This window comes from Canis lupus, chromosome 14 (assembly GCF_048164855.1).
Source record: "Canis lupus baileyi chromosome 14, mCanLup2.hap1, whole genome shotgun sequence".
Lineage (NCBI taxonomy): Eukaryota > Metazoa > Chordata > Mammalia > Carnivora > Canidae > Canis > Canis lupus.
In genome coordinates, this window is record NC_132851.1 from 38,896,141 (window position 1) to 38,958,636 (window position 62,496).

Consider the following 62,496-nt stretch of genomic DNA (forward strand, 5'->3'; position numbering starts at 1 on the left):
TTCTTTCCTGAACATGGTTTTGTTACTTAGGTAATTATTATTAAATAATAATTATTTTTAAAATTAATTATTATTAAATAATTACTTAGGTAATTATTTTCTGTAAGAAAGTCCTAATAAACCCTCTGAAAATTAAGTGTGGGTCACTAGGGGCTTTCTGGTGCCCCCGACTGCTGGTGAAGACAGCATAGTGGCTGCTGATTAGATTTTTTAAATAAAAAATAGAGTGGAGGGGGTGCCTGGGTGGCTCAGTGGGTCAAGCTAAGCTGCTTTCAGCTGGGCTATAATCCCGGGGTCCCGGGGCTGAGCCCCGAGTGGGGCTCCCTGCTCAGCGGGGTCTCCCTCTGCCCTGCTCCCACTTGCATGTGCACACGCTGCTGCTCTCAAATGAAATCTTGTAAAAAGTAGAATGGAGCGAGACACGAGTGGATGGCATAGAAATCCCCGAGTACCACAGTAAGGATTTATATACACTGATCAGAAGGTCAGATGTGTTTTTTACGGTGAATTTGGGTCAAAAATGTGGAGAAGTGTTCTCACTAACGCATGAGCCTCCTGGAGGGTGGGAGACGCTGGTGACCCCCCAAGAAGGGGCAGGAGTGTGGCTGAGCACCCCCAGCCTGAACCCTATCCCCACGGCCCACAGAGAATCCCCCCAGCCCCGGCCCAGCTCACACCCAGCCCTGGGGGTGTTGGGGAGCCCGGGAACCCCTGTCCCTGGCCAGACCCACAGTCAGGAGACACGTGGACGGTTCGGAGACCCACAGGGCACACGACAGATAAATGTCCTTATAACAAAGCCCCGTTTTCCAACGCTTCCCATCGTCCCCTGCGTGGCACCCAGGCAGGTCCCTCCATCTGGTGATTGAGGCACCAGGCCTTCCCACCAGCACTGCACCTCCGAGCCAGGCCCTGCCATCTCGCCCACTCCCCCCTCCCTCATCGCGCTTGCAGAGTCCCTGAGTATCCCTCTCTTGAACCTGCCACTCTCCTTGGGGTCTGCTCCCAGAGCCCACAGCCTGACACCTCTCCTCATGCTCCCCTCCCTTCTCCTCCCCGCCCTCCTTCCCTCCTCTGGCCAGGGAGTGAGCCCCGGGGGCTGAGGCTGGGTGGCGGCAGTGTAGGGGGCCATCCCAGGGTGTAGGGGGCCATCCCAGGGTGTAGGGGGCCATCCCAGCGTGTAGGGGGCCATCCCAGGGTGTAGGGGGCTATCTCAGGGTGTAGGGGGCCATCTCAGGGTGTAGAGGGCCATCCCAGGATGTAGGGGGCCATCCCAGGGTGTAGGGGGCCATCTCAGGGTGTAGGGGGCCATCCAGTGAGCCCTGCCCCTGGGGACAAAGCACAAGCTGACACCCCCCAGGGTGGGACATAAGTGACATTCCTCAGGAAGTTCCCCACTGTGTCCATGTTAATGCCTGGCCTGGGGGAAAAGCAACCTTTAACGTGACCATACTGGACCTACCAGTGTCTCATAGGTCCTCCTTAACAGAGGACAGTCCTTTTGAAACCTCTCTTTTCCTTACCTCCCCCAAGCTGCAGGTATATAATCAGCCGAGAGTCCTGCCCCGTCCACCTCCCCTGTCCCCTCCCCCCGCCAGGCTCTAATAACGACACCACCATTTTGCACCAAAGACGTCTCAAGAATTCTTTGTGGGTCTTCAGGTTCAGACCTCACCCCAGCAAATCTCACCTAGATCCCAAAACTACATCCTGGTGACCAAGGACAAAAGGTGCAAACAGTAGGGCAGAGGGGGGTACACTGGGGCTCCCAGGGACATGTCCTCTCGTGGAGGCCCATACCGCGGATCGGGGCTCTGCACACACCCTTGCTCACCTCCTTTCCCATTTGGTACGACCAGGGATGAGTTTTCTGCATTTCCTAGGAGAAATTTTACTAATCACCTAGTCTGCAAATGGTAAGAGAGGGTTCCCGGGGCCCGGAACTGCTGCCTTTGCTGGCCGAGTGCGACAGTGCCAGAGGGACACCTTTTTGATGGATCTCAAGAGAGCCAGTTCAGACAAGGGCAGGCACGGAGGGGTGCCTGAGCAATGGGAAACCCACTGGCAGGTCCGAGGCTTCTTAGAATCATGTTGAAGTGGATCCCTGGGTGGCTCAGCGTTGAGCGCCTGCCTCAGCCCAGGGTGTGACCCTGGGGTCCAGGGATGGAGTCCTGTATCCGGCTCCCTGTGTGGAGCCTGCTTCTCTCTGCCTCTCTCTCTCTCTCTCTCTTTCTCTCTCTCTCTGTCTCATGAATAAATAAATAAAATCAATTTTTTTAAAAAAGAATCATACTGAAGTCTAGAATGAGGCCGGTGAAAGCAGCGGTCCGTGCAAGAGGCGCGTCCAGCCTGCAGCCATCGGGGCTCCCTGGATGGCCCTACCTGGCCGATCTCTGCCCCCACCTGCGGGTGCTGGCTGCCCTGTTGGAGAATCTCAGAGCCCCACTCACTCTCCCACCTGGCTGGGTCCCCAGGCTCTCACCAGGAAGAGTGTCAGGGAGGCTTCACAGGGCCCCGGTGCCAGTACCCTACTGGGATCCAGGCCCCACTCCCCAACAGGACAGCAGTGGGTGTCCCCACCCCCCCGGACACCCCGCCAAGCTTGAAGCTGACTTGCTCGTGAGAGGAGGGAACCCCAAGCCTCAAGCTGGGGAGATCTGCTGGGCCAGCCTGAGGGGTCCTGACCAGGGCCCAGGGCAGGGATGGCGGGGAAAGGAGAAGCAAATCCATAGGCTGTCCAGGAAAATGGAGCGCCGGCTGGACCAGAGTGACCACGGCCTCTGGGGTGGACCAGCCTCATGGCCTGCAGCAGGTGCACTGCTCAATCAGGGCGGAGGGAAGGGGCACTGTGAGGGGAGAGGTGGTGTCCGCTCCAGCCACACTCGGGTAGGGACCTCCATGGGCATCGTTGCAAGGGAGGCCCCTGCCCTCTGTGCCCCCTCAGCCCGCAGCCAGTGTCAGCACCCCCAGACCCAGGTGGCCTCTCAGCAGCTTCCTCACTGCTGCTTCCTGTGTCCTGAGCCTGAAAACACTTAAAGGATTATCTCCTCAGACCAGATCCTGACTGTTCTGGCCCCCCCAGGACACTCACAAGGGCAGGGGTCTCCGCAGCGCTCTGCGACGAGTCCTGTGATGGATTCCAACAGGTCACCGCAGGACCTCAACCTGTGGACTTCCAGAGTCCCCCACCGCAGCCACAAGGGCTTCGCCTAGCTGGCTACCGGACCACTTAAGGTGGCTCCCAGGTTGTGTCTACAGGAGCCTGTGGTCCTGTGTGTGAAGGGGCCGGGGACGGTGGCCCCACACCCCCTCCTGCCGACTAGGCCCCCTGCAGTGCCCTGCTCGCAAGCATCACACATTTTTATTTATTTATTTATTTATTTATTTATTTATTTATTTATTTATAGTAAATCTCACACTTCTAAATTCTCAGTGCGGCTTTCTAGCCCACAACATCAGCTCTCAAGCTGTATTTCCCTTCAAATGTATTCATCCTGCTATTAATCGAGCACCTAATACTTGCCGAGCAGTGTTCTATATCAAGGAGAAGTGCCGGCTGCGTCCCAGGCAGGAAGACACAGAGCTCTCTGATCCAGGCACTGGAGCAGAGAAGCAAGGTGCAGGCCAAGGAGGTCTGGAGTGGACTTCCTGTTCCAGATTGGGGAACAGCTATGCAAAGGCCCTGGGGTGGGAGCATGTCAGACAGTGAGCTGAGCCTGCGGCTCTGCAATCACAGCAGCACTTTGTTGTGTTCTCTGGGAGGAGCAGGAGCCAGCCTGAGAGGCTGAGGCTCCACCTGGAGATGTGGGGCTGGGCCCAGAGGTAAGGCAGAGAGTACAGAGCCATACCGTGTGACCTCGCCAGCAGCCCCCGACCCCTTGGGCGGCTCTCCTCGCACACTGAGCTCCCACTGGCAGACAAGGCCTTGGCCCATCCCAGCCAGGGCCTCAGGGGCTGGCCCCAGGGTCCCAGCCCCAAGACACGGCAGCAGGAGAGGAGGGCCAGGGTCTGCACACTTCCCCACAGGACCCCTAAGCAGAGACCTGCAGCTCCAGGGGGAAGAGACAGGGCCACCGGGACACTGATGCCGGAGCCCGAGGAGGCGGGGAGCACCTGCCAGCAGCACCTGAACACCCTCCCCCCACAGGCAGATGGCTGCTGGGGGCTGACCCACCCGGTGGCCAGGCGTGTACTTCCCGTACAGGATGAGAGACCCGAATGCCAGACTAGGGCGACGGCCCTGCCTGCACTCCTGGGCCTCCTCTCTGGCCTCAGCACCCGGTGCCAGGCTCCCGTCAGCTCGGCTCCCCTGAGCAGGGCTCCTAATTAGCTCCTCCGTCTCACTGACCATCCCCCCCTTCTGCAGACTGAGGGCAGCAGGCACCCATCTCTCCCAGTTCGAGACCTGTCTGACCACGGCACGCCTGGAGGCAGACCCTGGACAGGACTGGGAGGCAGCCCAGATGCGCCCCTCCTAAAACTCAAAGGGCTGGCAACCCAAACTCCAGCAGTCTCTGCCGGGAGAGAAGTCCCCAGAAGCAGGACCAAAGGTTTGCATACACCCTGGGGGAGGCACCTCTGTGGGCAGCTTCCCTCCCCCACCTCCAAGCTGCTCCCTGCGCTCACTCGCCTTCCTTCCCAGGAAGCAGGAACCAAGGCTGGAGAGGCCAACCTGCCTCAGTGGCAGGAGGCCGGGTCACCTGCTTAGGCGCACCACCATTTGGTCTCGGTGCGGGAAGGCCGGCCCCGGCCCGCCGTCCACTCCCCGGCTCACTTGGCCGTTATCAGCAGGGCCTTCTGGACCCACCTGGCCGGCTGGTGGTGGCCCGAGGTGGGGTGGGGGTGCTGGGCCCAGGCCGAGCTGCCCTTGGGGCAGGGAGCACCAGCTCACAGGGAGTGCCCGTGTGGAGGGACGTGTGGAGGGACATTTCGCCTAGGCTGCACCCCCCTCTGTCTACCCCCCGAGGCCCTCCTCAGGACAGGGTCTGCCCAAAAGTGGTGGGCAGACTGGGGCGCGGAACAAAAAAGCATTCGGTGCCCGCACCCCCGCCGCCCGGGTGGGGAGCTGACCCAGGAAATCAGCAGGTAGTGTGCACAGCCCAAAGAACTCGGCGAGCCCAGAAAGGGACGCAGAAGCAGAGGCAGGGGTGTCTGCAGACACAACCAGACCCTCCACCAGGTGGACTCTTACCTGGCCATTCCAGGAGGTGTCCGGCACGCACGAAGGAGGTTCCCAGAGTTCAGGGTTGAGGGGGGCAGCGTGAGTGGGTCCACCTGGGGTGGGCGGGCCTCATACAGGAGCCCCCTGGCATCACCTGAGTCCCAGGGGGCACATGTGGCTGGTTATGCCAAGCCCCTGGATGTGAGGCCTCCTTCAGGAGGAACAGGTGGAGGGCATGACCCTCTAACCCAGCCGCAACAGCCACCCCTTCAACTCGCCTGTCAGGACTTGCCTACCATCTTTCCTGTACCTTGAAACACCTCACAGAAACGAGCCCGAGATCCAGTCTTCCTACTTCTAGGAATCGGTCACGGAGAAATCCTCAACCGAAGCTACGTCTACAAGGATGTTCATCGGACAGTCGTTCATGTTAGCCCGAGAGCAAGCCTGGAGGGAGCCGGCCCAGCCTCCCCGCCTTGGTTTTCAGAAGGACCCCACAGATCATGTCATCAGGCCTTGCACAAACCCCTGGCTTGGCCACGCATGTGCAGATACATTTTCAAAGGACATTGGAGTCTGATGGCTGCTCCGCGGCGGTGACCTTGGGGACATGTTGTGAGTTGGTTGTTGAAGATCACAAGAGCCCTCTGAATCACAGGGTCAGGTTTTGAGTGGGTCAGAGCCCACTTATGCTTTCACCCACAAATGCTTGCTGAGCGCCCACCACAGGCCAGAGGGTTCCCACGTGGAATCCCCGGTCTTCGAGGCCTGACCTGCTGGACAGAATCAACAAGAAAGCAGCCCACACCGGAACTCACGGGCAGGCCCAAGATGAAGTGCATGCCTCTGATGGGGACCAAAATTCACCCAAGCCCCTTCCAGGCAGGCGGGCAAGGGGCTCCACTTGCCAAAGGAGCTTCACACTCCCCTCTTCCAGGCTAAGCCCAAAGCTCAGACTAAGATAGCAGCGAGGTGCTGCGTGGGGATAGGGTCAAGCAGCCCCACCAGATGCCCATCCTGCCCTCCACAGGTCAGATCCAGAGGGCTAACCAAGGACTGGGGCCCACGGCCGGTCCCCCAGGGAAGTGTGGCACCCCACAGATACCACCACTCCTGGCTGGGGAATTTGGGACAGGGGCAGAGCCCCACCTTCAACCTCCAAGGAAAGAGTCCTCAAAGCCTTCCCAAGTTGATGCGTCCCCCCATTATCCGAATATCAAAGAAAACCATGCAACGTGTGACCCTGATCCCAAAACTGTGAAGACACGAGCATACCCATACACACCAAACACACTCACTCATACCCCTGCACACTCACATGGCTCCTCAGATACCCCTAGTCCTTTCCCACGTGGCTGGTCCTTTACAGGGTCCCTCTTCCCATACAGCTCCCTCCCTGCCATTCCGCCTCAGCTCCCTCCCCCTTGCCTGTCCTACCCCACTGTAAGAGGTAAGAAGCCACTTCCCCTGGCACCTGCCACCACTGTCACTGCAGGTGCCACCCAGAAAGGCTGAGAGAAAAGGTCAGGTGCCGCAGCTCCCCACAGGAAGCGTGATGTGAAACTGTGAAGTGTATTTCCAACACAAGCAGGTGGCTCACACTCAGCTGAACTGCATGAGTTCCCACAGGAGGAGGAGGAAACCTGGAAATGAGAGAAGGGAGGAAGGGCCACGCAGCCCCCTCTCCCCCTCCAGCTCCCCCTCCAGCTCCCCCTCCAGCTCCCCCTCCAGCTCCGAGGCTGCATTGCTCTCCATTTTGCTCTCCGGTCCTGACCAATGAGAAGCAGGATGCAGGGCATGGGGCGCCGCTGGCCTCCCCTCTGCCCACAGCCCAGGGCGGCCTCTCTGCCCACGGCGGGTGGGGCGGGTCCAGGCAGGGCTACTGGGGAGAGGCCGGAAGGCTTGCCTCCAGACTGGGGACGCTGGCTTTATTGTGAGGCCTCCAGACTCTGCCCTGGGAGGTGCCCAACCCCCTGGCTCTGGGAAGGATCCCCTGGCTGCCCTGAGCTGGGGGCCTGGGAGCATCCTGCCAAGGCACTGGGCCAGGTGGGGCAGCCACGTAACAGGGACCCCAGAGTAAAAAGGGGTCCAGAACCAGCAAAGGTGGACCTCCCGCTGGGGATCCCCCGAGGCCACGACCCCTGCCCCTGCGACACCCCTCCCCCCCTCCCCCCCCCCCCCCCCCCCCGCACAGGGGGTCCAACGGCTCAGACCCCGGACCAGGACCTGCAGGATCACAGAGGGCCCCGGGCAGAGGCGGCGGCCTGGCCCAGCCGAGGGCCCGGCCCACGTGTCAGAGATGCTCCCACTGCACCCCACTAGGCGGAAGGGACGCGAGGCCCCCAGCTCGCTCTGTAGGGCCGCCCCCGCCGCCACACCTCGCCACGGCCGCCGGGCTGCCCCGTGATGTCGCGCAGGCCCGCGGGGGGACGAGAAGGACCGGCCGGACAGGCACCGACACCTCCCTGGGGCTGCCGCCAGCCCCGCCCGGGTCTCGGCATTCCGACTCCGCCCCGCCCCCAGCTCGCCCCAGCGCCCCCCAACCCCGGGGCGCCGACTCCGCCCCCCGCCCCCCCGCGGAGCGCCGACTCCGCCCGCCGCCCCCGCCCCCTCGGCTGCCGGGAGTCCCGGGCTGTCGTGCGCTCGGGCGCCAGGCTTGGGCAGCTCGGCGAGGCCGTGGACGCGTCGCCCCGCGTGAGTCGCGGGCGGGGGGCGGGCGGGCAGCGGGGCAGGGCGGAGGGGTGCGCGCGCGGTGCGGGGGGACGCGAGGGGGCGGGGAGGCTCGGGCCTGGCGGGTGGGCCCGGCCCCGGGCTGAGCCTCACCCCCACCCCCGGCCTCCCGGCCTGTCCCAGTATTTCCCAGGACCGGGCGGGAGCGGCGCGCTCCCCGGCCGGGTGACCCAGAGCCGCGCGGGCGTGGGGCCCACCACCCAGCTCTGGGCTCCCCGTCGCGTCTCCCGTGGGGCGAGGGGCAGCCTTGCTGACTTCAGAACGGAGCTGGCATCTTGAGGGGCCCGCAGGGTGGGAAGAATCAGCCCTGGTGGGCCGCCCTGGGGACGAGCCTACCCGGGAGAGGTCCTTGTTTGCCAAGGATTATGCAAGCGGCGGTGCCGGGGCCCTCCTCCCAAGGCCCCCTCGCCCTACCCCCTGCGGAGCCACCTGGCTGCTTCCCATCTTCCGGGACAAGGACCAGGCTCCTACCTCTCCATTGGCCCTCAGTCAGCAGATGCCTGGCTTTGTCAGAAATCAGTCCCGGGAGCCTGGGGGAGGAGTGGGCCTCTGGGTCCCAAACAGCAGTGTCCCCAGGCCCACTGGGTCCCCTCAGGGCTCCCTTTGCCTGACCCATCCAGTGCCTCAGCTCAGCCCAGCCCAGTGGGGGCTGTTTGGTTGGGTGCCTGGCAGGGGGGAGGGGGGGGACGACGACAACGACACCATCTGTGACTGGTGATCGGGCATCCCAGAGCTTCCTTGAGGACGCTCAGGGCTTCTCCATGCCCAAGCCTCACTTTACAGAGGAGGAAACTGAGGCTCCTTTCTTCCTGAACTACCTGGATCTGGTGTGCAGGCTCCTCCTGGGCTGGGCACCATTCTTGGGCATCTACAGCTCCTGCCCCTGCCCCCAAGAGGTCAGCCCAGGCCCAGGGTGGGGAAAGCCTGTTCTCTCCCTGGCATTCTTCTTCCCAGAGTCTGGGAACGTGCTCCACGGCCCGGGATGCCCTTCCCCCACTCGTGGCTGTCCCCAGCAGAAGGCACCAGACTGCTCCTCCCACACCGTGCCTCCTGAACAGGGAGGTGGAACCCAGCTGGTCACCTCAGAGTGCTTTCTGCACTCACCTCCCTGGTCTGGGTCTCTGCCCGGGAGAGGGTCCTGGGGTAGGGAACCAGGCAGCCCCCATAGACTCGTATCTTCCTAGCCGAGGCTCACCGAACCTCTTTTTCAGGCACAAAATGGGGGAATGGCAGATATTTATAGGCTCGCTGTCGTCAGCATTGAATAACATACAGAATGGGAAGCACCCCTTGTCTCCACAGCACAGAAGCTGCTGGAGGCGGGTGCTCAGCTAGATGTGCCTCGTGCACCCAGCCCAGCCCCTGAGTCTTGTCAGGAATGGAGCTGGCTCATGGAAAGTTCTGGATGCTGGCCAGCTTATATCACTGGTCACTATTCCCCCCGGCCCCTCAGACCACCAGGAAAGGCCACTGTCTTGGCCTCCCTCCCTGTGTGATCCTGAGACCTTTAATGGGCTCCCTCATCCAGCCACAACAGCTGGCACCACAGGCTTGGGGAGGGGCCTCCCGAGGAGGAGTGTGCCCCCAGCGAGGGGCAGGTTCAGAGGTGGAGCAGGAGGGCCCTGTGTGTGCAGGCTGTGAAACGGAGGCAGCTGGGCTCCCACTGGGAGGAGGGGGATGCGGGGCAGCAGCGCGGTCCTCCAGTGAGTGTTCTCCAAGCAGGACCAGCATCTCTGGCTTTGTGAGACCCCGGACCAGGCCCCTGCCTCGTCCAGAATGAAGGTGTTTCTCCCTGTGCTGCTGGCGGCCCTTCTGGGCGCGGAGCAAGGTGAGATGGCCCGGAGGTCCCTGGCTGTGGGGTGAGCCGCTGTCCTCCTGGACTCTCTCTCTCCCTTCTCCCTAGCTGTGCCCGGGGGCCTTCAGGCCTGTTCCCGGGTGACTGTTCTGTACGGCCCTACAGGTCCTCTCCCCCAGCAAAGCGGGTCACTCCTTCCTGCTCCCACTGGAGGCCCCAGTTCTGCCCCTGGCACACTTATCCCTGTGCATTTGGATGTCACGGGAGTTCCTCCTCCAGGGCCAAGTCCTGGGGCATGATAATTGCTCCATTAACATCTGCAGATGATTGGGAAGTGAGGGGGGGCCGGAAGGGGAGGAGCGGCGGAGGGGTCACCCCTGAAGGTTCCCGGGCCCTGAGACAGGTGTCCCCTTGTTCTGCAGCCCACTGCCTGGTGTGCTTCTCATGTACGAATCAGAACAGCAACTTCTACTGCCTGAAGCCGACCGTCTGCTCCGACTCGGACAACTACTGTGTGACGGTGTCCGCATCCGCCGGCATCGGTGAGCACCCACCCCTCCCGGTGAGCACCCGCCTGCCCCCCCCCCCCGGGGCCCGCCCGCCCTGCCCTCACTGCCCTGTGCCCCCTGCAGGGAACCTGGTGGACTTCGGCCACACCCTGAACAAGGGCTGCTCCCCGATCTGCCCCAGCCCCAGCGTCAACCTCGGCGTGGCGTCCGTGGGCACCTACTGCTGCCAGAGCTTCCTGTGCAACATCAGCACGGCGGGCCGGGGGCTGCGGGCCAGCGCTGCGCTGCTGGGCCTCGGGCTCCTGCTCAGCCTGCTGTCTGCCCTGCCGCGGCTCCGGCCCTGACGGGGCGCCCACTCCCGCAGCTCGGGAAGGGAGGCCGGCCCCTCCCCGACCCCAACACCAGACGGAAGCCTTTTCCTGCGACCCGTCACCCTGCTCGATCCCGGCCCTTCCGCCCCTGGTCCCCACAGTCACGCCGGCCCCCGGCCCCGCCACCACCCTCCCTTCTCAGGCAGTGATGTGAGCTTCCTCAGGGAACCCGGGAAGGGCCGAGGGTCCCCGAGTCAGAGCCGAGGCCTGGGGACACACCGGGAGGGGCCATGGACCCCCAGGTCTGGCCCTCAGGTGGGGTGGAAACGTGCTGACGGCCACTATGTCCCAGAAGGACGGCATGCTGCTGTCGCAGGCAGTGGTGTAGCTCAGCTGTGTGGACAGGGTGTCTGTGTGCCCCTGTGCAAGTGCCTGTGCAAGTGTCCGGCCGTGTGGGAGCCAGAGCGCGGGCGTCAGGAGACCTACGTTGGCAGCGGCTGAGCTCCCGGGGCCCCAACAACAAAGCTGCTCTTCCCTGGCATTCATGCGGCCCACGCTCACTCACAAACCCCTTTTGGAAGACGGGGTTCCACTGCATCTGGGTTCGGACTGCTGGACCCAGGAGTCAGCCACCCCCCAGCTGCCGCCCCCACCCCTCCCCCGCATCAGAGTCGGCCTGCTGCTTTGGTGCCTCAAATAAACACATGTTCCCAACCCTCCTGCTCTGGGTGTGATGGCCTGTGGCTGCTCGTGGGGGAGCCCCCTCCCAGCAGGGGCCTAATGTTGGGGGGACTCTGCTGAGGCCCACACGGGGGAGGGGGGCCCCCTGAGGCTAGAAGGAAACTCCCACCCCGTTTCCTGTGCCAGGCTTGCTCCTGCCTCACAGGAGCCCAAGGAGCAAGCCCCACTTGCTCCTGCCACAGGCCACAGGGGGCAGGGCAGGACAGGACAGGAAGCAGAGAGGGAGGTCAGTCTGCTTCTGGGGGGAAGGCAGCACCCTGCAGGGAGAGGAATGGGTTTAGACTGGGGAGAAGGTCGAGGGCCTGCTGGAGCACACGTGGGGTGGGCTCTGGGACCCGAGAATGGGATGCCAGGGCCTGGAAAGCTGAGGGGATATAGGAAAGCCTGACTGGACAGGCCGGGGCCCAGTGAATGGGTGAGCGAGACACCTGCCCCCTGGGCCTGAGGCAGGAGCAAGTGGGATTTCCCCTGGAGAGGGCCTTTGACCCTGGCTGGAGAGGAGGGGGCCATCCCTGCCCTGTGCCCACTTCCCCTCTGCAAGCCACATGGTGTCCATGGTGACCAAGGAGGCGGTCTGCAGGCGTGGTAGGGCCCTCATTCACGGCTCCTCTTCTGGCAGCCCCACAGCCCGGGGCTGTGGACACAGAGCCTTCCCCGGCAGCAGCCCCTGCAGACCGCCTCCTTGGTCACCATGGACACCATGTGGCTTGCAGAGGGGAAGTGGGCACAGGGCAGGGATGGCCCTAAGGACCAGCCAAGAGGGGCCATGGATGGCTTCGTGCAGGATAGAAAAACGAGCCAGAATAGTGTAAGTGACCGAGTATAGCAGGTGGAGGGTCTGATTGACTCCCCGTCACTTGGGGTTAGGAGTCCTATTGGATAGAAGTCTGGCGTACTGTTGCTTCAGGAATCCAGGATAGTGGGGCACCCGGTGTGGTTCGGAGGGTTGAGTTTCTGCCTTCGGCTCAGGTCATGATCCCAGAGTCCTGAGATCGAGTTCTGCATGGGGCACCCTGATCCTCAGGGAGCCTGCTTCTCCCTCTCCCTCTGCCCCTCCTGCTCTCTCTCTCTCTCAAAGGAGTAAATAAAAAGTCTTAAAAAAAAAAAAAAAAAAAAAAAAAACCTCAGGTAGAGTCCCATCGAAGGCAAGAATCAGGTGAACAATGGATGTTTGTCGGTGATTCATGGAAGGTGGGGATGTTGACGCCAGCGTTGGCCCAGGTTATTGGAAGCTAATGCCCTGAACATGTTTGGGATCCTGTTCTTTCAGATGTTACCAGCTGTTTAGGAGCTTAGGAGGAACTCACAGTGGTTAATTTTCTTGCCTCCCCACTGGAGCGGAAAAGGAGCTTCTTTGGTTGACTCAGAGGCACAGGGAGCTCCGGAGCCCGAGTCCCCGGGACCAAGCAGGAAAATGGCAGAGACCGGAGACGGAGCCTGTGCAAAGTGCGGTTCCTCTTCTCTGCCTCGCACACCCCGGCTGGCCTGAGGCTCTACGTGCCCATGTCCAGAGTCCCAAGGAGCATTGGCCAGCAGGATGGGACGGTGATCAGTGTGGGGCTCAGGGTCCCGGCCCATGTCCAGGGATGTCCAGGTCAGACGTGGGCACTGAAGCACGGAAATGTGGGGTCCTTACCGTCACAGCCACGAGAGGGGGACAGCCAGCCAACACACATAACCAGGTGACAATGCAGTGATTGAGCCCAAGGGAGGCTCTATTGGTCTCCAATAGTGCAACAGAAGAAGGAGACCCAGGCCCAACCAGTGCCTTGTGGAAGGATCCAGAAACATATCACAGCAGCCTCATTGAGACTCGGTGAGCAGTAAGCATGTGATTCACCCGAGTGGGTCAGACCAGCATTAAAACAAAAGAAGGGGCACTCAGCTGGATCGGTCAGTGGAGCATGGGACTCTTGATCTCAGAGTTGTAAGTTCGAGCCCCATGTTGGGTGCAAAGATCACTTAAAAAATAAATATTTTTTTAAAGATTTTATTTATTTATTCATGAGACCCAGAGAGAGAGAGGCAGAGACCCAGGCAGAGGGGAAACAGGCTCCCTGCAGGGAGCCCAACGTGGGACTGGATCCCAGGTCTCCAGGATCTCGCCCTGGGCCGGAGGCAGACGCTCAACCACTGAACCACCCAGGCTGTCCCCAAATAAATAATTTTTTAAATAAGAAGAGGGCACCTGGGTGGCTCAGTGGTTGAGCGTCTGCCTCCAGGGAGGCCAGGGGAGGGTGCAGGCTGCCCCCGGGGGCAGAGGGAGGCTGGGTGGAGCTGGAGAGGGGGGGTGGAGGGGGAGGAGGAGGAGCCCAGGGCCCTGAGTTTCCATTTCCTGCAGCTTGGGCGAGCACAGGTGCGGCTGGGCGGGCGGTGGGGCGGGTGGAAGGGGCCTGGCGGGGCGGGCGGAAGGGGCCTTAGCCCCCAGACTCTGGCTCCGCCCTGGCCCCTGCCCAGGCTGCTGAGGGGCCAGGCACCCTAGGTCAGGACCCCGGACTCCCAGGTCTCAGCGCCAGGTGCCCGGGTGCCGCTGCCTTTCTCAGTGGCCAAAGTCAGCTCTGCGCCCTGGCCCAGGTCTCCCGGCCTCCACCCGCGGAGGGGGTCTCCCTCTGGGGAGGGAGTGGGCGTGGGGGGCCCCTGCCCCTGGCCTGTGCCTCCCAGGCTGCTGGGTCTGCCGGGGTCCCACGGGCCGGGGAGGGGGTTAGCCATCCCGCCCCAGGTCTGGGGTCCTGGCAGGGCACTCCTCCAGGTGCTCCTCCCGTGGTGCCCGAGGCGCAGGCCAGGCGTGGCGGGCGTGGCGCCTCCTCCTCCCCAGCCCTTGGCATCAGGCCACATTGCCCTGCTCCTGCTCGCCAGCAGGCGGCGACCCGGGTGGGATGGAGGAGAGCTGATAAGTGAGCAGAACACAGATGAACGGAAGATCTAGGGCCAACAAGGCAGCTGCGGGCAGGACTCAGGCCCACAGAGAGCTGCACCCCCCCTCCCCCGCCCCCGGGCTGTCACCCCGCAGCCCCGGACGCTGGGGCAGAGGGGCCTTGGGGGCAGGCCGGCTGTCGGGGGGGCTGCTCTGCTGTGCTCAGCCTGTGAGGATGTCTCCTGTGGACAGAGCCTGCCTAGTGTCCCCACGGGCGCTCGTTGGAAAGGGCCGAGAACCCTGTCTTCCTCAGGGGAGGGGCCCCAGGTTTTCACCTTGTTCTGTTTTTCTGGAGGCCCCTTAGCTGCGCTCGTTGGGAGGGGGTGAGATGGGAAGATGGGAGCCTCTCAGGAAAAGGCAGAAGAAACGGATTCAGGGGGACGGGGGAGGCACCCAAGAGGGGCTGGGGAGTGCCGGCAAGCTTGCGGGTGGCTGTGGACACCCCCTCACTGCAGCCTGCTTGACCCCTACACCCACCAAGGGTTCTCACGTTGGGGGTGACCACCAGGAGCCCAGGTGGGTGTCGATTGTTGCGCCCAAGATCGCGAATCCGAGAAACCACCGAGGAGCCGACACCGATGCAAGACACCGATGCAAACACGAGGGTTTATTTACAAGCTCGAGCTTGGGGTTTCAGCAGAGTTTTAAGGGCTGGTCTCGGGGACCTCCAGGAGGGGCGGAGCAATTCCTCAAGTTCTGTTTACATTTTGATATGGGGCCTTCAAGGGCATTGAGCTCTGTTCTCATTCTAATACGGTGGCTTCCTGCCACCGGTTTGGGCTCTGTTTTTATTCTAATATGGGGCTTTCTAGGGCGTTAAGCTGTAAGCTGTTTTCTTCCTGTAACTGAAGTAAGGTAAATCTCAGCCCTAATTCCCAGGGGCCTGGGATGGTTGGACCTGTGCTAACGCTGAACTTAGAGTGGAATGGCCTCAATTTTCTCGGCCTCCACAGGATCCCTTGAGCTGCCTCCTGCAGGCTCTCCTGGGACCGGCTGGTCACTTCTCCTAAAATGCTACCCTCTCGCCCTGGGGGGACCCTGTGTGGCTTCCCTGAGCCTGCCCACCCCTCTCCGAAGAGCACCTCAGGCCCCTCTCTTCCCACGTTTCTGACTGGGATGTGCCATCTGTTCTCCGCCGGGAATTTGGCTGAGCCGGGCCCGAGGCTCATGGCCGGGAGGGACTCAGGCTGCCCGGCACCCCTTTGACCCTGTCCCCAGGCAGAGGATAAACTGACCCTCTCCTCCGAGAGTTCTTGGGGAGTAGAGCAGAGCTGGACCCTGGAAACCCAATGACCCAGCAGCCTGCCCTGGCTGGCCTGGGTTCAGGGGGGCCAACTGGAAGTAGCTGATGGGCCTCAGCTGATGAGGGAGACAAAAGCAAAAGAAAAACTAAATCTCTTTGCTATTGGGATGCCTGGGTGGCTCAGGGGCGTCTCTGCCTCTCTCCATGTGTCTCTCATGAATAAATAAAATCTTTTTAAAAAAATCTCTTTGCTACTTACAGCCCATTGGCAGACGCGTCCTGGAAACGGACCGAGTGATGTTCCCTGTTCCCCTAGAGCTTAGCTGCCTCGGTGTTAGCACTGTGCTGAGGGCAACAGGCTATGCAGCCCGACCCCCAGGACCCTGTGAGTCTACTTGAATGTATAAAAATTCTTTTGTTTTTTAATTTTTAAAAAATTATTCATGAGAGACACACACACGGAGGCAGAGACACAGGCAGAGGGAGAAGCAGGCTCCCTGCAGGGAGCCCGAAGTGGGACTCGATCCCAGGACCCCAGGATCATGCCCTGGGCCGAAGGCAGGCTGTCAACCACTGAGCCCCCCAGGGATCCCCAAAAATTCCTTTGGAAACTTCCTCTATCTCTAAACCCCAAGATACGGGTTGGTTAGGGTTAGGGGTTAGGGTTAGGGTTAGGGGTTAGGGTTAGGGTTAGGGGTTGGGGGTTAGGGTTAGGGTTAGGGTTAGGTTTAGGGTTAGGGTTAGGCACTCGGCCCACGGATACACACCCCAAGGGTCTCCTGACTCAGGCCAACAGAGCTTCTCCCAACAACAGGCAGCCCCCTCAGGGCCCTGGACACCTTGCTTCCAAAGCACCTGGGAGGCCTGTGCTGGCCCTCACCCTACCCCAGCCTGAGAGTCCGTGATGGGCACTCCGGGGACCCCGGGGCCGCCCTTCCCGCCCTCGGGTCCTGTCCCCCTACCTTAATAAGACCACCTTTTTACACCAAGATGTCTCAAGAATTCTTTCTTGGGCCGTGGGCTCTGGACCTCAGCAACATTCCAAAACTACATCCCTTGGTGCCCAAAGTGGGGTTTTGAATCTCTCCATCTGGACTCTGAGCTGCGGTACAAACTTGGTGAGAACTTTCTCTCCTCTTCCTTCACGCTCATTGCAGAGGCTTCTGAAGGAGTGTGGTCTTACTGGAACACTTTCCTGCTAGTTGTTCAGGCTGCAATCCCCCAACCCCGGGGCTAATCCGTGGGATGCAGAAAGCCTGCCTTTGGGCTGGAAGTTAGTACCGTGGCCTGGATGGTAGTAAAGTCCAGAAACTCAATGCCCTCTCTGTATCCTGTCCTTGTACCAAGTTGTCTGTCTTGGGCACGGGATAGCCATCTGAGTCACCAGGTGACTCATCTGGTGATCTAAGCCACCTGTGTGAGCTTCCCTCCAGTTATTCTAAGGTGATCCCCTCCATCCCTGGTCCAGCCGCTTCTGGTGGTGGGGCCTCCACTGGGAGCCGGCCAAAACCAGTGCCCGATGGAATCAAAACCCAACGCAGGACCGTTTGCTAGGAGGTTGGCCCTAAGGACCACACGTGTGGCAATGTGGCTTAGAGCAGGATGAATTGCTGTCTTCACTGGTTTCTGTCAATGTCCTCTAACTACTTAAACTACAAAATTGGGTAATCCCCCTCTGTAAAACTTTTCTAGTGTTTTCCAAGGGTTGAAAACAGTCGGTTCTTCACGGTGCGGCAAGGCAGGACAAGGCAAAGTATCCTGGTCTATACGCCAGTGCCCATTTGCGGTCTAGAATGCGATGGGGAGGGACGCCTGGGTGGCTCAGGTTTAGCACCTGCCTGGAGTCCCAGGATCGAGTCCCGCATCCGGCATCCTGCATGGAGCCTGCTTCTCCCTCTGCCTGTGTCTCTGTCTGTCTCTCTCTGTGTATGTGTCTCTCATGAATCTTTAAAAAATAATAGAATGCGATGGGGAAGCGGGGGATGGGGGGACTGTAGCATCCCTCCTCCAGGGCCTTCAACAGCTGCGGTGACCATAGCGATTTTTTTCAGGGACCCCTGGAGCTGCTTTGACACCAGAAACATATCCCCCCTGGGACACTACCCAGGAGTCCTGGGGTGTTGGGTTGGGATTTTCTTGGTGAAGGACCTTCTCCCTCTCCTTCAGTTCCCAAGGACTCCCCCTTGGGATGCCTTTTAACCCACAGGAAACAATTCAACTTGCAAAATCTAGGAAATGACTGAGCTCCTGCAACACTACCTGGCCTCAGGGGGAACTGCCAGTTACATCTCTGGAGCAGGAAGCAGGGCAAATAGATGGAGGTACCGTAGGTCCATCCAGGCCTTCGGGGACTCTAAATTAGGACCTGGGCCTAAGAGGCCTCTTGCAGAACGTGTCTGGTCAGTAACCAGGCCAGTAAACTCCTTCCTGACAGAAAGGATGATAATTAACTAAATGGGCCTCCTCCTGATAGAATCCAGGTTATTGGAGGAAACACAGGCCATCCCTGACGGAGGGGACCCTGACACTCGACACTCTCGCTGTTACTCCTAATAATAGATGTGGGGGCTGAATGGCTATAATCAGAGCCAACTGATTGGGTTGGGTGCCGCGGGAACTTTAAGGAATAATCCCAAACAGCTGCGGAAAGTTCCTTTGTTTCAGGGAAGGTTCCTGTCTTCTCTAGCCCCGGGACATGGACTGCATATTTTCACTCTTGTGGAAAAAAATCAAGCTGGTATCTGTCCATCTGTCTGAGCCAAGGAGGTTTGTTTGTTTGTTTGTTTGTTTGTTTGTTTGTTTATTTTTGCCAAGGAGGTTTAGAACCAAGAACCCTTTTTCTCTGCCTTCTGGTGGTACCTCACCGCTTTGGCCCCCACCCCAGCCCCCTCCACCTCCTGCCTCTGCACCACCCAGGCAAGGCCTGCATAACTGGTTCCTAGACCATCCTGGGGCCTCCTCTGCAGTGCTCTGTGGCTCCTCCCCCACCCCTCGCTGTGAAGGAGCTAAGAGCACCCCCTGGACTTAACACCGCCCACTCGATTTCCCTGCCAGGGTCCAAGGAAAAAATTGACAGTGAGGAACAAATTGATGGAATTCTAAGTGGGCTGTTTTAATATGATGAACCCTCCCTACACCTGCCACACAATCAGGTTTTCCATCCACTGCTCATCTATCATATTGGGTAGTTATTCATGTGGGAAAGGGTGGGAGGCTCCTTCCAGGGTGGTGTTCCCAGCCTCGGGGATCCAGAGGGCCGCCGCCCTAAGGCATGCCTGCCAGCCACAGGCCACCAGCTCAAGCTCTTTGTTTACAAATCTCACTGGCTGTCGAGCTGCCCCGCACCCCTGGCCTGGGTAAGGACACCCTTCCTTTCTATCATACAAATCTTACATACAATTGTAGGTCCTCCCTGAGTAAAGCCTAGAATAACAGGATGGGGTCTTTTCCCATTTTTCCCATTTAAAGGTAGTTTTGCACTTGGGACAGAGCCCCGTGTCCCTGCCTGCCTTTCTTCGGGCAATCCTTCGTTATTATTCTACCAAGATTTGCTGAAGGTCAAATAACCTCATGACCTCTGTTGCAATTTGTTAGCAAAAAGATGACTTAAAAGGATGGTTAAGGGGCAGCCCCAGTGGCGCAGCGGTTTAGCGCCGCCTGCAGCCCAGGGTGTGATCCTGGAGACCGAGGATCGAGTCCCACATTGGGCTCTCTGCATGGAGCTTGCTTCTCCCTCTGCCTGTGTGTGTCTGTGCCTTTCTCTCTGTGTCTCTATGAATAAATAAAAACCTTTAAAAAAAAAAAAAAGGATGGTTAATTTTGTCTGCCTCAGTTTTTCACGGGTAATTGTTAAAATAGCTTTCAAAGTCTTTGGTGACCTGAAACTTTAAAATCTTACTCCGATGACAAATTGGGATTGAATTCATTGGACGTCTAGGACTTTTCCAAATAAGATAAAGTGCCACTGAACATAGGTTTGCACCTTTGACTTCTTACTGCAAAGAAACTAAGGATATTTGGGTCTGTCGGAAAACGTGCTTTGTGCTAAATAGATTCATAAATATGCCGTCCAAAGAATTCTGGTGTGACAGTTCACCAGTGGTTACTACTAGTTAGTTCTCACTGGAGACTAAGGTTTCTAAGAGTTAAAATCCTGCTAAATATAATGAAGACTGGGGGATCCCTGGGTGGCTCAGCGGTTTGGCACCTGCCTTTGGCCCAGGGTGCGATCCTGGAGTCCCGGGATCGAGTCCCACGTCGGGCTCCCAGTGCATGGAGCCTGCTTCTCCCTCCTCCTGTGTTTCTGCCTCTTTCTCTCTCTCTGTGTGTCTATCATAAATAAAAATAAATGAATGAATCTTTAAAAAAATATATATATATATATATATATAAATATAATGAAGACTGATGGGAAAAAGGGAACTATCTCAGTATGTGTAAGAAAGACCTAAGAAATGGGAATACATTTTTGTTGAAGGAAAAAGAAAGTGGTAGAAAGTTTGTGAAGGGAAATCTTTGGAAAGCAATTCTATGCATGGTCAGGATGGAGTGGATTTTAAAAGTACACCATTAGGGGGACCCCCAGGGACTCAGTGGTGGAGGGTCTGCCTTCCAGGGCTCCCCCGCATGGAGTCTGCTTCTCCCTCTGCCTGGGTCTCTGCTTCTCTGTGTGTGTGTCTCATGGATAAATAAATAAAATCTTTAAAAAAAATAAAAGTACACTGCTATAAAATTGAAAGTGTGTTTTCTCTCTGTTAAATGACAAACTTTTCTTGGATTGTTGGTCTGCTCTTGATAAGAAAATATAAACAAAATTGCTTTCTCTTTCCTTTGTCCAGGAAAACCGGTTTCTACATTGTGTCTTTAGCAGGTCTTTAATGATCCGTAATCCTACTTAGGCATGTGCTGTAGAACTTTCTAACGTTCTACCAGACTTCCTTGATATTTAAATTGTAAACAAAGCCTCTTTGACTCATTAGTCTTGTTTATATGGTATGTCGTGTTCTGGTATAATGTCACCACTGGATATTCTGATTATTGAAGTGTTATGTGTCACAGAAATAACTGAATTTACTTGTCAATTACATCATAATGAGCGCTCGTGTCACACTGTTAGAAGGTCCTTTTCTGAGTTTTTGTCATTTCTAGTCGTTCTTATTCTCTTGTGAAACAAGTTTCATCTTCAAGGAGATTCGTAAAGAAGGAGGTTTAGGACAAATAAAGGTATTTGATATCTTTAGGTTATAAAGCTCAAATGGGTATGAATTTCCAGAACTAGCTACAAAGCTGCATTCAAAGGGAACAAGAATTAGATGGGCTTTTTTAAAGATTTTATTCATTTATTCATGAGAGAGGCAGAGACACAGGAGGAGGGAGAAGCAGGCTCCATGCGGGGAGCCCGATGTGGGACTCGATCGCAGGACCTCGGGATCATGCCCTAGGCCGAAGGCAGGCGCCAAACCACTGAGCCACCCGGGATCCCCAGGGAACAAGAATTAGTAACATGGGACTCAATGAACTGAAGAAGATGATTATTGATTATAGTTTTTATGACTCTTACCTGACACATTGCTCTGTTTGCTTTCCCAGATTAAGGAAATTACTCTTACGATATCTATGACTTTACAGAAACATGATAAAATATGCATTTGTGAACAAACTGACACATTTCACTATTCTCCGTACCTGGACCCTCTGAAATTCAAGAGGTGTCCAAGAGTATTCTTTCTTCCATGGCAACCATGGTCATTTGCATAAGTTTAGTAAGAATCTGTTCTCCTTGTGACAGGACATCACTGGAAACATTGGTTATTTTACCAAGACTTTGAGTAAAAGTCTTTGAGTGGAAAGACTTTGAGTGGAAAGTCGTATTTGAGGGACATGCATAGATTCAGGTATGACCAAACCGCTCTAAGGACTAAGGTTGAATTTGTGAAACTCAGATATGACCAAACACCTTTGAGGAACTAAGGTTGGATTTATGAAACTCGGATATGGCCAAACAGCTTTGAAGAACTAAGGTTGGATTTATGAAACTCAGATATGACGTAACAGCTTTGAGGAAATAAGGTTGGATTTATGAAACTCAGATATGACCTAACAGCTGTAAGGACTAAGGCTGACTTATGAAACCTGCCGCCACAAAGCCCCTTGGAACTGCTGGCCCGATGCCTGGTTAGAGTTCCCAGCAGCCTCACCAGTGAGTAAAGACTGTCACTTCTTGGCAGGTGCAGGAAACTCAGGACGCTTTGGGGACCTCGTGAAAAGGAACTCCCCCAAATCCACAGGTATTACAGGCAAGTCTGATGGTAAGCACTTGGCTTGGCTTCTAGCCCGGAGAGGCTACTCAGAGTTCAATCTAGAGAGTCCTTATACAAGTTTCCAGCAAAGTACGTTTTACGAGATCTATATGGCCCATCACCGTTGTTATGGGGCTTATATAAATAATAGGCCAAGTTTGCTAACAATTGAACTTATTTTACAAACAAATTAGTCTTGATTTGGCTATCTCTGAAATAAGGGTGATTTTTGTGAGAAAATTGTTTTCAATAACCCACCTTCACAGATGTTAAATTCCATTTCTTTCTTTCTTTCTTTCTTTCTTTCTTTCTTTCTTTCTTTCTTTCTTTCTTTCTTTCTTTCTTTCTTTCTTTTTCTTTCTTTCTTTCTTTCAAGATTTTATTTATTTATTCATGACAGACACAGAAACACAGGCAGAAGGAGAAGCAGGCTCCATGCAGGGAGCCCGATGCAGGACTCGATCTCGGGTCTCCAGGATCACGCCCCGAGCCCAAGGCAGATGCTCAATCGCTGAGCACCCCCCTCCCGGGCTGCCCTAAATTCCAGTTCTGATTGTCTTTGAATGTTGTTTGCCTGAGCAGAAAACTGGAGGTAAACTGCAGAGAAATGACCACAGCAGCTCACGTACAGTCTTGCTTGTTACCCTGTGGGGGTGATACCAAGACCCCATGGGCATGTGGTGAAACAGCTGGAAAATGGGATTGATTCCCCAACAGTGGTGTAACCCGGCTAGCACCCCGACCGACCCTGCATGGCTGGGATGACAGCGGCCCTCCTCCAAAGCCGGAGCATACCCCCCCATGGGGCTTGTAGAGACAGGGAGGACCCCACTCTCTTTATGATTGCCTTGGACGATTCCTCCTAACTAGGATACAGTCCAGGCTGGACCTCGAACAAAGAGGGCTTCTGGATGCTTTTATTCCTCAGTCGTATTTATGCTAGAAGTCCCCTGCAAGTAGGGACTTCTGCCAAGCACAGGGCGACCGCCTTTCACTAAGCTTTCGCGCTGTCACCCACACATGCACAAGTGGGCCCTCCAAGGCCAGGTGGCCCGGGACACGCCGGCTACGGGCCCAGGACGCCCGGAATCCCACAACTGGCTGCTGACAGGACCGGGGCTGCGAGGCTGTCACCACGTCCACGGCCCCCCGGGCTGGAGCGGCCGTGGGACCCAGCTTCTTGGCTGCACACGGACTCGGCACTAAGCCACTGCCTGCCCAGCCAACCTTCCAAACGTAAAACAAGGGTGGGCACGTTGTGCGTCTCCGGCCGCGACCACCCGCACCCACCTCTGCTCCCTCTTTGGGGGATGTGGTCTGGCACGTGGCCGCTCTGAAGGGTCCAGTCAAAGCCCAAAGTGACCCCCGAAGAGCAGTTCTCTCCGAGGTGCTGCAGTAACACAAAGGCGCGAAGCGGGTTGCCAGCCAGGAAGGCCCTGGGGCCGGGCCGGCTACCGGGCTCGGGCTCGGGTGCTCTCCGTGCTCTCCATGCTCTCTGTCCTCTCCGCGCTCTCCGCGCTCTCCGTCCTCTCTGTCCTCTCTGCACTGTCCATCCTCTCAGTCCTCTCCCCACTCTCCGCGCTCTCCATCCTCTCCATCCTCTCCGTCCTCTCCGTGCTCTCTGCACTCTCTGTGCTCTCCGTTCTCTGCGTGTTCTCCATGCTCTCCGCGCTCTCCGTCCTCTCTGCGCTGTCCATCCTCTCAGTCCTCTCCCCACTCTCTACGCTCTCCATCCTCTCCGTCCTCTGCATGCTCTCCATGCTCTCCATCCTCTCCGTCCTCTCCGTCCTCTGCATGCTCTCCATGCTCTCCGTCCTCTCGGTCCTCTCTGTCCTCTCCGTCTCCGCATGCCATGCTGTGGCCACGCCCCAGGCTTCCGCAAAGTCATCTCTGGGTTTCCAGCTGGCATGAATGCTCACCCGGCGCTTTAGAAGACCCCTCTCGATCCCTGGGTGGCGCAGCGGTTTGGCGCCTGCCTTTGGCCCAGGGCACGATCCTGGAGACCCGGGATCGAATCCCACATCAGGCTCCCGGTGCATGGAGCCTGCTCCTCCCTCTGCCTATGTCTCTGCCTCTCTCTCTCTCTCTCTGTGACTATCATAAATAAATAAAAATTAAAAAAAAAAAAAAAAAAAGAAGACCCCTCTCTTTCCTTCACTGGTTAAAGTCCTGGACTGGAAGAGGATTTTTGGCAACTACCAGAGGATGCTTACTTGGGTTTTCCTTTTTGTTATTCTCCTCACGTTTTGCTGTCTTCTCGCAGGTCCCACCCCCTGGAGACGCCTTTTGCTGCCAGGACTTCCAGTCAACGCAGGTTCCTTTGGACCACACATGTGGTCTCCCCGGCCTCTCGCCACTCGTACAGGTGTGGGCCCTGCTGCCCCGCCTTGACCACAGATGGGCCCCCCCCCGGACGACCCCGTGCAGGAGCGGAAGTTACAGAAGACCAGACCTTCCAGCCTCGGCAAGCTCAAAGATTTAAGGGTCAAAGCTGTTCAGGGGAGAATGATGTGGGAAACAAAGGCAGAAGAGCAATGAAATGTCCTCACCGCCTCCAGCGCACTGACTCGTCCCCAAAACAGGCAGGGACCTTCCCCTCGGAGCTCAGCTGCCTCGGTGGTAGCACCCTGCGAGGGCCGCCGGCAATTCCAGCCCGACCCCAGGCCCCTGGGAGTCTACTTGAACATATAAAAATTCCTTTGGAAAAAAAATATAAATAAATAAAAATTAAAAAAATAAAAATTCCTTTGGAAACTTCTCTGTGTCACCGCCCCCCCAGTACGGCAGATACATACCCCAAGGGTCTCCTGACTCAGACTAACAAAGAACTTCTCCCAACAATAGGCAGCCCCCTCAAGGTCCGGAGACCTTGCTTCCAAAGCACCTGGGAGGCCTGTGCTGGCCCTCACCCCGCCCCAGCCTGAGAGTCTGTGATGGGCGCTCCGGGGACCCCGGGGCAGCCCTTCCCGCCCTCGGGTCCTGCTTCTGCGCTTTAATAAAACCACCATTTTGCACCCGAGACGTCTCAAGAGTTCTTCCTTGACTGTCCGCTCCTGAACCCACGCCTTGCCTACATCATCAGCTCTGGGGTTCTGGGAGCAGAGACCTTAGGTTGACCTGGACTTGGGATGCTGTCCATCCATACCCCACAACTAACAGAGCCCCCAGGGCTGACAGAGGGGCCCCGGAGCCTCTCCACCTTTGGTCGGGACTGCCCAGGCTGCCCACCCCCACCCCCGATCCTCCAGTTTCTCCCAACCCCTGACTCCGGCTTGCAGCTGTGGGGCCCTTCCTAGGACTGGGGCAGGAGGCTTTGGCAGAGAGGAGCTGCCGGTGCCTTATGTGGGACACAGACTCCGAGGCGGCCCATGGTCCTGCTCCCTGCTCCTTGCACCCTCCCGGACAGCAGGCGGGCCTGAGGCCTGCTTCCAACTGTTAACGTGGTGGAGGTGACGGCTTGTGTGTGATGATGCTCCACAGACCGAAGCCCCACCCAGAGGTAGATGCTCCCTCTTGCTGGCTTTGGAGAAGCCACCCCCGTGGGGTGGTGGAGAGGGTGGGGCCGGGGAGGGCGGGTGCCTGTGCTCACGTGATGCCAAGGTCTCCCCCATGCGGGGGGCCGACAGTGGATGTGCCAGCACACTGACATACTGGACGCAGCAGGTTCCGTGCAAGTGACCAAGCTATGTGCATGTTCCTTAAGGTTTCGGGTCCTTGCCCCTGCTCCCAGCACAGCCAATAAAAGCTTCCCACTCTCACCCCGAAATGACTCCGTGCTCCGAGGGCTCTCTCCTGTCCCCTTACCTGCTGCAAGGAATCATCTTGGGGTGACAGACCCCCCAGGTCGTGGGCCCTTTGTACCCGGGGACAGGAGGAGTGTCTCAGCCTGAGTACAGGCCTGCAGGACCCCCAGGGAGACCGGGGCCCTTCCTTGCTTTGGGCACAGGGTCGTGACTTAGCCCGCATAAAGGCAACCCTTTTGTGCTAGTGTTTTGGGGAGCCACTCGATGGATTAAAACGACCACCATTCCATGAGAACGATCTCTCTCTGCTCCTCCTGGCACGAGGAGCCCACAGCAGGAACAGGAGGACGCTCCTGGGGGCGCCTGGGGGTTCTGTCGGTGGAGCATCCGCCCCCGATTTTGTCTCAGCTCTCAGTCTCAGGGTCGGTCGTGAGCTCGAGCCCCACATTGGGCCCCACGCTGGGTGGGGAGTCTGCTTGGAGATCTGCCCCCCTCTCCCCCTGCTCCTGCGCGCTCTCTCTCAACAGAACAAAACAAAAACTCCCACCAACTCCTAAAGGGGCTCCGGGCCAGGGTGAGATAAGAAAATCCCAAAGCTGATACTGGATTCAAATCTTTTCATTCTTTCTTTGTTTTTTTTTGTTTTTTTGTTTTTTTTGTTTTGTTTTGTTTTGTTTTGTTTTGTTTTTTAGACACACAGAGAGAGGCAGAGACACAGGCAGAAGGAGAAGCAGGCTCCCTGTAGGGAGCCCGATGCCGGACTCCATCCTGGGACCCCAGGGTCACGACCTGAGCCGAAGGCAGACACTCCACCGCTGAGCCACCAGGTGTCCCTCAAATCCTTTTTCTTAATGAGGCCTTTGCTTGCTTGCTGGTCACCTTTGGCTATTGTTCAGAGTTCAGAAACGTTGGCCCTGACGGTGTTTCCATCAGTTCTCCCCGTGTTTCTGCCAAGGAGCGGGCCCTGGGAGCTGTCCCGCACCCCCCATGTTGCTTTGTCCTCCAGTCTTGGAGATCTCTCTCGATGCATTTAGGAGATTAGCCGTCCAGCTGTATTCATGTAGCAAATACTGTCTCAGTTTGTTGGTGGCTTCTCATTTTGTTTTTGGAACACTTCGGCATTCAGAAAGTTTAATTTGTATTTTACCGCCCTCAGCCTCATCAATTTTCCGCGTATGTGGATTTTGAGTCCTAGTTAGAAAGTCTTGCCAGGGGTCCCTGAGTGGCTCAGTCAGTTAGCGCCTGTCTTCCACTCAGGTCGTGATCCTGGGGTCCTGTGATCGAGCCCCACATCAGGCTTTCTGTTCAGCAGGGAGCCTGCTTCTCTCTCTCTCTCTCTCTCAAATAAATAAATAAAATCTTTAAAAAAAAAAAAAAAGCGCGGCCCCCACTTTCCCTGGAGCTGCCCTATTTCAGACCTTCAGGTCTGCGTCCCGATCCACCCGCCGCGTGTTCTCGTGACTAGTGAGAGATCTGATTCTCCCAGTCCCCAAACCCTGCCTGGCTGTCCTGTGACAAAGTCCATCCTGGCCCCAGCCATTAGAGATGAAAATTGGAAGACCACCTCCGTGTGAGCCCACGTGTTCCCCTCCGTGTGAGTGACAGTGAGACTTGCTTCCCACCGAACACAGAGAAGGTGAAGTGACTGGGCAGGTGCATTAAGGGCCCTGATTGAGGGGGGAGGGGGGGCGCCTGGGGAGCTCAGCGGCTGAGCGTCTGTCTGTGGCCCAGGGTGTGATCCCAGGGTCCTGGGACCGAGTCCCGCAGCGGGCTCCCTGGTCCTCGGGGAGCCTGCTTCTCCCTCTGCCTCTGCCTGCCACTCCCCCACTTGTGCTCACTCTCTGTGTCAAATAAATATGTAAAATATTTTTTTTAATAAGGAAAAAATATCTAAGTGTGATTTGGACTTGCTTCAAATCTCAGACCTGCTGTGTTTCCTTAAACACTCGGAGCTGGTATGAGATGTGACCAGGTGTAGGACGCACCCCTTATGCGGTCCCTGGGATGTCTCCGGGTTCCTCTCACCGTGGGGCATCCACTTCCATTCTTTGTCTTTTGGCTGCTCCGTGCCCTTATTTTTTAAATGACGGTTATAACCAGTTTATTATTTTTTACCCGGCCTGCACGTTTTGGCCTTTTCATGGGGAGGGTCGGTCCACGCACAGCAGGCTCGCACGACGTGCTGTCAGCTTGAAGGCCTGTGCCTCGTGCTTTCATTCTTCCCAAGTGTCTCTTCTCTTTGTCCTGCATCCTTCTGGGTTTATGAAATATTTTCCATATTTCCTTTTCTCTTTTATAGACATATTTCATATACGATCCTTCCGAGGTGACAGCACGCGTCTTTGCCATACTGTAGTTGGCCTTGACTCCGCGCGGCCGCCCCAGCCCCCAGAGCTCAGGCGCAGTCACAGGAGGACTTGGTCTACACCGGTCCATTTACCTTACTATTCACTGCTCCGTGTTACTGACCGCACCACGCACACCGTAAACCCACCTTTGTGTTGAATCCAAATACCTCTCACTTCTGCTCCTCTGACCTTCTTCCTAAAGCTTCTTACTCCCATGTGTGGTCATTTTATTTACCTTGAAGAACTCCCTTTTTTATTTCTTGTCATCTAAGTCTGCTGGCAAGGAATTAGCTGCCCTTCTGTATAAAAACTTTTGTTTTCTGTGTCTCTGAATACTACCTTTGCTTGGCACAGAATTCAGGGTCGCCAGATTTTGTCATTTATCCTTTTAAAGATGCAGTTTCATTTTCGGACGGCTTCCATAATCTTTGTGAAAAGTCAGCTTTAGACCCTAGTTGCTTTTCCTTGGCCATGTCCCTTCCCTGTCTGCTAACGGAAGTGTCTTGTTCCCAGCCTGTCGAGTACAGCGGGCTCGCGCGGCGACGTCCTTTGCATTTATTCTGCTTAGAGTTTTTGGGATTCGCGAATCTGTGGTTTACCTTTCATCGTTTTGAAAAATGTTGCCTCTTCAAGTATTTCTTTCCCACCATCCTCCGCCCCTCTTCCTGCTATTCCAGGCTCCCGTGAGTTCGACCCTTTGGCTGTGCCTCTTGGGCGCTGGTGCTGAGTTGTTCTTTCTAGCATTTTGTTCTCTGAAAGCTTTGCTTTGGCTATTTGTGCTGTCCTGCCCCTCCCTCCTTTCATATTGTCTTCTGCTCTTGAATTCTCCCAAATGAATTCTTCAGATATTTTTTCTTTTCTTTTTTCTTTTGAAGATTTACTGATTTATTCATGAGAGACACAGACTGAGAGAGGCAGAGACACAGGCAGAGAGAGATTGATGCGGGACTCGATCCTGGGTCCCAGGATCACGACCCGAGCCAAAGGCAGACACCCAACCGCTGAGCCACGCAGGCGTCCCAGATATTTTTTCTTTTAAATGTTTTATGTATTCGTGAGACACACACACACACACACAGAAGCAGAGACACAGGCAGAGGGAGAAGCAGGCTCCATGCGGGGAGCTGGATGCAGGACTCGATCCCAGATCCCAGGATCACACACTGAGCCAAAGGCAGATGCTAGGGATCCCTGGGTGGCGCAGCGGTTTGGCGCCTGCCTTTGGCCCAGGGCGCGATCCTGGAGACCCGGGATCGAGTCCCACGTCGGGCTCCTGGTGCATGGAGCCTGCTTCTCCCTCTGCCTGTGTCTCTGCCTCTCTCTCTCTCTCTCTGTGACTATCATAAATAAATAAAAATTAAAAAAAAAATTAAAAAAAACAAAGGCAGATGCTCAACCACTGAGCCACCCAGGCGTCCCAGATATTTTATTTTTCAATTCCAGAATATAGTGGTTAATGCGATGTGTTGTCTGCACTGGGCCCCGGTACCCTGATATATGGCCCAACACTGTTGGATGTTTCTGGGAGGGTGTTTGTTAATAAGATTAACATTTCAACTGGTGACACTTTAGTGAAGCAGGTTGCCCTCTGGAATGTGGGGAATTGGGGGCTCTCCAATCAGCTGAAGGTCTGAATAGCACAAAAGACGGACCTCCCCCAGGTGAGAGGAGCAAACAGCCTCCAGGACGTTGGCTCTTCCCTGAAGACTGGACCTGCCGGCCTCCATAGTCAGGCCCTTCTAAGAAATCTTGGTCTGTATGTAGAAACATTGTGTTGGTTCTGTTTCTCTAGAGAATCCTAACTAATACACAGAATATCCATTTAATTTGTTTTATAGCATCCCATTCTCCATCAAAACTCTGTCTTTAAATTTTTTTTTCTTCCTTTCCTCTATTTTACTGAACACAGTTGTCATTGTTATTTTTAAATCCTTTTCCAGGGCCACCTGGGTGGCTCAGTCTGTGAAGTCTCTGCCTTTGGCTCAGGTCATGATCTCAGGGTCCTGGGATGGAGCCCCATTCCCCGCTCCCTGTCCTGCGGGGAGCCTGCTTCTTTCTCTTCCTCTGCTGCTCCCCCTGCTGGTGCTCTCTTTCTCTCAAATAAAGAAATAAAATGTTAAACACACACACACACACACACACACAAATAAAATCCTTTCCTGCTAACTCCATTATGTGGCCCATCCATTGGTCTGTGTGTGTCTTTCCCCCCTATTGTTACTGGTTGCATTTCCCTGCCTCCCGAGATCTACGAACTTTTTATCGTGTGCTGGGCATTGTACAAACCCGAACCATAGAGGCTGCGTATATCCATACATCCACAGGGCGGGGTCCCGCGTGTCCTCCTTACCAGATCAGTGGGTGTGAGGTACTAGTCACACCAACTCCATCACAAGCTGAGCTTGGTTGTGGCTGGACTGCAGTTTGAGAAAGACGCACATGACCTCCTATTGACCCCCCTGCCTCTGGCTGAGGCTTCGGTGGCCTGTCTCCCTGGCCCTGGATGGTGTGAGAGATCCCACCCTCCCCACTCACGGGCGTCTTTATGCCCTGCCACCCTCCCGTATGGTTTACCAATCTGACAACACCGTTCAGAGCATGTTCAGACATGGGACTGAAGCAGGCCTCTTCCTCTGTGGGGCTTTGCTGCCTTGCAGTTAGGAGACCCCTGGAGGTGTCACACTTCTTGCAGCTGTCCCTTCTAGGGCTCGGTCTCTTGCACCCACAACTCTGCATGCATTCCAAGTGGGAGAATGCGCTTGTAGAACTGGTGGTAAGATCTGCACACGTTTCCCTTGCCCAGAGCCGAGGCCGTGTGGACCACACGCGTCCCCTGGTGCCTGGAGGTGGCACATGGCCATGGGAAGGGAAGGGCCCCTGCATCAGGCGCCCTGGGCGGGCTTCCCTCCACTGGTTCCCGGGCCCCTCAGCCCTCGCTCCTGCCACAGCTCTCCAGCATGTTTTAAATACCACGTTTGCAGTCCGCCTGGCTTTTTCTCCGTGGTCCAGCGGAAGCATTTGAGGGCCTGGTCTCCCTCCTCTCACACAGGGGAGGCTGATGGCTCTGCTGTTGTGGGTTTGCTCTGCATCCCGATTCATTGGGATTATTTTCCACGTTGGCGGTTTTTATTACTTATTCTCTGGGATTTCCGGGTACTCTATCATCTACCAATGGAACTGATTTTACTTCTATTCTTTTTTTTTTTTTCTTAAACATTTATTTGAGAGAGAGAGTGTGTGTGTGTGGGAGAAATAAAGGTAGAAGGAGAGAGAATCTCAAGCAGGCTCCACGCCCAGCACGGGGCTGCATCTCATGACCCTGAGATCATGACCTGAACAGAAATAAAAAGAGTCTAATGCTCAACCGAATGAACCCCGCAGGCGCCCCTTCTTTCCATTCTAATGCCTATTATTTTTCAGTAGTTGCTAATTGCCTCAGTGGGTACTTCTGATTGCATGCCAGATTGTGATGGGAACACTTCTGGTATTTTTCTTACAATGTAAGACGATGTGCTCGCTTCAGCAGCACATATACTATAATGTAAGACGATGACTTTGGGAGATTATAGGAAGCTGAGCCACCCAGGCATCCCAGATAATATTTTTCTTAAATACTTTTATTTTTTAAATTTTTATTTATTTATTCATGAAAGACACAGAGAGAGAGAGAGAGAGAGAGAGAGAGGCAGAGACACAGGCAGAGGGAGAAGCAGGCGCCATGCAGGGAGCCCGACGTGGGACTCGATCCCAGGACCCCAGGATCACGCTCTGGGCCAAAGGCAGGTGCTAAACCGTTGAGCCATCCAGGGATTTCCCCTCTTAAATACTTTTAAATGAGAAAGGATATTCAGGGCAGCCTGGGTGGCAGCGGTTTAGCACTGCCTTCAGCCCAGGGCCTGATCCTGGGGTCCCAGGATCAAGTCCCACGTCGGGCTCCCTGCATGGAGCCTGCTCCTCCCTCTGCCTGTGTCTCTGCCTCTCTCTCTCTCTCTCTGTGTGTGTCTCTCATGAATAAATAAATAAACTCTTAAAAAAAAAAAGAATTTTTGTGTGAAATCCATGCCCAGCCTTCTTTGCTGGGGTACTTTTTTCTTTTTTTGCTCCTGGGGTACTTTCTTGCTATTTCTATTTTCTACTGAATTTGAGATCTTCAAGCTTTCTGTCTCTCCCGGGGTACCTTCGGGTTGTATATTTTTCTCCGCAGTTATTTATGTAAAGGTATATGATGTAGTCTCTTACAATTTAAATTTTTTCCTGTTTCAATAATAACTTTGCTCTTGGTGTTTATTATTTTGTGTATGTCTACTGTTTCTCTTTCATTGATTCAGTTAGCTGCTTGTCTGGCTATTGTAATTTCTTGGAGAACCAAGGTTTTAATGTACTGAGTCTGGTTTGCTGGATACGCTTCTCACTTTCTCTTACCTTACAACTTCCTTCCCTCTGCTTTCTGCGGACTTGTTTCTCCTCCAGTTTGAGCTGAGATTTGACTTGTGTATTGCCAATTCTCTTCCTTCTCAATGAAACTGAAATTCAGGCTTTCAAATCTTTGTCTGTAGCACTGACACTCGAAGGACTCCATGACTACATAAGGAAACACTCACTTCAAACTTTATTTTTTTGAGTTTTTCTTTTTATTATTTCAGCTTCAGTGTGTCTTGCTTGCTGTAGAGAAGTCTGATACCGAGCTATTTTTTCTTTACATATATTTGGGCGCCGTAAGTACAAAGCACTATTTCTGGATCCTCTAAGCCACCATTTCCACCCAGCCGGTCTTTGCACCCGTGGCTGCCCCCGCCCCCCTCCCACTCGCACCTGCCCCTGATGCCCACCCCAGGCTGCACCCCCAGCTGTCCCCGGGCCCCCAGGATTGCCCCCAACACCCCAGGCTGCCCCCTCCGCCCCACTACCCCCTCCTCCGCCCCCAGCTGTCTCGGGGCCCCGCCCTCCCCACCGCTTCCCCCCACAGCTGTCTCAAGGCCCCCTGGCTGCCCCGCCCCCGGCTCGCACCTGTGCCTGATTCGGCGACCCCAGGCTGCACCCACCCCGCCCCTGGCTGTGCCCCCAGCTGCTCCGACACCCCCCAAGCCGCCAGCCCCAGGTGACCCCAGTCACCCCTGCCCCCGTGCCCGCACCTGCGCCCCCCCTCCCCCCGCCCTCACCTGCGCCGCCCCCCCCATCCGCAGGCCGGTGTCTAGGTGTCTACGCTGCCCTTCCGCTTCTTGTCTTCGCTCCGTTTCCTCCGTCCTCACTTCCTCCCCGCGGGCCCCCGGTAGGAGGCTCCGATCGCTGCTGCGGTGTCGTCCCGTCTTCCGGGGTTTCCGCCGCGTCCGCCCTGCGACCCTCGATCCGCGCCCCGCCGCGCCTCCCTGACCCCCACCTGCGGGCGCGCGGACCGCGAACACGGCTGCCCTCTGCCGGCGGCGCGGCGAAGTGCAGCGCCCTGCCCCGTCGGCCCGTCCGCTCCGACCGTGGGTCCCGCCCCGGGGCCGCAAGGACTTCCCCTCCCCCTCAGCCCTTCCGCTTGCCGCCGAGCCTCCGAGGGCTGCGCCGGGTCTCCGCGCCGCGGTGCGCACTCCGGCCCCGGGTCCGAGCCCCGCGTCCACCAGGGCCGCCCAGGAGCCGGAACCTCGCTGACTCCGCCACCCTCCGACACCCCTTGGACACCCCTCGGACACCCCTCGGACCCCCCTCGGTTCCCTCCTGCCTCTCGTCTCTACCCTGACGCCCCTGCAGGTGCCCCGGGGCCAGCCTGGGGGCTGCCCCTGTCTCCGGGGCCTGCCCAGGCCACTGCGAGGGTGGGGTTCTGCTGCTTCTCTGATGACCCGCACCCCCTTTCTTGCTAGAAACGAGTAAGTAGCAGAAGTTACCCTGGGGTCTCCAGAATTCAGTGTGAGATTCTAAATGTAGCGGTAGTGCGAGGAAAACAATTGGGTTTCATATATTGATTTTACAGCCAGTGACCTTGCTAAATTTGTACATTGATTCCAATAGTTGCTCTGTATCTCCTATTGGACTTTCTTTTTTAAATTTATTTAATTTATTTATTCATGAGACACACATTGAGAGGCAGAGACACAGACAGAGGGAGAAGCAGGCTCCATGCAGGGAGCCCGACGTGGGACTCGATCCCAGGTCTCCAGGATCACACCCTGGGCTGAAGGCAGACGTTCAACCGCTGAGCCACCCAGGCGTCCCCAAAATGGTGGTTTTATTAAAACCCTGGGACAGGACCTGAGGGCAGGAAGAGCTGCTGGCCTGGGACAGTGAGTGGTGGCTGATTATATACCTGGGGTTGGGTGAACTAGAGATAAGGGAAGTTTCTATAGGACTTTCAGTGGCTGACAAGACCCACAGGATACTGGAGGCCTTGCTAGTGTCAGACCAAGGTTGTTTCTCCCTGTAGCACGAGCGTGAAGACAGTTGGGGGCGTCCTGGAGGAGCGCTGTACTCGGCCCACCCCGAGTATCTGTCAGTGGGCTGCAGGCTATAAGGACATTTGATCGTACCTACATTTCCTTCTGGAAGTTACTTGTTATTGATAAGTATGCTTTGCTCTTGGAAATCAGTAAGACATTTGTAAACTGAGGGAGACTCCGTTCTTGCAGGACTGTGCCCTCTAGAAGTTAATATTTGTTTTTCCCTCCCTTAGCTTTAGGGCAGCCAGGAGTCTGAGGCACGTCCCACACACCCCACCGGCGGGGTGGGGGTGGGAGTGGGGGTGGGGGTGGGCATGGTGGCCTGGGCCTCAGCTGGCCTTCTGCTCCCTCATCAGAATCACCGTGTGTGTATGATTTTTTCTGTCTTCCCTCTTAGCATAATGCTTTTGAGACTCATTCCTGTCACTGCATCCATCTGTAGTTTATCCCTTTACATTTGTTGGAAAACAAAGTTCCACTGAGTAAATCTAAATATTTTTTTGGCTTTATTCACCAACTCATGAGTCGGCATCCCATCCAGCTGATAGAAGGGTCCTGTGGAGCTTCATGAAATACAAGACCTTTCCGGGCAAAAGGCAGTGGGAGAAGCCAGCAGTCCCCTTCCCGCAGGCAGTGGGGGTGCTCGCCAGGGGTGCCCCGGGCAGATCAGCTCCCAGGAGCGGAGCAGGTAATTCCAGACTGACTGGTTTAAGCTTCCACTGCCAGGAGAGCTGCCAGCAGGGGTTGGTGCCCGGGGCTGGGCCTGGAGACCCCATGGGGGCTGTCGTCTCGCATGGAGCACCTTGCCAGGTGGCTGTGCAGACGCATGGACGAGCCTCTGTGAACGCGTGCATCCAGGTCCGTTTGGACCTGTCTTCTTATCCCCTTGGGGTAAAAGCCCAGGAGCGGGACTGCTGGGTCACGAGCTAGGGGTATGTTAGACTTTATAAGAAGCTGCCAAACATTTTCCCAAACAGCAGCTCTGGCCACGAGTGGGCTTCGGTTGCTCCCCGGCGCTGGCGCTGCCGTCGGTGTGGTCTCAAAGGACGTTCTAATGGCTAAAGAGGCTGAACGTCTTGTCCTCAGCTCTTTGCCATCTGAACTCCTTCTTGGGTGAAGTGTCAGTTCAGACCCTTTTTTGCCCATTTATCATAGAGTTGTTTTTTTTTTTATTTCATCATATGCACTACTTTAATATACACAAATATTTACTCCTGTCTTTGGATTTCAATTTTATTTCCTTAAAGTGATGTGGAAAACAAAGACAGAAGGAAAATTGTCAAATTTCCTTTCAAGGGGAATCCCTGGGTGGCTCAGGGGTTTAGCACCTGCCTTCGGCCCAGGGCGTGATGCTGGAGTCCTGGGATCGAGTCCCACGTCGGGCTCCCTGCATGGAGCCTGCTTCTCCCTCTACCTGTGTCTCTGCCTCTCTCTGCCTCTCTCTCTGTGTGTGTCTCATGAATAAATAAAAGATTTTTTAAAAATAAAAATATAAAATAAATTTCCTTTCAACTCACAGCCCATCCGCACGTCCCTGAAACAGGCAGGGACCTTCCCCTCGGAGCTCAGCTGCCTCAGTGGTAGCACCCTGCGAGGGCCGCCGGTAATTCCAGCCTGACCCCAGGCCCCTAGGAGTCTACTTGAACATATAAAAATTCCTTTGGAAACTTCTATCTCTAAACCCTGAGGTACCACAGATACACACCCGAAGGGTCTCCTGACTCAGGCTAACAGAGCTTCTCCCAACAACAGGCAGCCCCCTCGGGCCCGGAGACCTTGCTTCCAAAGCACCTGGGAAGCCTGTGCTGGCCCTCACCCCGCCCCAGCCTGAGAGTCCGTGATGGGCTCTCCGGGGACCCCGGAGCAGCCCTTTCCGCCCTTGGGTCCTGCTTCTGCGCTTTAATAAAACCACTTTACTGGGACACCTGGTGCTCAGTCAGTTAAGCATCTGCCTTCAGCTCAGGTCATGATCCCAGAGTCCTGGGATCGAGCCCCACATCAGGGTCCCTGCTCAGTGAAGAGTCTGCTTCTCCTTCTCTTTCTGCCCCTCCCCCTGGCTCATGCTGTCTCTGTCTCTCAAATAAATTTAAAAAAAAAATTTTTTTAATCACCTTTTTGCACCAAAGACGTTTCAAGAGTTCTTTCTTGGCCGTTGGCTTCGAACCCTAATGTCTTTTCCTGCATCAAAAGCACCTTTCTGAAAGCAGAAGTTTTAATTCTGATGAAGTCTAATTTATGTTTTTCCCTTTACAGATCAGGCCGTTGCCTAAGAAACCTTTATCCAGCCAAAGTCACACAAATTACCTCCTGCACTTGTTTCTAGAAGTGTAAGCTCTTTTGTTTACATATTAGTGCCATCCCATAGATAAATGACCGATAATTGCACCCAGTGCTTGAGTAACCACGGCTAGAGATGTGGTTCAGATTCACTTTTGTCATGTGGAAGTCTAACTCTTCCAGCGCCGCTGACTGGAGACACAGCCCTTTCCCCCACTGAATTACCTTGATGACTTTATAAAAATCAATTGACCATATATGTGTGGGTTTATTTCTGAACGTGCTGTTCTATTTCATTGATCCATGTGTCCACCCTGAGGCCTAAAGCAAAACTTTCTTAATTACTGTAGTCTTCCAGTCTGACTTAAAGCCAGGTAATGTTGTTCTTCCTTTTCAAAGTGTTTTTGGCTGCTGTAGCTACTTTACATTTTCATGTAATTTTTCTATTCGTCTCTCCCAGAAGCCAGCTGGGGGCTGACTGAGGTTGCATGGAGCACCAGACCAGTCTGGGGAGGTTTGGAGCTCACAAGAGATCTCCCTACATTCAAGTCCTCTTTATTTTTTTTTTCATTTTTTTTGAGTCTTCTTTAATTTCTTCTGACATATTTTGTTGAATTTATTGCTAAGTATGTCATGTTTTGATGATATTCTGAATGACATTGATTTTTAAAATATTTTGTAATGATTTTTTTTTGAGAGAGAGCACGTGTGCATGGGGGAGTGGATTAGAGACACAGAGGGAGCGCGAGAGAGAGAGACTCTTTTTTTTTTTAAATATTTTATTTATTTATTCATAGACACAGAGTGAGAGAGGCAGAGACACAGGCAGAGGGAGAAGCAGGCTCCGTGCAGGGAGCCCGATGTGGGACTCGATCCAGGGTCCCCAGGATCACACCCCAGGCTGCAGGCGGCGCCAAACCACTGCGCCACCAGGGCTGCCCCAGAGAGAGAGACTCTTAAACAGATTTCACACTCAGCGCAAAGCAGGGCTTGATCTCATGACCCTCAGCCAAAATCAAGAGTTGGTTGCTCAAAAAAAAAAAAAAAAAGAGTTGGTTGCTCAACCGACTGAGCCACCTAGGTGCCCCCCCTTTTAAAAGATTTTATTTATTTATTCATGAGAGACACAGAGAGAAGCAGAGACACAGGAAGAGGGAGAAGCAGGCTCCCTGCGGGGTTCCCGATGCAGGACTTGATCCCAGAACCCCAGGGTCATGACCTGAGCCAAAGGCACTCAGCCACTAAGCCCCCCAGGCGTCCCTTTTGTAATTTAATTTAAAAATTTTTTATTGGAGTAATTGTAGATTCACATGGAGTTTTAAGAAATAACAGAGTGATCCGTGTACATTTTACCACTGTCTGCTGATGGTTACGTTTGCAAAACTGGATGTAATATCACAACTAAGATGCCTACACGGATGCAGTCCCCCAGGCCCACTCCCCAGGCACTCCCTTGTGTGTGTTAGTGCTACGATCTTAGCACCTGGGAGGATTCCTGTGTCCACCACCATGGTCAGGATGCCCATCAGCACCAGCACCTCCCTCCTGACCCTCTACAACTGCACTACCTCCCTGCCTCTCACCCCTTCCTCTCTAACCTCTGGCAACCGCTAACCTGCTCTCCATTTCTAGAAATTTGTCATTTCAAAAATTTTACGGAAGTGGAGTCGTACACTATGTTTCTTTCTGGTATTGGCTTGTTTGACTCCACTTAACTCCCTGCAGATTCATCCAAGTTGTGCGTATCCACAGTGGGCTCCGTTGACTGTCAAGGAGTGTTCAGGTGTGCACGGGCCACAGTTTCACCTGTTGAAGGACATCTGGGCTGTTGCCGTTCTTGCCATCACAACTGAAGCTGCTGTAAGCACGCACATGCACACGCGGGTTTTCTGTCTACACACACATTTCCACTGCTCTGAGATAAACGGCCAACAGTGCAGTTGCCGGATTCCACGGCAATTTCATATCTGGTTTTATACGATATTTCAAACTCTTTCCAGGGTGGCTGTACCATTTACCATTCCATCAAGTGAGGTGTCGGTGGGGCAAGGGCATACCCAGACATCTCAAGAGGTGTGGGATGCAGGTCGGGAGGTGACATTCCTGCCCAGAGCCCCAAAGCACCCCCTAGCCCCCATTAGAGCTGTGAGATGCCAGGAGCCCCGCTGAGCTGCCAGGGGTCAGAGCAGCTGCTTGGAGCAAGAGCCACGGTGGAAGGAGCCCTGCTACCCGTCCTCTCCCCCAACGCCGTGAGCAAAGGGCTAACGCCAGGACAAAGTGCCACCGGCCCTGTTCCCTTTGCCTCTGTGGGACGTGTGCCTGTCAGGGCCCAGGGGCCAGCCTCACTGATGAGGCTTGGGTGGTGCGGTTGACGACCCGGGGATCAGAGAGGGGGAGGGGGAGCACCAGGGGGTCCCGGTGAGAAAGCTAGAGGCACCTGGGCTGGACTCGGGACTGTGTAAGGGCAGGGACCCCGGGCTGCGGAGCACAGGCGGTGCCCCACGAGGCGGGCGCGGGGAGCCTGGTCCCGGCCTGCGGGGGGCTGACCACACTTGAGGTTTCAGCCAGGAGCTGGCTCTCCTGGGGACCTGGGGGAGAACCGTGGGCTGCCCCATCATGGACCCGAGCACTGCCCGGGGTGGTGCCGGGTGGCCTGGCGGGGAGGCTGTGGCTTGCCGAGCGGAGGTGACGCCTCAGCGTAGCGGGTGTACACGAGAGGCCCGGGAAGCTTCCTCCTGAGGGTGGCAGAGACCTGGCAGCGGCTCGGGCACCCACAGCCCTGGCCGGTACCCCGAAGCTCACTGGAGCCTTGCGGGGCTGGGGCAGTGTCACGACGGTCAGGGCACGTGTAAGCGGCTCAAGGTCCGTGAGGATAATGGGCCCCCAGTGTGGCCTCTGTCCTGGGGTCTCCCGTCCAGTTGGGGGGCTCCGTGCAGCCCTGGGGCTCTGCGGTACTTCGAGGTGCTCCGCTCTGCTTGTCCACGACATCAAGTACCCCCCACAGGCTGGGCCACATCAGGAGGGCTTCTGCGCACTCCGGCCAGGAGCTGACTCCCTCTGCCATGTCGGGTGTGACCCAGGATCACTGTCACTCACTGTCGCTTCGAAAGACAGCACCCAGAAGATTCTGTCTTTGTTTTGCTTTGTTTTGTTTAGGGGGAGAAAAAAGCTTTCTGGAGCAAGTCTGGGAAATGGAGATCACCAACTAGGAACAACGGTCCCCTGGCCCAGGCCTCTCCCGGGGTCAGGTCCTCTGTGTCGACTGCTGTCATCTGCATGTCCTGTTCAGTAACCAAAATTTACATTAAAAGAAAAATTATTCCCCATTTTCACCTAGAACTTTAGTCTGGCGCCATTGGATACAAGAGGGACAAAAGTATTATTACGGAAAAACATTCAGGAGTTGGTGAGCACAGGTCCTGGATTTTTTCACTATTTTAAAATAGGTTTATAGAGGTTGCTCAGCAACCAGTTTATAGGAGCCTTCAGACAGGGGCATAAGGGTGGGGGGCCCTCAAGGGGTCCCCCGTGCAGACGGCAGCTCATTCATGGCAAAGCAGTGCGTACCGCTGGGCCGAGGGTCAGTGGGAAGTGCCTTTCTGGGACCTGGTGCATCGAGACCCCAGACTGCTGCTCCAGACGTGTGGTCCCTCTGGGGCTATCTTGTCCCCTCCCATCAGCTGCCTCAGCCTGTCCCCCACCTGTCCATTAGCATGCTCAGTCCGCACTGTGGCCTGGGGAGACAAGGAGCCCGGGAGCCCCTCACCTGCCCTAGGACTGGGCCCGATTGGCTGCACCCCACTGCTGTGCTGGAACCTGAGCAGAAACCAAACACAGGCACGGAGGCCCCAGAGAGTGTGGCCCGGGGCAGCAGGACACACTGGGCTGAACCTAGACAGAGTATCAAGGCAGCCAGGGTCCAACGGACAAGGGGCAAGACGCCCGTGGGATCCCCCCAGAGGCACCCTCTGCCCCTCAGCTCAGTGCCTTGGTGGGGTCGGCCCTGTGGTTTCCACCCTGGAGGGACATAGTGCACACAACGTCCAGCCTGGGATGGTGTCTGAATTGCCACGGGCCATCCTCTGGGGGAGCAGGAGGTGACCCACTGGGCACCTGCTCTGGGATGGAGGACACTTTTTCTCTGTGTTCAGCTGACAAATGAGGGTTGTGGACGGGCCTCTCCAGTGGGCGGCCACATAGTCACAAAATGCTTATTGGGAGAATTGCTTGTGAGCCCAATGCCTGTCCCCACGGGGGGTGGGGCTTGGTGTAGGCCAGCGTGGAGCTGGCCAGGGGCCCACTCACAGCCCATGAGTCGGGAGCCCTATAAGTGCCCCCAGGGGCGGCCCTACCTGAGCAATCCTTGGGGGGCCCGGGCAAAGGCTGGCAGGTGTGCAGGACAGCACACCAGCGTCAGTGACACGTCCTGTGGGGGGAGCAGCGCCGCGGCGGCTAGGAGGTCCCAGAAGCAGAATTCTCTTTCCCTCCTGCTGCACCTGAACCTCAGCAGGGCCTCCTGAGCCTCCTGGTGACCAAGGGCTGTAGGCCCCACTCCGGCTCTTGGCTTCTGAAAGCCAAGAGATCTGGGCCTCGGGGCCCTCCCCTGTGTCCCCCCAAAACAGGGCTCTCTGTGGAAGGCGACCAGCGCTCCTGCACCCCCCGCAGGGAAGCAAGGGCAACTAGGAACTGAGGTCGTGGAAAGGGTCCTGCTGATGGCAGGCTGGCCTCCTGGCTCTTCTCTCACGTCTGCCTTTGCCTTCTTTGTGTCCCCCAGCCACTGCTGCCTCCCAGAAACCCCTTCCCCCGGGATCAGACCGGCGGCCAGGAGGGCAGCTGACGGTCAGCGATGGCAGCTCTTGGCCCCACCCTGACCGCCCTTGCCCAGCGATTGAGAGGAAACAGCCGCCCTGGAGATGGCCACCTGCTGCTCACGGGCTCACTGTGCAGCCAGGACAGCACCGGTCAGTCCTGCTCTGCGGGGACGCACTTTGCCTCACCCCTCCCTGGAGAGACCCCTGCTCTGGCTCTCACAGGCTCCAGTGGCTGCAGCCGGGGCTTTAGGGGTGGGGGTGGGGATGGGGGCAGCACTGGCCCTGGGCCCTGGGGAGGTGGCCTCAGGCTCTGGGTGCTGGGACCTGACAGCCCCCCTCCCCTCCCTGCCCCCAGGCCCCCCTCACAGCACTCCAAGGAGAAGTTAGACTTGGAGCCTGTGTCTGGTCCTCTCCGGTCTCCCCCCCCCCTTCTCCCTCCCCCTTCCCTCCCCAGGTGCAGCCTCCACCTCCCCCTGGGCCTGTGACACCCCGGGGTGGGGGACAGGGACCCAGTGGGCCCGAGGCCCTGAGGCCCTGCTCCCGGAGCCAGCGGACTGACAGACGGAAGGACGATGGGGCTGAGGTCCCCGTGGCATGGACCGCAGGGGACACCCCGCCGGCCCCCCTCCTGCTCAGCAGCGGAGGCTGCGGTCCTTGGGACGGGGAGGCCCTCCCTGGGCGGGCGGGCCCTGCTGCCCAAGAGGGGCTGGCGGGTCCCCACGGCCCCCCACCCAGCGCCCGTCCTCCAAAGGCCAGCAACCTGCCGCGTGCTGGACGGGGTGCCGGGAGGGTGCTGGGCCGCGATGGGGGGGCGGCGCGGCCTGACGCGGGGAAGGGGGGGCGGGCGCGGAGGAGGGACGGGGGGAACAGGGGCGGGGGAGGGTCGGGGGACACAGAGGGGGGCGGGGGGAACGGGGGCAGGTGGGGGAGGGGTCGAGGGGGGCGGAAGGCACGGGGGCGGGGGGAGGAGGACAAGGGGCGGTGCCGGGGCGGGACCGGGCAGGGCTGGGGGCGCGGAGCGCGGGGTGGGGGGCGGTGCCGGGGGCACGGAGGGGTGGGGCTGGGGGAGGACAGGGCCGGGGCAGGGCCGGGGCGGGGCCGGGCAGGGCGTCGGGGGGCACGGAGCGCGGGGCGGGGGAGGCCGGGGCACGGAGGGGGAGGGGCGGGAGACAGGGGCGGGGCGGGGCGGGGCGGGGCGGGGCGGGGGTGGGGCCACGGAGCGCGGGGCCGGAGAGGCCGGGCCTGGGCGAGGCGGAGGGTGGGCGCCATGCGGACCCGGGCGGCGGTGCTGTGGGCGCTGCTGCTGTCCGCGGGGCTCGGCGGCGGCGAGCAGCCGCGGAGTAGGGGGGCGGGGGGCGGGGGCGCGGGCCCGAGCGCAGCCGCCCCCCCCGCGCCGCCCGGGCTGCGGGCAGGCGGGAACCTGAGCTGCTACCAGTGCTTCAAGGTCTCCGGCCCGGCCCGCTGCGCGCCCGCCGCCTGCCACCCCGCGGACCGGGTGTGCGTGTCGCACGCGGTGATCCTCCGCAGCCGTAGGTCCCGGGCCCGGAGCGGGCGGGCGTCCCGGCAGCGCCCGGCTCTCCGCTTCCCCCGGCCTGGGGGTGCACACGCCCCGGTGTTCCCCTCCCCCCGCGGCAGCGGCGCCTCCACGCTGCTCCCCCGGGGACTGTCCGCGGGCAGGGGCGCCGGCGCGATGGACCGCGGAGGGAGGCCGGTCGCCCAGACGGCTGACTGCGCGGAGCTAGGCCGAGCGGGGGAGGGTGAGCCGGGAAGGCGCTGCCCGCCGCCGCCCCCCAGCGTCGCCCCCAGCGTCGCCCCCGCTGCTGGGCGGCTTTCAAAACCAGCTTTAGAGGAGACTATAAAGTGGGACGGGAACACCCTCCCTGCCCTCCTGAAATGTCACAGAGCAAACCACCAGAAATACTCCTTTATAAAATTATAAAAATACCCAGAGAGAACTGGACGTGGGGAGACCCATCTGTTCTGAGAAAGCCAGCGGGTGGCTGCGGATTCCGGCCAGAAGGTTCCAGATCCCTGGGCACCTGCCAACACCAACGGAGCCCCACCCCCCACTCCGGTTCCAGGCCTTGGGCCTGCCTGGAGCAGCGGTGCTCAGCTCCCCATAATGAACCACAGGAGGTGTCTTGTTGCTGGCCTTTCCAGTAACGATGCAAGAAAATCCATGTTGCACAACTGGGCTGAGCGGGTGAGAGGCACAGGCATGTGGCTGGTGTTGGGCCCTTGGGGGACCACTGGGACCTTGGGGGACCAGCATTAAGGCCCTTGGTTCCTTTCACCTTCACCTCCTAGAAGGCTTAAAATAACATTTCAAGACAGACCCAGCCGCTGCCTGTGCTTCTGGCACCTGGGCAGGAGCACAGAGTGCCTTGCCCAAGCTGCACCCCCTTGTTCTGGCTGCACCCCCTCCGGGCCTGGCTGCACCCCCCTTGGGCCTGGCTGCACCCCCTCCGGGCCTGGCTGCACCCCCCGGGCCTGGCTGCGCCCCCTCCGGGCCTGGCTGTGCCCCCTGGCCCTGGCTGTGCCCCCTGTGGCCCTGGCTGTGCCCTGTCCGGCCTAGCGTTTCCTTATCGAGGGCGGGAATGTGCGCTTGCGGAGGACATCAGTACTGTGACTGCGCGTTGTTGGAACCTCTTCCACTGGTTTTCATTTTCCCTAAGCAGTTTCCTTGACCTGGGCTCCTCCCTGGGCTTCTGCTTCTGGTTTTGTGGCCTGGAGGGGGGCGGCCTGTTAGTGGCCCTCCCTGCAGGAACTGGACCATCTCTCTGGGCTCTCCTCAGGGGCCCCTTTGCCCCCACACCTCCACCTGAGCAGTGGGGAGAGAGCGCTGGGGACTCCGGGAGGGGGAGGAGGCCTGTTGCCCACCATCAGGTACCCCTAACCAGGGAGCCCCAGCAGCATTCTGGCAGCCCACCACCTGCCCTGACACGATGTCACACCATTGTCACTCATAGAACCTCACAGAATTCAACACGATGAAACCAGCACAACTCAGCACGACCCACAACATAACGTACTACCCCGTAATAAAGGGGGGGGGTCTCCTCCTCTGCAGCTGGAGTTGTTTCGAGTGTTTTCCTTCCTTCCGATGGTCCCTTCCCAGGCTTCTGCCGCATGTCTCCAGGAGCCTGAGCCTCTGGAGCACAGGGCTGAGGCCGGGACAGAGCGAATAGCCGCCGGCACAGCCCAGGCCAGCCTCTCCTGCTTTCCCTGAGATGCTCCCCTGCACACCCCGAGAGTGGCCCGGGGGGGAGTCCAGGCCCTGCGTGGTCCAAGGAAGAGCCCCCCCCCGGGGCAGCAGTCCCCAACTCTGATTTTGTTGTGACCTCGAAGGTGACCCTGGGGAGCCACGTTCCCACTGCCCTGCGGGGCCTGTGGTGGGGGGTCCTGGTAGCCCTTGCGGGACCCACACATTCTCTGATTCTCAGGCTAACTTCGGGCTTTTGCCGTCACTGGGAAGCACCCCTCCCCTGCCTCCATGCCTCCTCCTGTGACCACCCGCCTTGCTCCCTGCAGGCTGGCGGCCACCTGCCACCTCCTCTGTTTTGCAGAAACAAAGGTGACAACTATGCTCAGCAAGCGCTGTGCCCCCAGGTGTCCCAACACCAACATGAAGTATGACTGGATATTGGGACCCAGGATACTTGGCAGCATCATCAGGCAGTGCTGCTCTGGATGTCTCTGCAACAGGGCGCCTGCCACACTGGAGGGTCCCTGGGCCCTTCCAAGGGGGTTCCTGCTTGGAGTGGGCCTCCTCTGGGTCCTGCTGTGAGCACCTGCCTTCCTGCCCCCCAGACCCACTGTATCCTCCCCCTCCTGCCTCTGCCCTGCCTCCATCCCTTTCAAGACACTGGGTGGGACCACCGCCCTCTGAGGTGGTAGGAAAATGCCATTGCCTCCGCCCGGCCCTGGCTGCTTCTCCCATCGCTGTCATGGGCCCCTTGCTCAGACAGCCCGGAGAATGCAGCCCCATCCCACTGAAGGAGAAAGGGCATTTCCCAGTATGGGGTAATGACTCGGCTTCCAATATAAGATTGCTTGCCCTGAACACACTGTCCAGGGCCCCGAAGGGGGCAGGAAGAGTCTGGGCAAGGCCAGAGGGTGGCTGCAGCCCTGACTCTGGCCCTGCCTTGCTCTGGTTCTGATGTGGCCCATCCCCTCCCCCTGGCCTGGCCCCATCTGTCCACAGGAGCCCAGGTGGAGTCATGCTGTGGGTGCCCACCTGTGCATGGAGACCACAGCCATCACTCCTTCTGGAGACAATAAACTCATTGCCTGATCGCACTGTGCCCCTGTTCCTTCAGCTGCTTCCGCCTGTCACCCCCGGACCACGTCCCTCCAGCCTCCTTCTCTACCCGTGTGGCTGGGCACTGTCCAGGACAGGAGTGGTCAGATCTGGACAAAACCATCCAGCTGGGCCAGCCAAGCGCAGGATGGCTCCTGGGTGGCCCCTGGGTTCTGGGCCTAACGCTGGGTTAGCAGGAGGCCAGTAGGCCACTGCGTGGACGTGGGGGAGACCCTGGAGGGTCGGAGCCTGGGGAATGTGGGTGGTGCCCATGCGAGGCACTGGTGTGCAGAGACGCTGGGAAGGGACGGCTGGGCAGTGGGGCCGTCGAAACCCATGTGTGGTGGGCAGCTGGGTTGGAGACAGGAGGGCTGGTGGAAGGGCTGGAGGTGCCTAGGACAGCCCCCCGCAAGGTGGGGGCACAGGTGAGGAGCACTTAGAGATGAGGAGAACCAATGAGAAGCTCAGGGCTGTGCAGGCTGAGCTGGGGCACCACAGGACACCCCAGGGATGTCCTGGAGGACGGGGCTGAGAGTAGGGCCCTTGTGTAGTGGAGGAGGAGGAGGAGGGCATGTGGGCAAGGGTGGCATCAACAGGCAGCACATCCCCCAGAACACGGGAGAGTGCTGAATCCACGCACCTGCCCCCATGCCCAGCTCCTCAGGCCTGCCCGGGCCCAAGTCTGCACACCTCCACCCCCCATGCCCCTCTAGTTGCTCTCCACTCCCCTCATCTTCACACCTCAGCAGGGTCTGCACCAGCCTGGCTCTAGGTCCTTACACCTGCCTTCCATGGCACACGTACCCCCAATCTCCAACTACTTGTCATTTCCCCTGTGGGCTCAGGTGGACTTGGCTGCTCCTTGGTGTCCCAGGACCTTTGCAGGTTCAGGACAACCCTGGGCCCTGGCTCACCTCTGGAGGCCACTGGAGTTAAGCTGCATCTCAGGTAAGATGCCCTGGGATTCCCAGCCTGGAGCAAGACCTCCCTTTCACTGTGCTTGTGAGTTTTCCTGCTGGATTTGAGCCTCACCTCATAACCTGGGCCGTCCGGGCAGGCCTGTCACCATCTATGGCCTGAATCTCCCCATGCGGGGGCCCCGGCACATGGGGGCATCAAGAGTGTCTGGTTCCCTGAGCTCTGGGCCAGCTGGAAAGCACATGCAGAGGGGAAATGGCCACGGGTGCAAAGGGTCAGAGGTCCTCCTGCAGAGCTGCATTTAGCTAGGAAGTGTGTGTGCGATTGGGTCAGGGGCCACCGTGCTTCCCTCTCCATGAAGATGGGAGCCTCTGGAACTGGGGGCTCTGCTCCCTCCTTTGGACAGGGGAACAGGGGTCGCAGGACCTCAGGGTAGCGTCTCAACTGGAAATCAGAACTTTTGTTGAATAAATGGGCAAATGAGTCACTAAAGAATTAGTGAGAGGAGCGGACAGGGAGAGTGGTGACAAGCGTTTAGCAAGGCTGGAGGCCCGGCCGGGGGCTCAGGGCCCTCAGCAGGGGCACCCGGTGGCGAGGGGACGGCCGCCCTCCGACCCGGCCCACGGGGGGCAAGTGCAGGGTGACGGGGGGGGGGGGGGGGGCGGTGAGTGTGCTAGTCGTGCACGAGTGCCGGAAGTTTAGCTGTCGACTCTCCAGGGGCCACTTCCCCGACACTCGAGGCTGGAAAACTCTAACCCTGGCGAGAGCCCACCTTCCCTTGTGGGGACGCCGGGGTGGCCCACCGCCCGTCCCCGTCCATGCTGGTCTTCCACCCACCTCCTTCACAAATAACTGAGTTTCTGATTCTGCTTTGCACCCCCATAGCTCTAACTATGAAACGGATTTGGGGACTCAGCGATCATAATCTCTCTCTTTTCGACGGCGGTCCTTGGTGCTGTGCGCAGGGCGCTACCCGGGGAGTCCCTGTCGGTAGTGGGTCTTGATGGCACCGACGGGCCTCGGCTGTCTCCGCCCGGACGTCCTGCGTGACGAGGGGGTCTCAGGAGATGCTTGCCAAGCGGCGCGGGGGCAGCACGGGTTTGTGGATCCAGGATGGAAAAGCGGCCGGTGAGGGTGGCCCAGTGTGGAGAGGGGACCCAAACATCCACAGGCCAAGGCCGCCGTGTGTGCCGTCTCGGGCCGTGCACTGGCTCACATGCCCACTTCACGTGCCGGGGAATCGACACGTCCAGTGGCCTCTGCAGGCTCCGGGCCCTTGTGGCCCCCACCCGCGGGTCGGCCCCGCTGAGCCTGGAGCACGGTGGCCAGTGTCCCCACTTTGCCCTCCGTGTCCAGATTTTCTCATTGAACAATAAATTATCCCGGGGGCCATTCTCCGACCAAACTAAATGGAAATACAAGGAAGGTAAAGTTGAACATCCCAAATATTTGAAAACTGGATGATCGCACTTCCATCAGTTCATCTGTCGAAGAAGAAGCCATCAGCACTCTTTAGTTCCTTGCACTGAACAGGAATAGAGATCAGTGCAAATTTACATTTTAACACGAGAGTGGCTTTTTGAGGAAAAGGTAAACTGAGGCCTCACAGGAAGGGGTGGGGGCTGAAATCAGTAAGCCGTGTGTTTAATCCTGCGCAGGCGTCCACGTGGCCAGGGCTCTGGGGCTTCGGATCCGGGAGCTGGGCACTTACTGGCCGAGCGGCTGCTCTGAATCTGCTCTGACGTAGTCGTGAGCTGTGTAAACCCGTCACTCACCGTCCGCTTACAAAGGGCGCTCCTTGGACTGCGTGTAAGTCACACTCCAGCAAAGTCCACTGAACTATCACAAGAGATTCTTTGCAAACCTCTATGGAATAAGGTAGAAAATTCAGAGGAAACGGAGTCTTTCCTGGTAAAAACACAGCTTACTCCATTTAACCCCAGAAGTCAAATTTCCAGGTTTCTTCTACAAAGCAAGCGCGACAAGGGCCTTGGGCTGGACCCGTTCTCCAGCTGATGCTGGTGATGACGCAGGGAGGGCGGTTCTAGTGTTTCTGTGCTTCGGTGCAACCTCAGAATATTGCAAACCCCAATCCGTGGCCCGTCGCCTGACACCCTGCGGGCGCGGGGGACCTGCTGCAGGAAGCCCCAGGCCCAAGGGAAGGGAGGAAGCAGCCTGGCCCGCTGCTTCCCGGCATCGTCCTGCAGGCGCGAGCAAGAGAAAACAATTGGAGGCCTGAGAATTAAAGAAAATACAATCCCATGTGCAGCCAACCTCGCAGTGTGTTTCAGAGACCCTAAGGGATCAATGTTAAAGCTAGAAAAATCAATAAAATCGTTGAGTAAGGCTGTAGAATATGAAATCAAAACAAGGTTGAGTGTCTGCTAAAACACTCACATGAAAACCCACAGCCTTTTATAAACAAGCAAGAGCCACCTAGAGGGCATAATGGGACAGAAAACCTCACGTACGATTGGGGGAAAGAAGACTTATCCTTGGAATTAAATCTGCCCCCAAATGTGCAAAATCTAAAGGACGAAAACTTAGTACGCTTCTGAGAGACACAACAGCAACCCCGAACAATTGTAAAGACACCTCTCGTTCTCAGACGTGACGACTCTAAACAGCATTGAAATGTCTGTTCTAACATAGATTTTTCAATTTAATGTTATTTCCATAACAATTATGACTGGTTTTCTTCCTAAACTGGACAAGTTGAAATATACATAAACAAAAACTTCTCAAGACCAGTTAGAAATACTCTGGGAAAAAGGAGAGTTGTGGGGACCTTGGGTGCTCAGTGGCTGAGCATCTGCCCCGGGGTCCTGGGATCGAGTCCTGCATTGGGTTCCCCGCATGGAGCCTGCTTCTCCCTCTGCCTGTGTCTTTGCCTCTCTCTCTGTGTCTATGTTTATTGTGAATAAATTTTTAAAAAATTAAAAAAAAATAAGTATGTCTTATTCCATCATTGAATAAAAGGTGAAAGTCAATATCTATATATTGTTTCTGATGTTATAGGGAATGCGAATGTTGCCCTCTTTCAATGCGCGGTAGGTTTTTTACAGACAATCGTTACCAGGTTAAGCTAATCCTCTTCTAGCCCTACTTATGAGAAGTTTTTCATGAATTTGTGTTAAATTTTTTTCAAAAGCTTTTTTCTTGAAATAATCAGGTGATTTTCCCATTTCATCTGTTCCTAAAGTGATACTCTTTTAATACATTTTCTAATTTCAAGCATTCTTTGCAATCCTGCATTAAACCTACCTTGGTCATCTTGAATTATTTTTTTAAGACTTTTTTATGCATTCATTTGCAAGAGAGAGAGAGAGGTCATCAGTAGTGGGGAGAGGCAGAGGCAGAGGGAGGAGCAGATTCCCTGTGGAGCAGGGAGCCCGATGTGGGACTCGATCCCTGGATCCCGGGACATGAGCCGAGGCCAGATGCTCAACCACTGAGCCTCCCAGGACACATCCTCACTGCGTTGTTCATTTCTTAAGTTCAAAGTTGGACCATTTTAGCTTCTCTTATTCTCTGTTGTAAGTGGTTAAGGATAGAAATCACCACTTCCTTGCAACTTCAAATTTTTGATATGTAGTTTTTTCTTTTCTTTTCTGGGGGTTTGCTTTTTACTTTTTAAAAAATATTTTATTTAAATTCAATTTGCCAACTTATAGTATAACCCCCGGTGCTCATCCCATCCAGTGTCCTCCTTAGTGCCCGTCATCCAGTCACCCCATCCCCCTTCCCTCCTCTCCTAGTTTTTTCATTAGTATGTGAAGATAGTTTTGCGTTGTCATTGTGATTTTATTTTTAATCCACAAATATATCAGAAGAAGAGCTTAAATTTACTAGCACAAATAAATTTGTACTTACTTGCTTGTATTAACACTTAGCTTAGGTGGGTGGTGACTGGAGAGTGTGGCCGTTGTGATAAACAAGACCCTTAGGGGAAATTCGGACCTTGAGGATGAAATTTACGTTTTCAAATGTAGTGTTTAAGGCTCCGCAGCAAATGCCCACTTGTTCCTGTCTTGAGATGCATTAATTTTGCCGAGGGCAGGGGGTGAGGAAGAGACACCGACCCTGTCATTTGTGAGACAGGAAGTTGGAAGACTAAACTGCGTTCCTCGAGAGTCCGGGGAAGACATCGACGGCCCCCGAGCCCCGGAAGCTGGTGACATGTCGAGGCTGTGCCCGTGGCGCGGGAGCGTTTGGGACCTTCCCACGGCGCTCGAGCGTGCTCACCACTGCCTGGGTGTCGAATCAACCCTGGGATCCATCCGTACCTAAGTTTATTCTTTGTTTCATCCCCAGAGAGCTGAAAGGACTCGGAGAGAGACGTTCGATGGATTGGGAAGCAGAGGCAGAGCTGGGGCAGGGTTCGCAGGAGCTGCCATGCGCGGGGCTCCCGAGGTGGGGCGGTGGAGGGCCAGGCCCCCAACACCTCTGGTGCAGACCCAGCGTGGAGGGCCGCGGAAGCGGGTTGTCAGACACTCCAGGCCTTGGAGGGAGACACGGACGGGGGAAGCAGCCAAAGGTGTGACATTCATGCGTGATGGAGGGGCGAACACAAGGCCCTCGTGGGCCCTTTGCGGGAATGCTGGGGACGGCCACCGGAGTCCAATGTGAGAAAACAGGGCAGGTGCACCCTCCTCCCACCTGTCAGTGAAGCCGAGCGAGGTCCCCAGGTGGCCAAGTTCCAACCCAGGGTCCTCACTGAGGAGACGGTGCCAAGAGGCAGGGCTCCGTCCTGACCCACACAGCACAGGCCTCGTGACATCACGGGTGGCCCATCTGAGCGACCAGAGGTCCACTGCGTCTTCTGTGCTTGTTTACCCTATGGACTGGCAGTTGGCAACAGTGATGTCACGCTGCACCCGCCTCGGCGACCTGGGTTGATCCGGAAGTCCCTTCAGGAAAATGAGTTGAGTTCGGTCCTGTAAGCCAGTGAGTGGACAGTCCACGGCCACGACCCATGTGAGAAATACAGTACAGGGCCCCGGGGGGCTCAGCGATCCAGCATCTGCCTTTGGCTCAGGGCGTGACCCTGGGTCCTGAGATCGAGTCCTGCCTCGGACTCCCCGCAGGAAGCCTGCTTCTCCCTCTGCCTGGGTCTCTGCCTCTCTCTGTGTCTCATGAATAAATACATAAAATCTTAAAAAAAAAAAAAAAAAGGATACCGTATGTGGGTGTACAGACACACACACAGGCACAAACTCACTGTCACCAGCACACAGTCACACACATGCAACCACGACACACACACTCACATGCACCTGGAAAGGACAGGGCAGCAGCTGACACAGCTCCTCCTGCCTCCCCCGGGGATGCCCTTGGAGAGAGAAAAATAAGGAGAATGGCAAAGGTACCAGGCACATTTCCTCGTCAACTTGTAACCAGTTGGTATCTCCTGGGGACAGAGAAAGAGGTGCTCTCACCTTGGCCTGCGTAGGCTCATCACAAATATACCAGGGTTCACAGGGCGCGGCCCCTGGCAAACCCCAGCATCTCCCAAGTGATTCCTGGGAGTTGAGGAGGAGCGTGTCTTATGATGGCAACACCTCTTCGGGAAGCGATGGCCTCGTGCACACTGGGGGCTTTCTCCCTACACGTGGCTCCCAGGGCGTGTGCGGTGTCGGAGGAGGGGCCGCGGGGGCACCCGGCTGGGCGGTCGCAGCTCCCTGTGCATCACTTGTGCGGGAGCCACGCTGCTTTCTTTCTAAGGACTGTGACTCTGGGGTGAGAGGAAGGAGCCAAGGCAAACCTGGGGCTCGGGTGCCAGGGCACCTGTCTCCCCGCCCTCCACGTGAGACCGTGAAAGCCTTGAGAAGAGGGTGGGCCTGGACCCCGGGGACTGGGGGGTGGTGGTGGGTGGGGGTGGGCAGCAGGGCCTGCGGGGTGAGGTGCTAGGAAACGGGGCTCATCCTTCGGCTGCGCAGGGAAGGCCCAGGAAGGAGCCAGGGCTTCGGGAGCAGCTGGGATAACGAGGAGAAGTCCGTTTCTCCGCTCGGGGGAAAGTCTTCTTTCTCCTGTGACCAATTAAACAGATGCTACAGTCACTTGGAAAGTCACTCAATTAAGAACATTGATTACACAGAAGCCGATGCTGAGGACCGAGCCAGGGAGGCGCGGAGCCCCAGAGGGCTGGGTCGGGGAGCTGGGCTGCCTCGGGGGCAGCAGGAGTCGGAGGACTTGTTTTTTGCGTGGGTTCTTAAACCAGCCCTGAGACGGCGGGTGCACCCCTCGTAGGTCCTGCGACAGGAAGCGACTACTTGGAGGGGGTCCTATGGCTGCGGGTCCCTGACCCACCCCAAGCGGATGCTTCCCAACATTTGACGGCCAACTTGCTGTCGCTGGCGCCCGACCCGCAAATGGTGCGCTCCTGCCACAGGGGGACGGACGGGGCACATGGCCTCCCGGGGGCGTGTGGCAGGCGCTGGGGCAGAGGCTTCCCCTTCTGGTCACTTGCCGGCCCCAGTCCTGGGGGCCGCGGTGGGAAGGGCCCGTGCTGACTGAAGGGGGGTGACGGGCAGAGGATGGAACATGGGGGCTAAAACCAGGTCGATTGCCCGCTACCTGCTAAGGAACGGGATGGAAGGTGGGGCCCCAGGCCGGCCAGCCCCAGGGCGCTGCTCACGTAGCATCACTGTCCGGGCATCAGGGGCCTGTGCGGGCCCATCGCCCCTCGGAGGGGCCCCATCTGGCTGCTTTCCCCCAGTTATGAGGAGGGGGAGTTAGAGGCAGGCAGACGTGGCTCCGTGTGCACCTGCCCGCCATCTAGCTGTGCCCCCAGCGGCGGCCCCTGGTCCCGGGGGGTTCACTTGCCGCCCCCGGGAGTAGTAGGGCCTGTTCCCTGCAGGGCCCACTTCACCCCTCTGTGTGGCTAGAACCTCTCTTTACCTGAAGCATCCCCTTCACATGCGGCTGGGACTTCTGTCTTTGCACTGCCACAACGTGGGAGACTCTCGGGTTTGCGGGAAGTCACAGCCCTCACCCAGGAACGCCGTGACCCCTGGGCCCGGTCGGCAGGAAGAGGCCAGAACCTGAACGGCCGTTGCAGACACGAGTGTGAGGATTCGCAGGGAGTGTGGTCCTGCGGTCCCCTCGGCAGAGGACACTGCCCCCCGCCTGCCGCCAGTGCCCTGGAGACCCCGCTGGCTGGGCCCGTGAGGCCGCTTGGGGGCCACCCACGGCTGCCTGCGCACTGCCACCCACCCAACCCCTGGAGCTGCCGCACCATCAGCCCCTCGGAGGCCTGGGAGGCCTGTCCCTACAGACTGCAGTCGAGGTGCCGGCCAGGCTGGGCTCCCCGCCAGGGCCCCGGGGATCCTCCAACCCGGCGCAGAATTCTTGTGGGGCTGAGGGCTTGTCGTAGGTGGGGGCCCAGCTGGCACGCCCTCTCTGCCCTACAGGACCCCCATTCCCTCTCCTGAGCAAGTCCTCCTCAGGCCTCAGTCTCCCTGCCCTCCTGCCCCGCTTGCCCACACCCGGGATCCAAGGGCCTCGGCTGCTCATCTGCAAATCCCTGCACAGCAGCACCTGAGTAAGTGCCAGCTCAGCAACAGGGACAAGAATCTTGGAGGGACTTGGGGGCGCCTGGCTGGCTCTGTCTGTGAAGCACATGACTCTCTCTTTTTTTTTCAGTACATGACTGTTGATCTCAGGGTTGTGAGTTCAAGCCCCACACTGGGTGCAGAGATTACTTAAAATCTTTAGAAAAAAAAAAGAATCTTAGTGGGGGGCTGTGAGTTCTGCACACCACCACCCCGACGGTGGAAGGCGTCAGATAATTCTGGGAGCAAAATGCTGACCACGTCTTGGGTGACGACAGAGGCCATGGACCCGAGACCAGAGAGGGAGCAGCTGCCAGCTTCCCCACTGGATGTGTGTCACCGTGCGTCGCTCGGCAGGTGGCAGGGCCCCAGGAGCCCCGACCTGATGGTGGCCTCTGAGGAGTCCCGGCCTGTGCGGTGTGGCCGGATCCTGCGGTTTCCTCCCAGCAGAGGCAGGTGCCAGAGTGTACGTCTGCTTCAGGACAGCAGGTGGGCAGCGAAGGCCGTGGGGACATAGCTGGCAGCGAATTTGCCCCAGGTTTACTCTGAGATCCGGGGGTTTTCTCGGTGAAAAACGAGGGAGGTGTGTATGCTCGGGGGCTGTTTGGGTTTTACAGCTCCGGCCGTCGCATTAGCACCACAGGGTAGTCGGGCAGGTGGGTCCCTGACGATGGGACAGTAAAGCATGTAAGTCCCTGGAGGCCGCAGGGGAAGAGCCCACCTGCCCCTCATGGACGCCCGCCCACCGAAGACCGCCACCGGCATCTCGGGGGCCAGCCTGGTACCTTGGCCGGAGCCCCGGGGGCCCCGGACGAGCCAGCAGGTGGGTGCCAATGAGGCCGCCCGGTGGGGAGAGACAGGGCTCCGGGTGGCAGGGCCACTGCAGGCAGGGCCCCTCTGCCCCAGCAGAAGCCCCGGAGCTAAGCGAGCCTGAGCAAGAGCTGGTGCTGTGCTGAGTCGCTCCTGGGCGACAAGCAACCGTGCAGAACACGATTCTCTGCCGGTTCGGCAACCCCGACGTGTCTCTTCTGACGCAGGCACGCCCATCACTGCCTGCAGGGGCCACAGGGGTCCAGGAGCACCCCAATCCCAGCAGGGCTCCCACGGACACCGGGGTGGAGGTGGGAGAGGGTGGCCGAGCCAGTTACTGGTATGAGCGGAGGATGAGGCAGGTGGGGGCCCGGGGGCACCTCCAGGATTGCGGGGGGTGGGGGGCGGTACACACCCCATACCTTGTCCCGGGCCCTGGTCCCCCAGGCCCTGATGTCCCTGCCGTGATGCTGAGGCAGGGGCCACGATCCTTGGGAGGGAGCAGCCTGCTGCATCCCCGAGCCCCCAGCACCCCAGTAACACCCTCCTACCTCTCCCTGAGGTGGTGGCCAGGGAGGATAGGAGTCCCGCCGCCTCGCAGCACCCCGGAGTCACCCTAGAGCGCAAGGGAGACAGCACGTCCTCGGTGCCCCTGCTGGCTGCCCACCCTCCCTGGCGGTACTGACCATCTGCTTATTTTTGCAGATGACCTGCGTGCCCTCGGGGCGGCCTCCAGTGGCCTGGCAGCTGCCTGGGGGAGGTGGGCCGGGTTGCTGCCTCCCCTGCAGTGTGGGAGCAAATCCCGTCCCCCGAGTGTGCCAGCTGCGGGTGTGGATGAACTCCGAGGATGCACGGCTTCGGTGGCCCGATGGCACGGACAGGCCCCCCCTCCTGCCGCTGCAGGGACGGCCGGGCCTGTGCGGGAGCCTCTGGCAGGCGAGGCCAGGGGTAGAGCACGCCCAACTCGGTTTACCCTCACGGACAACACAGCTTTGGAAGTATGCCAGCTTCCCAAACTGAGCTGACTCCACCATATTCGATGGCAGAAACACGTGTGCTGACCCCGTCCTGCCGGAAGTCCTGTGGGGTTTTAGGATGTGGTGTTGAGGCTACTGAGTCCAGCGAAAATGACCCTAGAAGCTCCTCATGACCAAGAGGACCTTGGCTGGAAATTAGCGGGGGAGGCCACCAGGGGCCATCAGCAAATGGTCACCCCATCGGCACCCTGAGGAGGGGGCTTGCCTCCTTCCCCACCCAGGAGGGCGTGCAGGGCGCTCTAACCTCTGGGACCCCTGATGCCTCTAACGGTCAGTGGCCGGGCAGGGGTCGGGGCAGGAGGTCTCGTAGGAGACTACAGCAAGGCTGAGTCACGGGAGGACGTTGCTGGTCAGCGTGGGCCACAACCTAAACAGAAGCCGGACTCTGTTACGGCTCAGCCGGCTGGGCCGAGCATGGCCCCTCCCCGCGAAGGGCAGGTGTCACCGTCCACCATTGCATAATGACAGCTGGAAGCCTGAACCTGCAAACATCTGTGCTGCTGAATGACCACCTCTCGGCAGCTCCCACATCCTGGGAGCTGGAACGTGAGCGAAGATCACTCCTGCCACGAAGGAACAGGAAATGATGCTGTACTTTCAAGTGTCATGTAGCAGACATCATTTTCATTCCTCTGCCACAGGCGTGTGGAATAACAAAGGGCTTATAAATATACTGATAGAATTAAATTAAAAAGAAAAAAAAGCAGGCAGATGCCAACCATGATGCCAGGAGGAGAAAACGTTCAGGGTGGTGTTGAGGCAGAGGACGTAGTGGGATGGAGGGGGGGGGGGGCAGACCTGGCCTGAGCCCCAGCCCCGCTCCCTCCCCTGTGCCCGCAGGAAGGAACCAGTCCCTTTGCTCCCCTCTGGCTTCTCAGGGACTCCCCAAACCGCCTCTCTGAACCAGCCTTCCCAACCGGAGCTGGAACAGAACAATGCCCACACGCTCACACCGTCAGTGATAGTGGCAGGAACTCTCCCCTACTAAATATTCCATTTCTCACTGGAAGTTCTGATCATCTTTGGGCAACTGTTACAAAACAGAGGAATCTCTTGAAGTGTCCCCTCCTGGCCACGGAAGAAAGTAACATCTAGCTGCTCGAGGCTCCAACCAAGGGGCAGGCAATGGGGGGCCTGCACGAACCCCGAACCCTCCATCCCGGTCTTGAGCCCCGATCACCTAAGGCAATGTTTCCAACGACCCTCCTAGGCCGCAAATAGAGTCAGTTCTCATTATCCGAGATGGTTTTGTTCCACGGCGTCACGGCAAACACTGACTTAGCCAACGCTCAACACTGCTCTGAGGGGAAGCGCAGAGTTAGGCTCCCCGCAAGCCCCTGGCTGCGTGTTTTCATCAACCAACCAACAAGTAAATCTGTGCAAACCCCGCACCTAGTATAGAGAACTCCTACAACTCAAAAGCAAAAAAAACCAAATCATCCAGTTACAGACATTTTCCCAAAACTAAGCAAATAGCTAACAGCTACTACATGAAAAGGTGCCCAGTACCCCCGTCATCAGGGAAATGAAATGCAAATGAAAACCCAGTGAGACACCACCTCACACCTGTCAGGTTGGCTAGTACCAAAAAGACAAGAGCTAATAAGTGTTGGCGAGAGAGCGTGTGGAGAAGGGGGAGCCTCGTGCGTTGTTGGTGGGAATGTAAACTGCTGCAGCCGCTGTGGAGAACAGTATGCACGGTGCCCCCCAAAATTAAATACAGAACTACCGTATGATCCACCGATTCCGTCTGGGTACACATCCACAGAAATGAGAAGAGGACCGTGAAGAGGTGGCTGTACCCATGAGGGAGTACGCACAACAGCCAAGACGTGGAAAGAAGCTAAGTGTCTTTGGATGGACGGACAGATGGATGGATGGAGGGATGGGTGGGCAGATGGACAGATGGGTGGACACACAGACAGGCAGATGGACAGACAGATGTTAGGTGACACACACACACAGATGACACAGAGCTTCATTGTCCCATCAGACACAACAGTGTATGGTAGGTGCTTCCGTCATTTGTTGGGACTCACCTTCCCAGTCTCGTGCTCCCAGCCTTCGTCCGTGCTGTTTCGTGACCAGCTCACTCACTGCAGCTGCTACCGAGCCCTCCGCCCCGTGACTGCACACCTCTCATTAACCCACGATGGTCGTTTTGGCTGCTTTCAGACAGTGCAGCCATACACATCCTCACACACGTCTCCTGTATACGCATGTGACACGTTTCACTGGATGGTGTGCCAGGGAGAGACTGCTTGGTCATGGGGAACAAACTATCAGAGAGCACCCCACACCCCACCTGTTCCACCAGGTGGCTGTACCATGGCGGGGCCAAGGTGCAGGGTGCGAGAGGCCCTGGCGTTGCACGTGGTCTCCATGACGTGGCCTCATCGGACTTGTGAACGTTTGCTAACCTACGGGTACGGCTGACTCTGCTCGTGACTCGCATTTCCCTGGTAACTAGCGAATGTGGACACTCCGCTGCCGCGTGCACGCTCCATGACACACTGCGCATTCCCCCGCAGGTTCCGGGGGGTCCCCTGGGCTCTACTAAACCTCCACAGAGTAGGCATGAGTCTTGGCTTGAGCAGGAGGGCTCAAGGAAACCCAGAGGATTTGAAGGCATGGTAACCATGGTGATCACTGCATGGGACACTCTCCAAGGAATGATCTCATTTCTGATCAGCTAATCTTTAGGTCTGTCCAGCTACGCTCCTAGGTAGACCAGCTCTCCCCGCCAAGGCCTCCCCGGATCAGGACCCCCCATCGTGTTGCCTCAGGAAGATGAACGCTTGTCTTTCTGACCCTCTGTGCGTCTCCTTGCCCAACTGGGCCCACGTGTTGCCTGGTCCCAGGTTAGGGGACAAAGGCCAGTGCTCTACAGGGGTTGGATCAGGGGCCCCAGGTTTTCCCTTCAGAACAGGAGACTTGGGGAGACAGTCAGTTGAAGGAAGCCGGGGCCAAGGGCAGTGCTAACTCTGGGGGCTCCAGCCTTCACAGCTGCGTGGACATGCACCTCCCCGCCAGCCCCCTCCTCAGTAACCCAGGACTCAAGACTTACCCAACTGCTGTTCTCCACCCCTCACTCATTCATCTTTTATTTCACTTGTTCATTCATTCAGCAAAATTGCCAACTGCCCGCCAGGCAGCTGGCCTGGGAGGCGAGTTCCGGGGGTCTCTGTCCAGGGAAGGCCCGGGGTTCTCGGCTCCAGATGAGCAACCTCCCAACAACCTCCCCACCTGGGAGGAAGGGGTGAGGGAGGCGGGGTGGAGCCTGACCCTGACACCCTGCCCACCTCAACCCCCGCCCCCCACACGAGCCAGACAGCTCCCAGGGCAGAGCAGCCCCCAGCCTCGCTTCTGCCTCCAGACCCTCCCACACAGTCACTGAGTCGCCTGACCGGACAGACAATCGACAGGTCTTTCCAAACCCTCCCCCAGCCCTCGCCCAGCGGACACTCCCGGGCTGCTCCCAGCCAACCGACCAGCGCCTGGAGAGTGTGAGACAGGGGGACTTGGGGGGAGGTAAAGGGGGGAGACGTGCCTCCAGCCTGGGGATTCTGGAAGGGCAGGAAAGGCAGGTGATACGACACCACCTTGGCCACAGTCTCTCTGCCTCGTCTCTACACAAGGACCCATCCTCTGTCTCTCCATCCTCCAGGATGTCCCTCTTGGTGTCCCGTGCTCACCCCATACAGCCCTGAGCTTGTCACCGGTTCCACCCACCCCAAACTGCTCCTCACCTGTGCCTTCACCAGGGCGACCCTCCGCCAGGCCACCAGCCCTCACCACCACCCAGCCGTGCTCTCCCAGCATCCTGAGTTCTCCTGCCCTTGACAGGCACCAGCCACCCTGTCGCATGCCCCAGGCCCCGACCCTCCAGGCCCTCCCTCGCCTCCACCTAGTGACCCACTGCTCCTTCTGAGAGCCTGGATGTCTCGCACATCCCTGCGGGGACCGGGATGCACCAGATCCTGTGGCTCAGCAAGGCCAGTCAGGGCACTTGCTCCCCAGATCACCTGCTGGGAGACGCACGGGACAGTGAAGCAGCCCCAACACGCAGGGAGTAGAGCCTGAGAACCCGAGCTGGACAGTGAGAGGATGGGAAGCCCCTCTGCACCATTGTGGACAGACCTGCATCTCCCGGTTCCTGCAGACACCCTGAGTACAGGGGCCCCGGCCGGGTGGTGGTGGGGCTAGGGCGGGAGGCGCTCTTCTCACTTCACCCGACGGGAATGTGGCGCCAGTCTTTGAACAGTTAAAAGAAAATGGAGAAGTCCCTCAGCTACTTCCCAGACCTGGGGTCCCTGCACCCCTGCCCCAGCAGCCCCCTCCAGAAGCCCAGGGGGGGAAGAAGGTCTGGCCTCTCCTGGTACCCTCACCTGCCTGCCCAGTGCTCCATCCCCAGGACCTGGAGCCTAGGACTTAGCTTCTAGAAAGTGGAAAATGAATCCATAGCACATAAAATCATGAGCTTGCTCTTCCCATCTCTCCTGGTGGCCACCCTCTGCTTGCCATGGGCTGTGAGCGGTGCAGATTCTGGATCCCAGACCGCACCCTCTGAGTCGGGATCCGGGTGCAGGGCCTGGGCCTATGCACTCAAGCCCTCATCTGCTGGGACCTCCCAGCCACCGAGGAGCTAGCAGGGAGCAGCGACTCCCTCACTTGCGTCAGGGAAACGTCCACTTTCCTGCAAAACTCAAGGGCCTGTGGGTCTCTAGCGTGTGGATGTTGGGTGAAGGTGGGAGATCCCTGAGGCATCCACGTACATGTCCTTTCTATAGAACCTGAGGAAGCCGGGTGCCGGGAGGACCTTTGTCCAGCTCGGCTCCACCCACCTGCCGTTACCATGACCTGCGTCGTGTGCAGGGCCCCCCCCCCCCCGCCCCACAAGGAGGAGATGGAAGCAGCTGGGGCTGAGGGAGTGGGGGGCAGGGCTGGAGGTGTGGAGAGACGCCAGACACAGATGGGATCAGACAGGGGCATCCCGGAGGGCTGGGGACACAAGCCCCGGGGAAGGGGGGAGAAAGACCCCAGGGAAGGTGCCCCAGGAGATGCTGTGCCAGAGTCTGGGAGGATGGCTGGAGGGCAAGCCTCAAGCCCCGAGAAAGGAAAGGCGTCCACCCTCCCACCCCCTAACCACCCCCTCCCCACTGCCTTCCACCAAGTCATTGCCGGGCCGCTGGAACCGGGTTCCTCTGCCTGCAAGCCCTGCCCACCATGCCCCCTTGAGCTGCGTGTATCCAGGGGACGCAGAGCTGGGTCACGATCAAACAGCAAGACATTGGGGTCCAGGCGTTTCCTGCAAACACAGTAAAGATCTCAGAGCGTCAAGGTCTTCTCTTTTCCAGGTCTGCTTCTTAGGGGTCAAGTGGGCACAATAAGACCTCTAACCGGGCGGAGGTCAGGTGCAAACGAGGAGATGGGCAGATACTCCGAGAGGGACAGGCCCCAGCCCCACGGGAGGGTGCCCAGCACCCACCGGGCAAGGAGGTGGGGGGCGTGCAGATCAGTAGGGCGTCCCCACCCACTGATCCTGCAGCTTCCTGAGCCCTCCAGACCCCCCAAGGGCCAGACTACTCCAGGGGGTGCCCAACCCCCTGTCAGGCCGCCACAATCCCGAGCTCACCTCCAGCGAGGACACCGAAGGACCAGAGACCCATCTCACTGTGAAGCAGATGCCTGAGTCCTCTGATGCGGCTGTGCTGACCCAACAGCGGCCCCGGGGTCTGGCGGCGCTGCGGGACACGCCGCGACCCACCGGGTTTGTCACCACCAGGAGACGGCACAAGAGAACCCGCCGCAGCAACTAGTAATTAAACGAGGGGCTACATCGAGGATCAGCACGTAGTGAAAGGGTATTTCTCTCAAATTCATCAGCCGTTCGTCATGAAAAAAATCTAATGGAAATGTGAATAAGTGAAAGGTGTACGTGAATAAAGACCCATTTTCAACTCCAAGACCCGGTGTCAATTCAAGGCACCGCAGGGAACACCCTCGTGAACACAGACACGCCCAGGGCCCGGGTCACCGCTCAGCACCTCGCGGGGCCCAGCTAACGCGACGGAAACAACCAGAATAAGCCCTGAAGTACCGGGAAAGCAGGCTGGAGCTGTCCCCACTCGCAGACTGCCCGCTTGTAAAGCCTGAAAAGCTAGGAGATGGTGCCGACAAGGGAATATCATGGGGTGCGGGGCTGGACGGTAGCTCTTCCGCGCCTGTGCTCCCACGGCTGCCCCACGTCACCCCAATGCCCTCTGCACCCGCGCGGCTGTGAGCCCCTTTTCTGGAGTTCAGGAGCCACTCGGCAGCCTCCCAGCCCCTGGGTGTCCCTAGGTGACTGCTTCTGCCGGGGGCCCCACCAAGAAGGGCTGGGGGGGGCGAGAGGCTGCTCTCTGGCGCCCGGGGCGGCCCCCCCATGGCCCTGGCAGCAGAGATCCCCCCTGAAAGCCCTCCTTGGGCTCTGGGGCCGCAGGGCTGGCGCCCTGACGCGTGGGAGCACAGCCCTAGGGCTTCGAGCCGTGAGGGGCCCACCGCCTCACCCTCACCCCCGACACCCCGACCCTGCACCGCC

General features: G+C 57.5%; 2 protein-coding genes and 2 long non-coding RNA genes across 7 annotated transcripts; 3 read left to right on the plus strand and 1 right to left on the minus strand.

Annotated features, from left to right (window-relative positions):
* The first annotated feature begins 7,702 nt into the window (after nt 1-7,702).
* LY6E (lymphocyte antigen 6 family member E) lies at nt 7,703-11,220 on the plus strand. 2 transcript variants are annotated; one of them, XM_072774760.1, is made up of 4 exons: nt 7,703-7,855; nt 9,614-9,719; nt 10,109-10,228; nt 10,319-11,220. In XM_072774760.1, the coding sequence occupies exons 2-4, from the start codon at nt 9,668-9,670 to the stop codon at nt 10,537-10,539; spliced, it is 393 nt and encodes a 130-aa protein (XP_072630861.1). In that variant the 5' UTR covers nt 7,703-7,855; nt 9,614-9,667; the 3' UTR covers nt 10,540-11,220. The 2 variants fall into 2 exon arrangements, with proteins under 2 accessions (XP_072630861.1, XP_072630862.1); XM_072774761.1 differs by having other exon boundaries at nt 7,762-7,855; nt 9,526-9,719.
* A 9,458-nt stretch (nt 11,221-20,678) lies between these two features.
* LOC140603939 (uncharacterized) lies at nt 20,679-24,445 on the plus strand. The gene is made up of 2 exons (XR_012006942.1): nt 20,679-21,712; nt 23,967-24,445. It is a non-coding gene; the product is annotated as an uncharacterized lncRNA (long non-coding RNA).
* Nucleotides 24,446-42,565: 18,120 nt separating this feature from the next.
* On the plus strand, nt 42,566-45,599 carry LY6L (lymphocyte antigen 6 family member L). Its single transcript, XM_072773921.1, has 2 exons — nt 42,566-42,827; nt 44,865-45,599. Exons 1-2 carry the CDS (start codon nt 42,566-42,568, stop codon nt 45,083-45,085), a joined length of 483 nt encoding a protein of 160 aa, XP_072630022.1. The 3' UTR covers nt 45,086-45,599.
* Nucleotides 45,600-47,274: 1,675 nt separating this feature from the next.
* LOC140603940 (uncharacterized) lies at nt 47,275-60,741 on the minus strand. Of its 3 annotated transcripts, none has more exons than XR_012006945.1 (5): nt 53,417-57,938; nt 51,955-52,545; nt 51,793-51,848; nt 50,390-51,670; nt 47,275-48,717 (listed from the first exon to the last, which is right to left on the minus strand). It is a non-coding gene; the product is annotated as an uncharacterized lncRNA (long non-coding RNA). The 3 variants fall into 3 exon arrangements; XR_012006944.1 differs by lacking the exon at nt 47,275-48,717 and adding an exon at nt 57,956-60,741 and having other exon boundaries at nt 48,762-51,670; nt 53,417-53,559; XR_012006943.1 differs by lacking the exon at nt 47,275-48,717 and having other exon boundaries at nt 48,762-51,670.
* Nucleotides 60,742-62,496: the final 1,755 nt, after the last annotated feature.

What these genes read in the sequence shown, in the direction of transcription:
- LY6L (XM_072773921.1), top strand. Translation starts at nt 42,566, where the DNA reads ATGCGGACCCGGGCGGCGGTGCTGTGGGCGCTGCTGCTGTCCGCGGGG. An exon ending in CGCGGTGATCCTCCGCAGCC is followed by an intron (nt 42,828 to 44,864) that starts GTAGGTCCCGGG and finishes TCTGTTTTGCAG; the next exon opens with AAACAAAGGTGACAACTATG.
- LY6E (XM_072774760.1), top strand. Translation starts at nt 9,668, where the DNA reads ATGAAGGTGTTTCTCCCTGTGCTGCTGGCGGCCCTTCTGGGCGCGGAG. An exon ending in CCTTCTGGGCGCGGAGCAAG is followed by an intron (nt 9,720 to 10,108) that starts GTGAGATGGCCC and finishes CTTGTTCTGCAG; the next exon opens with CCCACTGCCTGGTGTGCTTC. An exon ending in GTCCGCATCCGCCGGCATCG is followed by an intron (nt 10,229 to 10,318) that starts GTGAGCACCCAC and finishes TGCCCCCTGCAG; the next exon opens with GGAACCTGGTGGACTTCGGC.